The following is a 71,046-nucleotide window of genomic DNA, read 5'->3' as shown; positions in this document are numbered from 1 at the left end:
CCTCAGACTGCGCTGTTCGTTCGAGATTAAATGTCTTCTAATAAAAAGCTGTGGTCAGTTTAACTCCAAATTGCATACTTTTCTTTATCTGTGGCCTGGAACTCAACAAACTATGCAAAGTCCCATTTAAATTAATGGGATGCTTCAGTATTGATTTTAATGGGGGTTTGTATAATAAAAATAACACTTAGAAATGCCCTAACATTTTGTTGCAAACTTGCAACAAAAGTCGCTGGAACTGGGATAATAAAAATACAGGCTTTATATGAAACCTATGCAGGGTTTGTCATTAACTTCAATGGCACAGTATCAGGCCTTATTATTTTAGTATACCCCTTCTATAAGTAAAGAATTACTCATATATCAATTAAAGAAGAATTCATGATACCTTTTCTGTTCCAGGCTGACAGCTTGTATGTTAAAGCTTAGCTGGATATTATCAAAACAGCCAAGGTATTTGGGCTCATAAACCAGCCTGTATACAAGAATTGAGCACAAGCAAAACTAAGAAACTCCGCATTGTTTATGCTTAGAGTTTGCCCATCAAACAAAGCGAAGTTATTACTCCTCAAACCAAAACTGCTTCACATCCCTCCTTTAATCTATCCAGGGAACAGTTTTCTGCTCATCCTCCTCGAAAACAGTAAAAAAACTCCTTCAAAGTGAAATATGTTTTAATTAACAGAGCTGCAAACTAAAATCCACAGCTATGCAACGAGCCTCCTCTGCAGCTCACCATTGTGCGAGCCGCTCGGGCAAGCTGCTCTGATTAACAAGCTACAGGCTACGCTCTGCTCCAAGCTGATTAAACTGGAGAGCTGCAGGCAGATTTCCTATCAAAACCCGTTTCAATGGGAGCCAGCCTTTCTTTTTGAGCAGGGTTTTTTCTTGAAACAGGGAAAAAACCTCCTTTGTTTACCCCCGGCTCCGGTTGCTCTAATGAAGAAAGCACATGCACAACATTCATATTTACCAAAAAGTTCCCAACGAGTAAAAATTCCCATAGGAAACAAGAAAAACACAACACGTGCGTTTCATTTTTTTTCCTCCCCCTCCTTCTTCACCCAAGCAATTTCTTGCACAAAAACCCAGGTAACAAAGTTCAGTCTCTGCCAGAGATGAGGAAATTTGCTCGCAAATCTTCTCAGGAGATCAGTGGAGCTTGTGCCCACGGGCGAACCCCACTGATGTAAATGAGGAGCCCAGAACCAGCTCCTCCCTGCTGCAGCCCTACAGCCCATGGCAGTGAGCGATGCCTCCCCACAACAGGACAACGAGCTCTCGGTCCAGGTTGCTCCTTTCAGTCTCAGGAAGCAGCTTCAGAGCTTCCCAACAAATCTACGTGTTCCTATGCAAGAAAGAGCGTTCTGATTTACTCTGAGCAGGGACAAAGTAGCTGCTGTCCCCCAGGAGCGCAAAGCAATTTATTTTACAGGCTTCAAAGTGATACATGCCTGGGTACAGGAGATTAGCAGGGGGATTTTCGAAAGCCCTATGTGAGTGAGGACCAGACCGAAAATAATGGTGCCGTGAATGAGTCCCGGTGTGATTTTCCTAGAAGTCAGTTAGGCACCTGGGCTTTAAACGCTAAGAGTGAGACTTTTAGAGGGATTTAGATGTCTGAAGATACAGCTAAGTACACAGTGGGATCTCTAAAAGCACCCAGTACCTGTGTCTATCAGAGGTATCTGCTCTGGCTCCTCCTGAGGCTCTTCTGACTGCCTGTGTGAGAGCCCCGGATCCTTCCAAAGGCTGGCTCTCGGCATTTGGGCGCCCTCAAAAATTCCCATTCTCCTTCCACTCCCTTCTTTTCTCTTTCCCAGACAGTCTAGAAGGAGAATTCCCTCATTTAAGAGCTCATTCAGGAAAGTACTTAAGCACACAAGGAAACTACCCAGCAAAATGCTTCTAGGCATGAGGTGAAGCCCTGGTCCCACATGTGAGACTGTAGTCCATGGATAACCACAGCACTGCTTCCATCCTACTGCTCCCACTCTACTTAAACCAGGAAACTCGAGTTGCTTAAAGTTAAACATAAAATTAAGCGAGGTGAAGGAAGCATTTTGGGGAGTCGTGCTCTCACAAGCCTGTCTTTGCAGTCAGGTCCTGCGTTTAATCTTGTGCCCTCACAAAGCAAGACCCCACTCTGTAAACATTTACAGGGGCAGGTTTTGAACCTTTGAAAGCAAAGCTGGAAAGGCAGGTGAGGAGGCTGGGGGCCAGCCTGCTCTCTCCTCCTCTGGAATGGGCTAACACAGGCAGCAGCATCCCCTCCTCTCACCGACAAAGCCATCAGCTTTCTGGAGCATCCCCTCCAATGCAGCAGAAACCAGGGCTGGGACATCCTGCATCTCTGCCCATACCATCAGCTTGTTCTCTGTAGCAAGGGGAATAAAATACCATGAGTGAGTGCACATATGTGGAGCTGGAGGAAACTTCTTCATTGTTTAAGGTAGGGAAGCATGGTTATACCTCCCACTTTGCCTTCACAGAGCTTGCTGAGATAGGTCTTGGCTCCCCATGGACTGATGTAGTGGCACCAAACTGGGTTCAGCACAAAACCTGTGCAACCCCTCTGCCTGGCACAATATCAAATAGGGCTGGATCCTATCCTCCCAAACCTCATCCACTTACATTAAGTGGTTTTGCATGTTTTACCTGTGCACACATCAGCCTACAGCTCCTTTCCATGAATCCTTACCTCCGCTCTACCCTGGACCATTTGCCTCACACACAGACCGTGGCTGTGCTGCCCTTTGTAATGATCATGGGACCGCTCCCCTTGCTGGCCCCATCTCATCTCCAGGGCTTCAGAAAGAGCAGATAGCAGTATTACCCGTGGTCTGTGGGTTAAAAGCTCCCAAGGCTGGGGCTGGCACCTTCATTGGGCACATTTGAAAGGCCCATAATACAAAAAAAGGCAGAAACTGCCAACCCACAGTCCTGGCCACTTTCCTGACCTGAGCCCTGTTACCTGTCCTCTCCATACATCTCAACATGCTCTGACAACATAAATATCTGTTCTTTCCATGGCTCCACTGCTCTGTGTGTATTCATCTGCCTTACATCTCCTCCTCCCTCATTCCTTACCTGCCTATCCCATACAAATACCTGCCTACCTCCAGCCTGTTTCTCTATGGTGCAAGGTTAAGATTAAGTTAAAGATAGAATGAAGGCTTACTGCTTAGTGATAGGGTCAGGGTCTGGTTAGGGTTAGGGTTGGCTTGATTGGTTTAGTTAGGGATAGGGTTGGTTCAGCATTTAGGATTATGTCTGAGTTATGGCTGGGTTAGGGTGAGGCATGGGTTAAGTTTGGTTTAGGATTATGGTTAGTATCAGGGTCAGTGGGAGGTCTCAGTTTATCTAGTGTTAGTTATAGGGTGCAGAGTTTTAGGTGAGGTTAGCACTGTGGGTTATTGCTATGTCCAGGTACTGCTGGGTTTGGGTTAGGTTTGGCTTAGTGTTGTGTCAGGATAAGATTTAAATTCAGGGTTGGATTTGTGTCAGGATTTAGAACGAAGGTTACTTTTAAGATTGGTTTGGGAATCACATCTCAGCCTTGATCGTGTAATTTCTCTATGCTTATCTCTTATGCAAATAGATCTGTTCTCTTTCTGTCCATCTGATGACTGCAGATCACTTCATTTTCTCTCCCACACAACCCTGTAGGTGTTTATACTTGAGTTTCATAACACTTAGCAATCCATTTTCCCCATGTACTCTCATGCATCTGACCTCGTTGCCTGTTTTGCATACATTATGTCTCACACATCATCTATCTCACATCTACTAATATCTCTCGTCCTTTCTTATAGCACTAATGTATTCGCCGCTTCTGCTTTTGCCTGTCGTGCCTAAAACATCAATGCAACTAATGCCACGATTAATGATCATTTTTTGCAGCTTCTTTTATACATACTCATTAAGCTAATGCCTGTGAGTAATTACTTATCTGATCAATCTGATGCAAATTTTAATGAATCTCTCTGCATTTCCATAGTACATGGTAAATGATATATTTTCATCTCCCTCCTTATTCCATATTAATCTCTCAGCTCACTCGTACCCACACTCACAAGCTTCCTGGTACCCACTCATCTCTATCGGCACCTACATCCTCTGTCATCAATCATCCTGTCCAGGTTTTACTCCCCACTTAACATCCCTCTAATTCGTACTTGATCATCAGGCTAATTTCTCAACACTCCCAGCTCATGAATACTCCTCTGTCTCTTTATCTGCCCAATAGCTAGTCCAACCTGTTAGCTCACTCATTGTTCCAAGCTTGTTTTTTCAGCATAATCTCTTCATTCTCTATGAATTTTATGTCATTTACTTTGTGCCTATTTTACATGACTTTTCCTTAAGTGCTTTTTTGCCTTTTCCCATATCTCCTCTTCTTTCTTGTGCGTGTACTTTGTCTTTTTTTTTTTTTTTGTGTGTGCATCTACTTAATACTTCTTTTGCTTCTTTATGTCTTGTATATCACCTTTTTCATACTTCACTGCCTTTGTATTTGCACAGACTCTTGATGACTAAAATACCCTCTCTATGGGTGCTTCTCATCTATTACTCTATTAACTACTCATTTATTAACTCTGTTACCATTCCTTTATCCATTCCTCCCTCTGTTCACATTCCCTATAATCAATGCTCTGTCCACCCTATCGGCCCATATTTTCTGGCTGTGTTATTTATTCGTGCATTTATTCCATGCTTCCAGCTATCTTTCCATCACTTTACCCAGACAACACATGTTTTGTCTGCTCTAAACTTGTCCATCTCCATTTGATCTCTTTCACTTTTGGCCTTTAACTCATTAATCTGCTCTCTACAGGTTTATCTAGTTGATCTTTCTAGCTAATACAAGCTCAGTTAATAACTCTTTATTCGATATATACCCATCTCTTCATCCACCCATCTATCCCATTCCTGCTCAGCTGACCTAACCCCAGGATATTCACAGTGTTTCTTGTGGATCACCTCCTCTTTGGGCCCATTTTTCTACGTTAGATTTGGAAGTGCCACTGCTGCTCATGTCACTTCTATTTGATTTATGTCTCCCAGAATATCTCTACATATTTCTTTACCTAAACATGTTAATCAGCAGAGATCAGTTCATGTCTCCATGTATTCCATGTCCTGATAAATTTTCTATTATATCTGTACTTATCTACTTGCTACTTATTATATCTATGTACTTAAAATATCTATTTGTAGTATCCCACATTTCCATATTTTAATCTATCCATGTATATTTACCCTGCTTAACTTCTCAGCCACCCAGCAGTTACTTTACCTACACAAGCCAGCTTTCTGGTTTCCACATTTATCTGTTCCACACCCATTCAACAAACCTGTATGTGATATACAGACACCTATTTGCTCATTTTAATATGGCTATTAGGCATGGCTCCTTCCTTCCTTCCTTCCTTCCTTCCTTCCTTCCTTCCTTCCTTCCTTCCTTCCTTCCTTCCTTCCTTCCTTCCTTCCTTCCTTCCTTCCTTCCTTCCTTCCTTCCTTCCTTCCTTCCTTCCTTCCTTCCTTCCTTCCTTCCTTCCTTCCTCTCTGGTCTCCCATACCTAGCTCTACATTTTAAAACATTTCTATTTTATGGCAAATCCAGCCAGCATCTCTCTTGTCCACATATTTACCTCATTGATTCACTATGCAGCCTGCCATCCACCTCATTCCAGCTCTACTACCCAGCCAGATCCTACATAAACTTTCCACCTGCCCAGATGGGACTTGCTCTAACACAACACATCCTACATTTAAGCTACTTATCCTGATGTGTATCACAACCACACTTACCACACCAAACCCCTGGCTACACTGTCTAATCCAGGTCAAATACACTTGGATGCTTTCCCTCCACCATCAATTCTTCTGTTTTAGTATCAAATGATCCACCCTCTGCACAGGGTGTATGGCCATGTAGTGATGTCACTTATTCTAATCTATCTCTGTGTACCTGTGTATCTTTGCCGTTGTTTCTGTGTGTTTATCTCAACTGTCCATCAGTTTATACCATAAAATCCAGCAACCAACTCATGGGGCCATTCAGTCCAGGTGCCCAATGTGCTGCTTCTCGTTAGACAAGAGCTAATTCAATTCAAAGCAACTTCAGTAATGATGCTTCTATCACTCTCAGTGTCTCAGCCTCGTGTCAGACTGATGGACACAGGGATCCTGACATGGCAGGAAGGTCAAGACAATTATGCCAACAATATGAAGAAAAGTGAACATTGGGAAAAGACAAAATGATCATCTCTACCTCTGTGAAATGTGTTTCATGTTATGGGACCAATTTCCAACTTCAAATTCCCCTGTGGTTGCAGCAGTGGTGTTCTGTAGGTGCCAACAGCTCTATCAGGGTAAGAGAAGTGATGTCGAAACTTCCCACCTGAGCTCTCCACTCTCTCCTTATAAGTTTGGTTTCCTGGGTTCAAACAAGAGCCTCAACCTGCGTGGCTGAAGGGGGGAAAGCCTTTGAAGCCCTGAGCTTGGAAGTGCTCAGACCCAGGGGTTTGGCTTATCGGGATGCTGAGCAGTGGGGTTTGGTTTTGAATGTTTTGCCATTATTTAATCTATTCTCAATTACTCTCCAAAACCAAACCAGGATCACTTGATGCCAAAATAATTCGAGTGTCAGTGAATCACCAGGTGACAAAGACAGACAGGGCAAGGGGAGTTGTGCTCCGTGTTCTTCCAGACCAAGGACTGGGATGCTCTGGGAGCTTTTGCTGAGCCTTTTCAAGCCACACATGTGGCAGGAGAGGTGGGGGGGGAGAGGAGGGCAGGAGTCGGGAAGCTCTTGGGAAAGTGTCATAAATACCTCTTGATATTCCCAGAGATAGCAGAGCCCTTACATGCGCTGCTGGCCACAATCAGCAGCCCCTGTGAGAAACTGTTTGCCTTGGTCTTTGCATTGGGTAAATGCCCAACCCAAATCCACTGATAAAAGCAGACACCAAAGGGGAAAAAAAAAGGCAGGAAAAACAACCCAGAGACAAGGTCTCCTTGGGCCCCCCAATCAAGAACAAAACAAGGCAGCAACCAGACAGCCATTTAGTGAGCATCTCAAAGCTATCTCCCGTCTGCTGGAGGGGCTTTAAAGGCATCAGTTTTGTGTGTTTGGCTCAAGCCAAGTGAATTGTAGTCTAAAGCCTTGCCTTGAATTCAAGGCTGTGTTTACTGCAGGGAGGGCGAGGGGAAGGAGGCAACCCCAAAGCCCTCCCTCCTCCTCTTCCCCCACCCTGCAAGCCCCAGGCTTGAAACTTGATTTAGAGAAAAAAAGGACAAGATTGAATTTCAGTTTGCAGGATTAGGGAGATGACTTTTAGGGGCTGCTTGTTGGAAAAAAAAGGAAAGCAAAGCAGCTGGGAGGGATTAGGCTGAGCTGGCGTCTGCACTTTCAACTGATTCAATTTTGCTCCACAAGACATTGTATCTGAGCCTTTTTGGAGACTATTCAAAGCAAATCATTTTCATTTTACCATTTGGTAAGTGATCAGAGTCTATTTTTAGTGTCTTGGAAGTGTCGGGATTTTTCTCTCTCTCCTTTTCTTCTCTTCTTTTTCTTCCCCCCCTCCCTTCCCTCTATTTTCTTCCGCAACTGAATATCTGCATTTGGGGTATCAAGAACAGGCATGTTTGGAGGGAATGTTTACCACAGCCAGCAGTTTCAATTTATGTTATGCCTTGCTTCAAGAAGAAAAGGCACCAGAGAGAGCTTGGAGCTGGCAGGGCTGTCAAGCCACTCTCTGAAAGCCTCCCAGAGCCTGGGCTCTGCACCAGCTTGGGTTGGTTTCAGGTGATTCCTTACGATTTGGGCAAATCCAACTGGTTGCATGAGGGTCCCCGGGGCTGTTAGCAGAGGTTGGGATCCCAGTGCATAAGGCAAGGAAGGCAGGAGAGGATTGGGATGCAGCCGAGGGTCCAGACTGGTGTTTTCCCAGCTGAGCCAAAGGTTACTTTGGTAACTCAGTGATGCTTTGCGAAATCTTTGTTATCTTTGCTACATTTTCCATTGAAAAAAAAAAAACCCAAACCAATCAAAAATCAGAAAACGTTTTTGAAAATAAGAAAAAGAACAAAAAAAAAAAACCACTTGGGGGGGGGAAATGTTTTTCTTTCCAGTTTAAATGTATTTTTCCATGTTTTTCTTTTTCTTAGTTTCACTTTACTGAAAACGGAAGGCTTTGGAAGGTGTTTGTTTGTTTCTCATTCTTTTCTTTTCAGTCTTGGAACTCTTTGGTCTGCCACATTGCTCCAGAAACAGAAACCCCCTCACCCAAAGTACTGCTTGAGCAAAGCAATGGTTAAAAGCATTTTTCTTTCTGGCTTCACCACAGATTAATTGTGTAACTTCAGGGAAAGTTATTTATTCTCTTTGCATCTTCCCTTGCATGTAAGTAATGCCTGTAGCAGGGAATAGAAAATGATAAATAGGGCGTTTTCCTCCCCAAACCACTGCAGAACATCAGTTTGCTTCTGAAGTCCTGATGCTTTGCTCTGTTCCCTAACCGGGAGATAGCAGATAACTGATGTGATATCAAACAGCGCATTTCCAAATCAAAAAGCCAACCTCTGGATGAGACTCCTTGACAATGAATGTTTTCCCTTCTTCTATTGTATTCTTCAAGAGGTGTTTTTCCTATTAGCAATGCCTATAAAGCGCTTTCTTTGTGGAGCAGGGTGCAGATTGCATCCCAAATCAATTGGGTGAGTTTAATCAGTTTAATTTCTCTATCAAATGAGGGTAAGGTATTTTCAGTCCCTGTGTGAGGTGGATCAGAGGGAGGCTGGAAGCAGCCCCCCAGGGATCACCAGCCCTTTAGAAGCACAGGGCCACTCACAGTGAGCACTGACATGAGCAGGATGCAGCTTAAAAGGATGGAGTAAAGCAACAAGGAGGAATGTAATTAAACTCTGCTTCTGTGCTGGGGGGGAAGGTCAGCGTGGGAAGTCCTAATGGCACCGGATCCAGAAATGAAGCCATGGGTAAAGCAGGGACACTGGCAGGGAGACAACCCCCTGCTGTGAGAAGAATCTTTAGGAAGATCTGGTGGGATGGATCAGCGAGTCCTTAAAAACAAGGAAAAAGCCTTCCCTGCCTTGTCCTTGCTGCCCTGGGCTGAGCTTGTAGCATCGAGCCTGGGTTTTAAACTGAAGCAATCCCCTGACCCCGCAGAGCTGCTAGGTATTGTAATAACAACAATTATTTATTCACAAGCTGGAGAAAAAAGGAATCTGCAAGCAGGGGGGAGAAACAGGGGGGACAAAACATAACCTGTTCTTGTAAAAGAACACCTTAAAGCATACCATACATGAAGGTCCTTGCACAAGCTTTTATCAGTGTGCAGTCAGAAGAGGAGAACGCAATAAGTGCATGGGGAACAGGGGGTAGGAGGGTCTCTTCTAATAAAAAAGCATGGGTCTGAACAAAGGAAAAGGTTCTGCTAACGTGATGGTGGCAGATGGCATCAGCCCCACCGTGGTCCCCTTCAATTGCGGGAAAATATAGTAAAGCAATTTAATGAAAACGCTTAAATAAGCAACCAGTGCAGTTAATTAAACCCATATGCATTAGGAAGGAAATCTAAAGTATACTGATTCATTAAGTTTTATATAACTGTAAACTCCCAGAACCTAAGACAGAGTAAGAAGCCATGATGAAGTGCCAGCTAGAAGGAGACCTTCTACCCAGCTTCACTTCGATCTGCTTTGTTATGACAAGAACAAGTGGTTTTAACAAGTACACCATAAATCAGGAGCTCACACTCCGGCTCGGAGCCTTCCAGGTACAAAACTGTGCTGCAAACCCACATTCCTTCTCTTGTGGTAGGGTTTTTTCCCTGTTTTCCAAGACAGAAATAACTGGAACTTGGATGCTGCCATCTGCAAAGAAAATAGGCAGTGAAGAGCTGGTCCTTGAGATCTTTCCAGATTTTTTTAATTCAAGACAACATAGCACAGTATCTAGACAATATTCCCTGTTTAACTGAAGTCACAGATCCATCACGCTTGGCTTTGGCTGATAAAACAATCTTTGACTGCAAGAAAGGCAGGATTCCACCTACAGATCAGGGTGTTTGGTTCAGGATTTGCCTCATGGGATTTGGGTCCAGAGGTACCAACTTTGGTGCCTGTGTTCGCTAAGCTCTCCCTGGCTCACAAAACCAGAGAAATCTGGTTCACTGTAAATAAAAGCCAACAAAGTGATAATGAATTGATCCCAAGCCACATAAGCAACTGGGAGTCGGGCTTTGGGGTTTCCAGTGATGCTGATTCAAAGTGCTATTACATTGCCCAGAATGAGAAGGACTTCATCCTCAGTAACTTCGGTCTGAAGTGAAGGTGAAGCCAAGAAGAGGAGTCTCAAGCTGATTGGAAGGGCATCTCAGAGCATCCAGGCTGGCTCAGGTGAGGACACCAAGGCCTTTCCCATTCATCTTCACTTGCTGATAGGCACAACTCAATGGATGGGGATGTAACAGGAGTAAAAGCTACAAGAGCAAAAGATTGCAAAATGAAGTTTTAATGCATAAAGTTTGACCAGTGCAAATCATTGCACAGTGCAGTTCTTGGTGCTTAGGTGTAAAACAAACCCAAGCACCTCGAAATAAGCACAAAGAAAGTGAGCATCATTTACGAACATGTAAAATACAATGGAAAAATATCTTGATTTTAAAAAACCCCAATAAGAAAGAAGACACAAAAGTCTTTTAGATGGAGTCTTCATAGAGACTTACAAGTAGGCTCCTTAGGCTCTCCGACAGTGACCCCATGGGCATTGTGACAAGGGACTGGGGAGTGATGGGGGCACAAAGGTGCATGGGATGGCCCGATCTTGCTGCCCAGAACTCTTCAGCCCCGCTGTACAAGAGCTGCAGCCACTGCCTGAAGGGAGAAGGAATGTGGGTAGGTGGATACAGCAGCCCCTGTTTGAATTTCCTGGATGTCAGGCACGGTTAATATTAGGGAGGGAGACAGAGGGAGAGTTGAAGTATTGGCCCCAATTCAACAAAGCACTTAAGCACAAGCTTAACTGTAAGTAGGTACTTAAGTCCCTCCTTATATAGCAGAACATATGTTAACGCCTCGCTGAAGCCTGTGTTAAGTGCATGCTTAAAGTTAAGCGTCTGCTTAAGAGCTTTGTTGAATCAGGGCTGTTGTTTACTTCTAAGGATTGATGGCCCTTGGAGTATCCACGGTTCTATTGCAAACCTGATGCCTCTGTTTTCTCTTAATGCTATTAATAGAGGCACTCCTTAAAACATACACAGTGACAAATCTGCCATCACTGTTCACAAGCAACCAGCAGGTCCTTAAGCATGTCCATAGGGATTTTCCATGCTTTCCAGTACTTCCACTCTACTTTAGGGAGTTTAAGGGGAAGCAACAGGGTTCCAAACCAATGTGAAGTCACCAGGAAGACAACTAATGTGAATTTAGCTTGATTAGAAGTGTTGAGAAGTCTTGAACCATCAGAGATTGCTTTAATATAAACTTGTAAATGACAAATTATTAATGCAAATGTGTGTATGTAAATAACATTAAATACAAAATAGTTCCTATTAATAGAAGAGCTATGTCAGGAAATCCTGAGCTACGGAAAGTTATTGGAATACGGCTTAACTCCACCATCAGGAGGGACATCTTAGGGAAATGAAGGTAATTCACAATCTGGGTTCTTTTCAAAGGTACACATCCTCCCAAGACGATGAAACCCCATAGAAATTGCTCTCCTTGTTAAAATTCACTGCCTTGTGTCTGGGAAAGCGCTGTTGGGATGCTCTCAGGGGCTACCAAGGCACCGAGCAGCATTTTGTGCCTCTACTCGTCTCTTATTATTAACTCACTTTGCCTGTTTGTTGGGCATCCCTCCCACACCTTGCGCCCCTTTGGAACCAAAGCTTCTCACTCCATCACTCCAGGTGGGTCCTGGCATCCCCATGGAGGTCCCAGGGTGGGTCTGGGGACCCATTGGGATCCCAAGGTGCCTCAGGAGGGATGGGCATCCATCCCAGCCATGAGTTTGCTGCCTGGGGCTCGGGTCTGTCGCCAGCCTTCCTGGTCCTGCTGGGCGGTTTCCCAGCAATGCTGGAGACTTAGACCACAATAGAAGGAAATCACTAAAGCTGAATTGCTCCAAGTAAGTCCTCAGCAGGGTTTGACTGGTAAACATTTAACAAGGAGAACTCCCTATCCTCTCCTGGTACGTATTAAACTAATACATTTATTTTAACAAGGGAAATGGTTTCCCCAAGCTCCTGCTCAATTTGAGCCCCTGACTTGTACAAAGCCTCAGTAAGGTAGGCTTCCTGGGGCTCAGTAATTCACTGGGGCTAAACGAGAGATGGCTCTGAGCCATGAACTTGGAGTCTGGAGGCAACAGGACCTCCCCAAGTTTGGGAAGAGCCTGGCACTTGGGTTTCCATTCCCACCTGCCTCCAGACTGGTCCAATACCCAGCTCAGGACATCCCTGCCATTGCAAGCTCCTGACCACTTCAGCCATCCCATGGAACCAGGCTGATTGTAACCCATCACAGTTTTCCTGTGCTGGAAGCAGTTTACATGCCAAATCCTCCCCAGAGAGGCTTTGTGAAGCACCAGCTCCATCAGCATCCATCCTATGATGCCTTGGGTCCCCCGCCCTTCCTTCTGCCTCTGTCCCTGTGCTCAGATGGAGCTGGGTGTCATGGGCAAGGACATGATGCTGGGAGAGCAAGCAGCTCCCATTCTTTCTCCCTGGGCTGAGGTCCTCCAAGATGCCCAAAGCCAGTTCTCCTTAGGAAACCCTTTTGAACCATCTCCTGATGCTTTCTGACCTAAATAGAACACACTCACATCTGCAGCCCCATACCTGGGGACTCAGTGCTCCCCAGAACCACATGAGCTGGAGCTCTATCCCACTGCCAGGACTGTCTGCACCCCGCTGTGGTCCAAGCAGGATGGTGGCTGCCAAGCAAACACCACCTCTGCAAGACATGCCCTGAATGGCTCCTGGGACACGTCACCAGTGCCAGGGCTCACCCTCTTCACCCACAAACTGCACAGCTGCTTTCCCTGCCATGGCACTGCCATGACTGGGTGCTCTAGGGATGGCTCCATCCCTGCTGCTGGTGCTGCCATCACAGCTGGCAGAGGCTGGCGCTGCCTTTGCGGGCTGCAGGCAGGATGTGAAGCTGCTGGAGTCTCTCCTGCTCCCTCCCCGATGGCTTTCAAGGCCTTCAAGGAAATGAAAAGCTCTGAAAGCAAACTCCCAGCTTTGCATCTTTGCTCCGAGCCATCCCATGACTGCAGCACTTCCACTCTGACTCACGGGCGAAAGGGCAGGTTTGAACAACTGTGGCTGCCTCTGCCAAGGCAATTATGGCTCCTGGCGTCACGGCCCTACTGTCTCTGGGAAACTTATCCTTCTTACCCCCCTCGCGATGCACACGAGTAGCCGGGGGTGATGCGCGGTGTTCCCAGGGGAGATGAGCGCTCATAGGTGGAAACAGCAGATGGATGCGAGGCCTTGCTGCACTGGGAAGAGCTCCCTCGCTCCATGTAACACCTTCTGCTCCGCAGCCTGCAGAGCAGTGGCTGCCTCAGCATCTCCCTCAGTGCATCACGGGTTGGGAGGGCTGAGAGATCCTTTCAGGTGATGCCATGAGCATGGAAACATCCAACAATAACCTGTTTTGGCCTGAGCATCTGATGCTTTGCTTTTATCACCATGACATCAATTTTAACCTTCAACATCACCAAAAGTTTACCATTGAAGTGTCTCTCCAAGTATCTCTTCCCTAAGTATTCCAATCTGCCCTCAGTTCTTCACTATATTTACTAACCTTCCCTCTTGAAAGGGTTGCAGAGAAACAAGGAAAACAAGATGTTTTCCTCACCCTCACAAGGAAGCAGGAAGCCCATCCCTGCCTATTCCAACCCACAGGCAGTGGGGTCTTATCAGGTCAACAGAACTGCACAGACATTGGTTCAGAAGTGCCCAATTTTGGTGCAAAATAGAAAACTGGATAGAAAACATCCCTACAGCCAGCTCGTGTGCTGGCTGGAGATGTTGTTGTGCATCCTATCACGGCTGTTCACAGTTGCTCTTTTTCCCATGTGTTGTCTCATATCTATAGGCATTAATGTCAGGTCTCAAAGCTCTGGGATTGATTCTCTTCCTGCACCAGCATCAATACAGAATACCTTCATCAACTAGAATTAGCCCTGCGAGAGAAGCAGAAAGAACTCAATTATTATCCACATTAGAACAGAAAGCTCATTTTCAGGCCTTTTTGTAATTTCCTTCTCACTGGACTCTCCCTTCCTTGGATTCAGGAAAGCTCCCACTGAGTACAAACCTTCTCCTATAATATTCCATGTGGCTGGAACAGGTGATGGGGATAGCTCCAGGTCTTACAGCTTTCATGTGGCAGAGCATGGTGCTACCTATGAGCCTCATAGCGAGTGCAGCATCCATCTGAAGCAGAGCTCTCGCGCTGGACTCCACCCAATAGCGCATTTTTGGAACGAATTTTGAGCCTTTTTCAAGGAAAATCTCCTGGGATGGGGTCATCTCACGGAATCAAGGCTGCTCTCCCTGCCTTATTCATAGAGGGATGACTAAACACATGAAGCATTCCTCAGCCCGTGTGTCACTCACAGATCTCTCACTCAATGCCTTTTCCCAACAGGAAAGACTGTACGGAGCTCAGTGGTTGCAGAGGGAAGCCCCTTCTCCATCCCTGTCTCACTGTCACTTTATATGTTGTGCAGGGTTTTGCACCCTTGGAGAAATACATGTCATAGCACCTTAAGGGAGTCCTCTAGAAATAACTAGTCTCAAGTCTGCATGCAAAAGCCTCCAAACATCTTCATTCACCTAAATTAACTTTTTCTCTTTTAAATTCATTTCACACATTGCAGATTTGGTTTTAGAATACATCAGATTGAGTTAATGAGGTCAGATTAGTCCTACACTTGTTTCTGCTAGAGCCAGAGTGGCTCTAATAACAGCGATCCAACCTCTAACACCAATATGCCTTCAAGCACCCCCATGATCTGTTGTGCAATTGACTTGCAAAGTAGGCAGGCAAATTGTGTGCTTATGCATTTTGTAACGCTGGCACTGGGATGAGTACCACTGTGCATGGTAATCCCCAGGGATCACAGAGGTAATGTTTTGAGGGGAGAGCTTCAAAGCAGAGCCTACATGATGCAGGAATTGATGCTGGCATGTGCTTAGTTCCCAACTATCATTTTCTCTCTTTTATTTGCTACTACAGCCATTGCTTCAAACTCAGCTGGCAAAGCAGAATGAAAGCAGATCAGAGGCAGTCAGTGCCATGGTTATAGGGACAATCCCTCCTCCCTCGGCTCAGGTGAGCTGGGTACACTGAGAGGGAAGACGTGGAGCTTGTCACCCTCCAAACCAGGCTCCAGGCACTTCCTGGGCTGTGTCCCTCATGCACAGACCTGCTAGAGTACCACAACAGAGCAGAGCTTTGTGTGTGCAAGTGCTGAAGTGTGGTGGGCACAGGTTGGAAAGCAGCAATGGCATAGGCAGCTCTAGAGAGCAATGGGTGCCCAGAAAACAGCCACAGACACATGCATGCAATGTAAGATCATGCACCAATATATACAGACAAGAAAATTATGGCAGGCAGAGGTTTATACTAAACAAAGTCCTATTGGGTTATAAGACAAAATAAGAATCACTTTGGTTAGTAACTTAGAACTAATTAAGAGCAGTTTTATAGGTGCAAGATCCCACTGTGCCATAGACCAGTAAAACCACGCCTGAATCTTTCAGCGGATGTGCACAAGGATGAGTGTAACACGTGGGCCAAGCTCATGCTGAAGGTGTGCTGGTGCCTGCTTGCCTTGCCTCCTCTGCACATCAGGGCATTGTATATGGGACCTGATTCCCCTCTCATGTCCACACAATGGACATTTGGGCATGACTCCACCTGCTTTAGAGGAGCACAGTCTGATTCACACCATGTCCAAACCCAAAATAAAGGGCTGTGCTCCCAAAATGCTGGACCAAATATATGCAATTGACTGGACAGAGGCTTTGCAGGTCAGTTTTGAGACAGCAGTGAAGGAGCAGTGCTCAGAGACTGAGTCTGCTCCACTGCCCTATGATCTGGCCACCCAACACCTCCACCCTGGGCATCCAGCAATGGCATCAACCAGCAACAACCAGACCCAGGCTCTGGGTTTAATAGCTCAGCATCAGCAGAACGGGCAGGAGGCTGTTTCCAAGATGCCAAAGGGAAACAGTGATGGGACTCAGCCTCCCTGTCTCCCTCCTGCACAGAGAGGCCAGCGCTTGGTTAAACCAGCGCCAGGGGCTCAAGCTCATGTTCCCAGACCAAGGCAACTTTTTAACCATGCCAGTTTAAACCATTAATAATTGTCTGTTCCAACCCCCACACGCTCCCAGTGCTATGTAAACACAAGTGAATTAAAATTATTTTTTTCCATCACTGTTTAAAATGTGTGATGCTTTTTCGAAAGGGCCCCACAAGCAAAAGGGAGAAGATGGAGGGGGGGGTCTGAAAGGGTTTCCTGGACCCCAGCCAGCGCCCAGCGAGTACTTTATATTTCACTTCAAGCTGGTCACAGCACAGGGGTTTAAGAGGCTTTGAACACAAACAGCGTTAGGTTGGTTAAGTCTTGCTTTGACCAGCGGAGAGCGTCGGAGATGTAAACAGATTTCATTTGAACCAGGCTTAATGTAACTGGGGTCACAGAGGCACAGCTGATGTCGCCATACATCAGAAGTGGTGTATATTGAGGGTAGCAGTGTGGTGTGATGGTGAGGGCAGTGACCAGCATAGGTGCCCCACCACCAGTGCTGACCCCCACCCATGCACACCCCAGCATCCCCACTGCTCCTTTATCTGCAGAATGGAAGAGCTGACCTACTTCACAGAGCAAACCTGGAATCAATTAATGTCTAGCCTGCATTTAGGAGAGGCAAAACACTATATAAACATTATGTATCATTTAGCTTCTGAGGAAAAGCCATTGCCTGACAAAAGGGGCCTCTCCTCTTTATTTTGTGTAGTCCAGTTTACACTGGTGCAGCCTTCCTGGCTTTTTTGGACTGGTTGCTATTTACACCAGTCCAAAGTGCAGGAGAAGCTAGCTCTCAAAGCACATTCATTTCCTTCATTAATACACAGGGGTCTGTTTGCTGTGAACCCCCATTTCATAGCTGGTTGCTCTGTGAGCCTCCCCAGGACAAAGCCAAAGGGCAGCATCACACTGTTTGTATTGGGCACCAAAGCCACCGGCCAAAGGGGTGCTTCACACTGCCCAGCCTATCCAAAGGGGCTGAGGAGCCTCCTGATACTTTCAGACTATGCAGGCAGCATTTCCAGAGGGGTGAATGGTGTGGGAATAGCTGGGGGAAGGTCAATGCCCCACATCCCCCTGGTTATCCAGTTCACTGGACCATACCCCCTGTAGCTGTCAGATAAAAACAGGTTTTCATCTTGTTTCTGCACGAAAGGGTCGCATCATGCATTAAAGCACCACACGTGTTCCCATCATGTGGGGAAGTTTTAGGAAGTCTCCCTCGTAAACCACAGAATTGTTACAAATGAAAACAAGCAAAACCAAATTGAGCAAGGAGCTCGTGCTGTTGGTTTCTCCCCAGCCCTTTTACAAGGAGCTCCTGTTAACAGCCTGCAGCCCCCCTTGCACCAGCCAGCTTTGGGGCACAAACCCACTGAAACAGCAACCCAGGGCGGGCATTGAAAGGGATGCTTTGGAGAACCATGAGACCTCTGGGATCCAGAGGCAGGCAGGGCCATGGCAGCAGCAGAAAGAGCTCTGCTCAGTCAGCCCAACTCCATGCAGCCTCTGCTAATCCCTGTTGCCTGCACGACCAGGATGGGTCAGGATGGATGATTCATCACCTCAGGCACATCAGGCACCACCATCACGGTCACTGTGCCCGGGCTCTGGGGCTGTAGCTCTGTACCAGTACACCCTGTGCTGTGCAGAGGAGCGGCTGCTGCTCTGCAGGACTCCTCTTTCCTTCTCCAATTACCCAAAGCCATGTGGTGTGTTTGCATTTAATCTGCCAGATGAACCTAAACGGGTTACTCCAAGATGCTAACCAGCATCAGAGCACAGACATGGGCTGCTTCATTCAGATGTATCATGACCCATTTCCTTAGCATGGCTTTGCAGGTGCTTCGCTATGCTGAGGTTGCTTGGTCTTAGAAAGAGGGAGCTGGCAGGGAGAGCATGGGGGGCTTGGGCTCTAGTCCCAGCCTTGCATCCACGGTGATGATATCAGAGCGGCACAAAGTCTCTTTGATGTCATCCATAAGCAATCTGACATCTTCACCTTGAGTGATCTTAAGCTGCAAAAGGAACAACCGCAGGAAGAAGATGCTGCTCTCAAGGAGGTGGAACTTCGGACTGTCACCCTGTAGACCCCTCCATGTGCTTCACACTGGCTGTGGGTTGGAAATGGGGTTGTCTGTGACCCCCATCCCCAGTGCACAGACATGCCAGGCAGTACTGCAGTTCCAGGGCACTGTGGGGATGGAGATGCTGTCCCATGGGAGGTAACCCAAGATCTTCCAGCACCTACCCAGGCAGGCAGGTCCTGCAGCTCTGCAGGGACACCCCCCATTGCCCTTGGGACCCAAGCCACTGGCCCAAATTGGTCACCAAGTCTAATACTCGGATCAGTGATTCTGAACAAGAACACTCAACCAAGCCATCCTGAACTGGTTAGTTTTAAATGACATTTGCTAAAAGCAAGAATGAGCAGAAGAGTTGGGGGAAACACGGAGGCACGTTGCTCCAGTCATTTACATCTCAGTGGCAGCTTTACTGCATCCATTTCAAGTCGGCTTTGCAGAAGCCCTTTATCAAGCAGTGCACAGCTCTCCCGCAGACGCTGTAGCGCGTGTTTCAAGCCTGTAGAAGCATTTTGGCTACGTCATATGGATGGGCTGTGAGAGCATGGAAAGGAGCACGACCTCCCTTGAGAGCCTGCAGAAAGTGAGTCCAGGCCATGTCTGGATGGGGCTCTTGGCTTGATATGATCAGAAAGGGTTTCTTTTTAAACTTCTCTTTGAAGTTAAACAAACTCAGACACAACACAACCTAACCTATCAAGAGGGTTTTCCCCACCTTTATAATGCTTCAACCACTGTGTGCCATCAGAATCCTTTCAGCTGCAGGTGTGACAAGCCAACCAAGAAGGCAAATGGGATGCACAGCTTGGGCTGGTATAAAAATAGGCAAGGAAGGAAAGGGTAATTTCTCCTCCACTGAAGGTTCAACCACAGCTTGTGCTGTTCAACATCTGACATTTGCAGCCAGTGCTACCCACCCACAGCTGACCACAGCCCACCTGCTCGAGAGTGACTTGGTTGCTCATGTTCTTCCCCTGCTCTTTCAGCATCTCCTGTTTCTTTGGCCCACGCAGCAGCCACCTCTGGTGCTTTGCAGTCCTTGCACTTCGGAGCCAAATCCTGCCAATGCCAGACAGCAGGGATGTGTGGAGCTCACAGATGGGGAATCGAGAGAGCGGTCAAGGAGAGATCCTGAAGATGAGGTTGCTCAGTGAGATAAACACGACCATGAACATGTGACTGCTCCTAAACCCACAATGATCCATCTTACACTGTAAGTCTGTCCAAGCATCGACCTGCAAATGTATTTAAGCAGAGCAGCGGGTGAGTTCCAAACCACAGCATAACTCAGCTGTATGAAATATGCCTCTTCCTTTTCTTTCTCTTTTTAGAACTGAGCAGTTTCTCTATTCCTCCGAGGTGTGGGTTCATAGATTTTGCCCTCTGAATTTGCAATACTGGGTAAGGAAGTTTGTCTATCAAAGCGAATTTTCCCAGGGATCTGGAAAAAGAATTCACTGTTGAGCAGTTCATACTCTCCCTAATTAAATCACAGGTTAATCAAAGAGCTTCTTCAGCAGCATTCAGTCATTTGGCTGAGACAGAGTAGAAAATGCTCTGTACTTGCAGTTACCAAACTGAACAGCTTGAGGAAGGCAGCCTTAACCTGCCCCAGTTTTTAGTGTCTCTGGTTTTGGGATCTCCATCCATGTCCCAGTATGATAAATAAAAACATCAGCAGGATGAGGATGTACATCACTGCACTGTCTGGCCAAGAGCCTCTGTATAAACCTGCACAAGGGAAAACAAAGGTGTGCTCCGTAGCTGAAGGAGATGCTTGGCAGGGATGAAGGCTGGGAAGTGGGGCTGGGGATGTGGGAGGTGACAGCCTCCCTGGACCACCTCTGAAGCAGCTCCCTTACCTGCATCCACAGGGGGATTAAGGGAAGGGGTAACTAACCACCACGATCCATGGGAGCATGGCAAAATCTAGAGGCTGTGGCAATGCATCGGTCTCTTAGACTGGGAAATGGCTCTTGTAGGGCTCAGTGGTGAGTAGGTGGCAAGACCAAGGGCTGCTTGGTCCTGGAAGGATCACACCCAGCACTGCCCATCCATCGTCTCTGTCAGCAGCATCTCAGGTTAATGCTTTGAATAGCATCTGGCTGCTTGGATGGTACTGCCTGGAGGGGACGTTTGTGCAGAGCTGGAACAATGGGCTCTTCCCAATGTCCTCTGCCTGCCAAGATCCTGAGATGGGTTATGGATGCCTGCAGCAGCTCCCTACTTTTGCAAGTCGTCCTTGTCCTAGATAATCATCCCACCACATTATGCATGGGATGGGTAGCATCCAAAAGAGACAACACACAGAGCTGTGTTGTGCAGAACTGCCTCAGAAAGCCCAAAGCAACCAGCCCTAAACCCACAGAGATTCCTGGAGGAACCAAGAGAGGGTTTTCCTGCCTCCCTGCACATGGAGGCCTCTCCAGCAGGCGCAGAAGGGAACAAAAACCATTCAACCTCCAAATTCAGGTGGCATTTTTGCCACGTTATGTCATGGCATTGGACAGGTTTGGGCTGTGGCATGCGGTCATAAAGCAAAGCAGCCACCCAGGGCTGCGGGTAGCAGGAGGGCTGTAAGAGTGCCTCCCATGCAGGACCATCACATCAGTTTCAATTGCCAAGGCTTCTCCAGTTGCTCCAGGAACCACCGTGGAGTCCTCTGAGCTTTTATTAAGGAGCTTTGTGGTCTGCAGTCTGCACAGGTAGTAAACTACATGGGAATTAATCCCAAATATATTTGTAAAAGAGCAAAAAAATATTTTTTCTCCTTCCCCCCCCCCCTTTTTTTTTTTAAGGAACAACCTGGCATTTTGGGAGTTTATTTTGAAATTGAAAGAAGGATGAATGGGGCCTCCACTAAAAGAGGGATTGCAGCAAACAGAACGTCTCTGTATGGAATACAACAAGGAAATTATTTCCTCAAGGTGGAAATTTATTGCTCTGAGGTGGAAGGCAGAGTGTTTTAAAGAGGTTTTAATTAATAAAGGGAAATGTGCCAAGAATGTGTTGCATGTTGGAGCACCCTGCATTCAATCCTGCTAACCTATTGAGGGCTAATTGAAGCTGTAATTAATAAACACCAATGCACACAGAGGCATAAACAGCCTCACGCACCTCCAGCAGGATGCATTCGGCCCTAGCACACAGGCAAAGAGGTGCTGTCTCTTGGGATGCCAAGGGGCTCAGGGCACTTGTCCCATCAGGTCAGGACACAACAGCAAGGACCAAATGCCCCTGGAGCTGGGAAGCAGCAATGCTGCAGGGCTTTGCAGGGTGTTTATAGCATCCCTGGAACAGAAAGGGACTGTGAGAGCCTAAAGAGTTTTCCTCTTTGGTGTCTTTCCCTTGGTAGTGCCATTCGAGGTGTTCCCACCCCAAGCCAGGATGCGATTTCCCAGTGGCCCCAGTCCCTTAGGTGTTAAGTCCCTCTGACTTCCACCCAACCCTAGTGTTGCATGGCCCAGGTTTTCCAAGGCATTTAGGCTCTTTAAACTTGCAGGTTTGTGCCAAGCAGGGCTTTTTTCAAAGCACCTCAACATTTTAAGTGTCTCAGGGGCGGAACAGTGCCAGACCTTATCCTATGCAGCTTCTTCCTTGTGGTCCCCAGACGAGGCATCTCCTGGCTCAGTTCCCCATGTGCATAGCATGAGGCTCAACCCAACAAACACACTCTTACCCTCATTTAAATGTCCCCTCTTTTTGCCACGCATCAGTTTGCTTCCTTATAATCAGCCAAACCAAACTGGAGCGTCTGATCCCCCATGCTTAATCCAGTCATTATTTCATGCCCTCCTACGTGTCCTCCCTTCTCCCAGTGACACAGAATAATTAACATATAAAAGCGTGGTGATAAGTGAAGTTTACGATGCAAACCAGAGGAATGAAGGCTCAGAAGTGAACATTATAAGAGCCCTGTGCCCATAAACATCCCACTTCTGGTGGGTTACCCAGCCAACTAATTACACGCAGAAATGCTGGCTGAGCATTCATTGCCCACATAAGCTGCAAAACAAACCTCCAGAGTGGTCAAGAGAAAACTAAGGAGGAGATGGTGTGATGGAAGGAAAAATACACATGAAAATACATGAGCAAGAATAGGATGTGGCCTGTGTCCTATAGGTTGGGGTTTTTCGTGTCTATTCTGCTATGGTAAAAAATCAAATCTCTCCTCTTCCTTTGGGGAAGAAGAAACAAGGGGATAACCAATGGCCAAGCTGCTTAAAAAGTCAGGAATGATAAGGTTTTGCCTTTGCTCATGAGCTACCACAAGCATCAGTCCCTATGAAGTCAGGCAGCCCAAAATACCTGGGTACAGCAAAGCCTTCCCCTCTTCCTGGCTGTGATTTAACCACTGAGCAGTGCTTTACCCTTATCCTGCTGCTGTGCTTGATGAGCTTGCGTAGGTGGGAGGTCTGGAGACCTCTGTTCATCTCCTCCAGGTGGGTCCAAGTGCTGGTGCCCATGGGCAAGATGTGCTGGAGGAAGGCAGCAAGGGGGATGATGGCATCCAAGATGTTGTAGCCGCTCTTCCAGTCTCCATCACTCCCAAGGGGTGGGATCCATGAACAGCTTCAGCAAAAGCTCAGTGTGATGAAGAGAGCATCTGTGACTTGGACAGAGGAGGAGGCGACCCCAGACAGGTGCCTGTGGCTGCCAAACCCCATGCACTGAACCAGCAATTCCACATTAAATATCCCCAACAGCATCCCTCTGCCCATGGGGACCATTTCAAACACAAGCCAAGCTCACTCCACTGCAGCCATCATCATGGGTCACTGCCCAGCACAGGAGGGTCCTGGTCACATCCCAGCACATCACGCACCCCATTTGCCCTTCAGAGACATTCACTTCCCTGCACAGAGCCTGGTCCTGCAGCCAGAGCTCTCAGAAACCTCCAGCATTCATGACTGGGTTTCTTGACATTAGCCAGGCCTGGCTATATATTACTGGGATATATAATTAAGGCTCAGAGGTTTGCATACAGTAGCTGGCTTGTGTAAGACAAGGAAATCAAGGAGCGTGACCAAAAGGGATTTTTCAATGTAAAAATGAAGTATTAAAAGGGTGCTTAAACTATTTGTGCTAAAACTATGGGAGAAAAGGGCTGCCATGGAAAGGGTTGAACAATTGCATGTTAAGAACGATCATTATTGGATAAGTGATCTGAAGCTGAAATGCATTACATCCAGGCCCTGGGCTAGAGCAGGCAGTGGCACAGGGAAGGAAGAGCAGGCTGGAATCCATCCTGAGCATCTGTAGGGCCTGGGCCCCATCCCCTCCATCCAACCCCTCCTGGGTACTGAACCTCACCTCCAGATAGGAGCCTCAGCACAACAAGCAGCAGCAGTTGTTCCCCACAGCCAGGGAGATGGTGTTGGTGGAGATGATGCAGATCATGAGCATCACCCAGCAGGGAGGAACAGAACTTGGTGCCCTTCTGCTGCCAGAAACAAGGGCAGAGCTGGTGGAGCTCTGACAGCCCTGCCTGGACTCCTTCCAGTGTTCATGTGCAAACAAATTGTCAGCTCCTCACCAAAGGGTCCAATCCTGCAACAGATCACTGGCCTGAGCAGTGCTGACATGAACACGGCCTTTGATGTCAATGAGGTAACTCACATGCAAGTTTGCTTCTTGCCTTGCTTCTTTAGGAGAAGGACTATTAACAATTGCCAACTTATTTCAATTAGTCAGCATCTCTGTGCTTGCCAGCCTGGATGCTCCATGAGCACTTGTTCCAGGACACACACGTTTGGCTATTCCTGAAGTGCTGCTTTGTATAAACCACAAATACTTGTTTCTTGGAGCAGACAATGGTGGAAAAGCTGAAGGGAGCTCATGCAGAACTCATTAGGTTCAGCTAACCAGAAATCCCTTCGTGAAGCTGAGGGTGGGAAGGCCAGAGGAGATGCACACACCTCTGAGTGTGAAGTGCAAGGCTGTCAAACTGTGCTTTGCATGATTGAATAGCACAATGAGGGAGAAGCGGAGCAGAGAGGACCAGGCAGGCTGCGAGGTTGAGCGTGGAGGCAGTGCTGGAGTAGGGATTGGGCAAAGCCAGGAATTGTGCTCATCACCAAAGTGTGGGGATGCTGCAGGCCAAGCCACTGGGGGGACAGAAAGCAACAAAAACCTCTGGTCCAATCTGCCTTGTGGTTTCCCTGTGCTGAACCCCAAGGGCTCCTGGTGGGGCTGTTACCACTGGTACAACAGCTGGGAAACACCCCAAGGGATGCTGCGATGCCTCCAGCCCCATCCTGGAGCTGGGAATGCGTCACAGACAACAGGGAAGCATCTGGGAAGTAACTATGTCAGTCTGTCCTTCCAGCCTCGAGGAGCTGGGTGAGGACACATCCTCTCCAGCCTTCTAATGTCCAAAGAGCCCTTGATGAGAGAGGTTAATGAAGAGAAAACCAATCTCCTCCTCACGCTCTCCACCACCACACCAGTTTGGGCAGGCAGGAGGATGAGGAGGAAGGGCAGGAGAAATCCCAGCACAGACTGAACCTAACTCACAAACCAACACAAAACTGTTGCTTTCTAATCTGATCCTGCAGAGCTGCCTATGGAGACTCCATCCCCAGAGCCCTCCAAGGGCCAAAGTCACCCCTTTCAATATGATTTGGGCAGTTTACTGGGCCTGAGCTCCCACTCTAGGGAGAGGAAAGGATTATCCCTGGCCCTGGTTCAGAAGCAGTGCTGTGAAGGTGTGATCTCCAGCCTCGCAGGACCAGAGCAGAGATCCAGATCGCATTGCACGCTGCCAGCATCCTTCCTGCTCAGCTCAGCCTCAAGCCTTTGCTTTTTAATTTCCTGTGGTCACAGAGCACCATATGAGGGTCTCCCAGGATTGGTGTTTCCCACACTGGGTTGGGGGGAACACAGCGCGTTCAATCAATCTCGGCACAGGGAAGTTACCTGCAAGAGGAGGCTGTTTCATCGTGGATTATCCAATATACTTCACGCCACAATCCCTGTTAAAGCAAAGAAAACCCCAAACATTCCAGGGGAATATTCAAGCTGGTGGCTGCCAGCCATGAGCTGAGCTGTGCAGTGAAGAGGCAAACGGGATTAGTTTGCAGGAAGAGCATTGGGGAGTGCAGGCCCATGGGGATCAAACACCAGCCAGCACAGCCAGGGCAGCTGGGTACTGATTGAGCTGTATCATTACAGAGCATCACATCACCTGGAAAAGACCCAACCCCTGCACCCTGGCTACTTTTGTTCAGAGTGAGCTGATTATGCTTTTTACAGGAGAAGGTGCCTTAGGCTGTTTCCTGGCCCAAATCCAGTGCCTGTCATTAAACCCTTGCTGTGTACATCTGCTGTGAAGTTCCAGCTCCATCAGGGAAGCTCCCTCTCCATGCATCCTGCACTCACCACACACCAGCAGCACAGTGCTGGTGGCGAAGAGCTGGGGAGATGCAGGAGCATGGAGAGGCTGCAAGCTGGGTGCTGTGGATTTAAGGAGCTACACAGAGGTAGGTCAGGGCTCCTCAGCATCACAGGGCTGAGAGCAGTGAGTTGGGGATGCTGCTGAGATGGGGTGGGAGGTGGAATTCAATGGGTATTCATTGCAGTTTCGGAATGTGCTTCAGAAATGCTGGGAATCTTGTCCATAAAAAGCACCACCCCAAAATAAAAGGTTCTTTTATCACGAAGGAAACCCCTGGTTCCTGCAGGGTGAAGCTTCCCAGCTCACAGAGGGCAGCAGCCAAATAAAACCAAGCAGGGATGGAGGCAAAGAGCACTGCCTGGGAGCCCTGAGGGAACCTCTTCATGGCATCAGCAGCGCCAGGATTTCACTTGTGAGGCTGCCCCTGCAGCCAGCACTCACTGGAAAAGAAAGCAGAAGCCGTTTATTCCCTATTTTCATTCTATTATTGTTGGTGTTGCACAGCAACGCTCGCAAAGGGCACTCACAAGTCTGTGGAATGCCCAGAAGTTAACATGGAATTGTGGCTAAACAAGCGCTGACCCAGAAACATTGAGTGCTTCAAAGACATCCTGCCCTTTTTGGGGTGTTTTTGCCTCTTTGCTGCTCAGGATCCTCAAAGCAGCACGGCTGCACAGCTCTGCCATAGCTGGACACTGCAGCTCAATTGGCTGGTGGGGATTCTTTTTGCCTCGGAGTATGTAAATAAACATCAATATTCTAAACCAAAGACCTCCCAGTAACTAAATGTTATTTATCTTCAATTTCTCTGAAAACTAAACAGCTTTGTCACGTCTGTACAATAATAAAGAAGCAAATCACAGCAGAGGAATTTGATGTTATTGGTTTTATTCCCAGCACACGCGTTTGGTACCCATTGCTAACAACAGAGTTTTCACAGCTCGTTAGAGATGCTGTCAAACTTTGGGGGAAGCTCCTTTCACTCCCTCATCAGTGACAGGAGACATCACAGCCTCCCTGTTTGTTTTAGCTCTATTCATCCCTCACATCAGTGACAGCTTCCAAACCATATCAGGGAGATACTTCTCTGGGGAAAGACACTTTGTAAGCAGCGAACTCTGGAGCACGTACTTGGAATTTGGGTCTTTTTAGGTCTTAACTCGATCCCCCAAGTAGTGCTACCAATAACAAACCCCAATATCTTACATCTTGCTTCCTACGACCAATTAGCACAAGACATTGCTAAGGATTAACAAAAAATACCTTTCTTATTTTACCGACACCAACACTCGCATGGCAGCTACTGGCATTTTGCATCCTGAATATCTGAGAGACCACACACCTCGCGTACACCCCCCGATATAGACGCTGGCACTTGCAGATCTCACTTCGCAGTAGCTGGTGGCTGTGTCATGCGAGCAATGCACTCAGGCATTTGGGAGGTGTCAATCTCCCCCAAGCTCCGCACCCAGAGCTGCTTGCAGGGCATGACGGTGCACGTCAGGGACACTGCAGTGGGATTGCAGAGCCCAGAGGCCCTTCTGCAAGCCTTAAGCAGGTTGAAACCTCCCTGCCAGCAGTGGAAATCTGTCTCAGTGAGGATCATCGGATAAAAACAAAGACTTTGAAATCAAGGAAGAAATTAAAGCTCGTCAGCGGGATCTGCAGCTCTTGGAACGATGTTTGCGATGAGTAATTGTAGCTACAGAGGGGGGAAAAGAAGGGTGAGCATAGCTCCAGCTGAGCCCAGCTTAGCAAGAATCCTGCTAATGCCGCTTCCTTCACCGCCGGCAGCTCTGGATGGTGCCCGGATCCAGCAGGTATGAGTGTTACAACACAAATAATGGCTCAATCCCGCAAGGTGATGAGTCCTGACCCAGCCCAGCCACACACTCAGGCACGTGCTGCACTTCACAGTGTGAATCTGGGCTCTTTTTGTATTTGCTGGTCCAAAACCTAAAGTTTTCAGCATCTGCAAGACCCAGTGCTGCATCTGAGATGGGGAATGGCTCTCAGTCACACATTGCTGCTGGGTACAGCTGCTGGGCTGTGGGTGCAAAAGGGCTCAAAGAGCCATCAGACAAGCAAAGAACAAACCCTGAATTGCAAAGCTGTAATTGCCAGTTGAGCTGCAACTCCAAGGAAACAGCAGCAGCTTGCATTGATCTCACCAGCATCTCCTGTACTTGCCATGGGTCGCTGGCAGAGATGGAGGGACCAATGCAGAAGGACTGACCCAACCTGGCTGCTCTCCCACTGTTTGAAGTGCAGAGATGTATAAAGCTAGAGTAGGGAAGTGCCTGAGCATGGAGCAGGCTCCTGTGGGCCTGGGGAACACCGACACGTGTGCCTGGGCTCCTGCTTTCATTCAAGCTTGTTAAAAGCATTGTTCAAAACTTACTTGTTGGTGATTTCCCTGCTACATCCACATGCAGAGCCAGCAATGGCAAAGGACAAGCACAGGCATCCAGAGGGGTCACAAGATCTTAAAGGCCAAGAAAGCTAAGCCACCCTTTACAAAGCATCCTGTCTCCGGAGGTTTGGGAAATAAGGGTTACAAGGAATGAGGGATACCATTTACATAATACTGTATAATACAGGACACTGTATTGAAGTGTTTTTACATCCTGGTTACACTGAGGCAGCAGCTTTGTCAATGAACTGAGCCAGCTTCACGTCTCTTTTGGTCAGTCCACCGCAGTCGTGGGAAATCAGAGTTATCTGAACCTGTCAAAAAGGAAAAGAAAGGGGTTACAAAAGCATTCTCATCTCAGACACAATCGAGCAGCAATTCATTGGGAATGCTGCGTGCCTCTGGTAAGCTGGTTTTACACAATGCTCCCCACCAGAGCTGGATGCTCACTGCTCATGTAAACCAGAAGGCATTGTAGGTGGGGAGGCTCAACAGAGCCTGAAGTCTAACCAAAGTGAGCCCCTACGTAGGAGAAAACAGGCTTTGTGTTCTTGGGCTTTACCCAAGAAGAGGCGTCTGATTAAACAACTCACTCCTTATGTTCAAATCCCATGGATCGGTTTCATGAAGAACCTGGGCCGGGGACCAAGCTGCCAATGGCCCAGTCAGGGGCTCTGGAGTTTTGTTAAAACCCAGCACCCTGGAGGTGAAAAACTGGTTAAGCTTGGTGCAGATTAATTCCAAGAAGAAAAACAAACGGGCTGGTGCTTTCTGCTGTGACGCAGCTGCCTGCGCCGGTTTGTTTAGACTAAAGCGGATGACACATTGGGTTTGTCTCGCCTTCGACTGGGATTTCGGGAGGAAAGATGAGGGGAAAAAAGATGAATTGTGAATAGGCTGGAAACACACAAAAATGGTAAAGAGCAGGTGACCAGGACTTTGCCCAGTGGTCATATAATGGCGCCTTAAACAGGGTGACCTGAAGGGCTGATGGAGAGGAGCCAGTGCGGGGATGCTGCCACAGGAAATAGAGGTGGAGATGTTCTGCTCTAGTAATTCCAAGCCACAGGCTCCTTGCCCATACCTCCTTTCAGCATATTTTTACTGGTAATGCCATATATTCACCAAATGCTAAACCAACTTGATATAAGGCAATGAGAAATATTAGGAAACAAAAACAAAGGGAGAGCAATAATTCCCCCTTTCACACAGCACCTTTCATTCAAGGGTTGTAGTGCACCTTGTAACCCTTGTAAATACGAGACCACCATCAGTTAGGTAATATTATAAACAAATGTTATAAGCTGCTATGTTGAGATGTGGGAGCCTGCAAGGTTTAGAAAATCAAACCTAAATTGAGAGTGCCAGGCTCCCATTTAGGTACCTATGCAGACACCCTACCACCCTGCACTGCTGGGCTCCTGACTTGCAGCACAGAAAGGAATGAGAGCTGGTGAGTAGTTTCCAAACAGTGATTTATTCAGGATGGCTAAATAAGAGTTTAAAGGCTTCTATTTGATTTTGAGAGGTGAAGCTACAGGTCCAAACCCTGCAGCTGGCAGCGATCACAAAGAGCTTGATTCTTGATTCTTCACCACTATAAATATCTCAGCATCTCTTTAAAATCTCAAATCTCTTTATAAAGACACAATCTATTTCCATTCCCTTATCTTGTATATTATAAGCTACAAAAACAAAGGCAGAGAGTGGTTTGGTCTCCTTAACTTGCCATGCCTGTAAGTAGAGGTAGTGAACACGTTACCTTGCTGTATACATTAAACCATTCCGGGTGGTGATTCATCTTCTCTGCTTGTAAAGCAACACGTGTCATAAATCCAAAAGCCTAAGGAGAGAAAAAGCAAAGAGGAAAATACTCCTTCACCTGCCAGGACTGGCAGGGGATCTGCAGGGCTCACTCCAAAACTCCTAGAGATGCTCCAGATTGCTGCACCTCGGGTCTGTGTGTGCTAAAGGAACATTTCAGTGTCTCACACCACTGGAGCATTTCCTGAGACTGCTAAAATCATACCCTTCAGACCCCGGTAAATCACTGCTCAGTGCTACTTAATCCAGAATTCAAAGGCATTGCATGAGATCAATGATTTTACCTCTGGCATCCAACAGTGATTTTAAACATCCACCCCAAACCCTTCATCACTTACTGCATCTTAGAAACATGCCATTTCTAATTAAGCATCATGCCACAGTATTACTGATACAACTTCAAGAAACTCATCCTTCCATGTAACTATCTTTGCTATTTATTTTACTGGAGGGAAAAAGGGACAGGTGGGTTTGCCCCTCTGCTTTAGGAGAAAACATTTCCACTTTAAATTAATTTAAATAGGTTTCCCCATGCTCTGCCCCTATATACTGCACGGCACACTCCCCCAGGACGCAGGTCTTATCACAGCCCCAAGAAGAAACTAATAGCAGGCTCTTGCCAAAATACTTCGGGGCAAATCACTGCATTATAAAGAAAATTAGAATGTCCATGTAAATCAAGGATGCAATTACACAGCGGGGCCCAAAGGGCCTTGGTCCGTGAGCAGGACGTCTCTAAGTCAGCGGGCTTTGTTCATACCCAGCTCCATCTACTGAGGTTCAGGACCTGAACTAACAGGCAAAACTAAAGTAACATCCACATTATAGTCTGGTTCATATTATAACAAAAACTCTACAAAACTCTACCTGATTTAGGTAGGTTTTTAGTGCTAATTTATGGAAGAGAACGTATGTAGCCCACATTCTGCCAAGCGATGGCCATTTCAAACAAACATGTGGTCAATGAATAACATATAATGGTTGATAATAGTTTCAAGTCTTTTTTCCTCTCACAAATTACAAAAACCTTTAAGTAAGGAACGGAATTGGTGCCTGGATGAAGTATGACTTTGTTAGTCGCTTTGCCAGTCAAACGAATGCAAACGTTATAATCAGAGAAAATCATTCCAATGAGGTTTGTCATTTGGAAATCACCAAACTGTCAGCAATTAAAAAGCTTTTTTCTTTGACCCAAGAGCATTCCAAAATTCAGGAAAACCTGACTTCCCCCGGTTTAGTTTTACTTGGAGTGAGCAGTTGCTTTTAAAAACTGCAAATGCTTCAGCAGCAGCTTTTGAAGCAGAAAGCTGCAAGCTGTGCATTAGATGTTTGCAATGATTTGGAAAACTCCTGCATTAATAAAGCCAAATGCTTATTTGATTTAAACGGTTTTAGTGCCCATAGAAATGCTATTTCCAATATAGGAATCTATACACAGAAATGTCCCCAGAAGTTTAAAACAGCGACTGGATTGCCTTTGTACAAACAATGAAGGTAAAAAATACACATTGTATTTATGAAGATTCCTACTAGGTTCATGCTTGCTCTCCTGGTGTCTGTCCATCCCAGGAACTGCCACCCTTATGCATACACACAGGTTACACTACACATACACAGTTCATTGACTGTGTGGAAATACTCATTGCCCCAATGGAGTGAACTATGCAAGCAAATAAGTCCACTAAATTAATCTGCTCTGCAGAGTTTATTTCACACTTTGTGACTACAAATCCTCCCGGTTAGTGGACCACCAAATCCTCTCCAACCGCTGCACCACATCAACCCACAGCCTCTTCCTCTGCAGACAGTAAAACATCTTCAAGGTGGATAAAATGGACACCAGTCTCAAAACTGTCCATCTTCCCAAAGAATGCTCAACTTGGAGCTGTACAAGTAATGAAAACAAATTCATTCTGGCATTCTCCCTCGTCCTGCTGCTGATTGCTCCTGCTGACCACAACTGTCCCAAGCACAGCAACCTGGTGTTACAGTCAAGGACAAATCACGCAAGAGGCATGCCCACCTTCATGCGTGCCCTGCTCTGCACATGGAATGGTTAGGGTTGGAAAGGACCTTACAATCACCTAGTTCCATCACCCAAAATAACTTACTTCTTGCATTTTAGCTTATGTTAATGATACACAAAAAGTATCTCCCACTAAGAAAATGAGCTATGGTTCTACTGATCAATTTCACTGATGCAATCTCCATTAAGGTCCTAAATACTTCCTTTGCTAATTAAACGCATTGCAATGCTATTGTTGATGAATCACCTTTATATTTGTAGAGCCGTAACCTTGCTTAGGGAAAATACAATTGGCTCTGGAAGGAAAAGATATTTAGGTTTGATTGGAAATGAAAACACTATTACACAAAATCAGTTTGGACATTTCTTCACGTCTTGAAACTTGATCGGCAATTTGGTCTAATTGGTGATCAAGGAAACTATCTTGTGATCAATTAAAGTAATTACCACATTCCGGCGACACAACCAACCTTAATTGGAGCAGGAGTCTGCACTTCTTCAATGTGAATTAAAACTAATGGGAATTATTCTGCAGTCTGCAGTGCAAGATCATTGTCAAGCCAGCATTGGTGGGCAGAGTTTATCAGACCATCACACGTTTCTTGATGAAAGTGGGACAAGTTCTTTACTCACGCCAGTAAGACCCAACACAGTCTTGACTTTCACTATTAATAACAGAGACCTGCAGCCCCTTGGTCACTAACAAGAGCTTTTATAGAGTTCTCCTTCAAAAATAAAAAGAGAGGAAAAAGAAAGGATCAGTGCATTTTCTAGCAGCCATAAAAAAGTATTAAGTGAGAGTTTGATGTACTAAATATGATGAAGTATTCGGATATTTCAGTGACAGGCATGTAAGACAGACATTTTCAACTTAATCCTTTTAGGACATTTGGGCTAAAATAACATCCAGGTTAGCCTAAATAAGTACATCAAGTCACCCAAGTAATACAGACTGCAGGGTCCCTGCAGCGAACTCCGAAGAGCCATAGGAGCAGCAATGAGTGAAGCAATCCTGCACAGACAAGGACACGCCTTGAGCTCCCTTCATGCCTGTTAAGATCATGAAAGAAGGAACTAAAAACTAATGGTATTTCAGTTATAACATCACTTCCAAAATGGTTTTTAAGTACTGGCAGCCATAATATGTCTTTATGAGATAAAAATCGGGGCTACTCATAGAACAAGTTAACCTAATAGAGTAAAACAAACCCCAAAACAAATCAGGTAACATACAATGCTCCAGGACTGGCCAAACTGCTTTTCAAAGTGGCAAAACACATGATCACAACATAAGATTTAATGTGACTTTTGTTGCCTGAGAATGGGAAAACCAGGGCCAGACACTTTGCTGTCAGAAGTGGGAGGAAAGATGAAATTCCATCCTCCCCTCTGCACCGCACAACGCAGCACGGCTCCGGGAGAACCACAGTATCCCAGAGCTAATCTGCTATTATTCTTTCTTTCACACTTCTTAAGCAAGGAATCAATTAATCTTAATACTTTTTAAACATGCTGCCTTTTGTACAATGCTTGCCAACATTATCTTGATGAGTTATACATCAGAGGAACACAGGTCGATATGTTGTGCTAATACATCACCCGCCCGCAAGTCCCTGGTGATGGATTATCCCAGTGCATCTCCAGAACACAGCAGCTGACAGTACTTGACTCAAAAGTGCAGATATTCAAGGAAAACAGCTGAAAGGCTCAACAATAAAACCATACACACTTTTTATTTGTTTGTTTTAAAATGTGAACGTTATGAAGTGTGGACCAGGGCTTCTTAAATCCTTCGGACACTCCGCCAAGGAAACCATATGCTAATCACAAGTACATTAAGGTTTCTGCCTCCCATCTGTCATTATAATGCTGGAGGTAGCATTAACCTTGACCTTCTGCAGTACGAGGGCTACCTGTCTTCCCTTCCCCACCCACACAGGCTTCATCTGTATCATTTATCAGTGGGGAGTGAACAAGTAAAACAAGTTATAGAGTCCTTGTCATACAAGGTAAGAAAAGACTATGTCTCACACATTTGCTTTCCATTCACCCAGAGTAAAAAATACTCAGGATACAGCACATGTTCTCCTTAGCAGCTTGACGCTTATAACAACAATGAACTCAAATCATTAAGGTTCACTTCCAAACTGCAGAAGCTTTCACACATCCAGCTGACATTACGACCTAAGAGCGAGCTACGGGCCAGCAGATAAAAGCAAAAAGCTCTTTAATGTTGAGCTATTGGAAGTTATGCTTAGCTCATCACAAGGGTTGTCATGATATTTTATGTTGTGCTCCGAAGAAAAGCGCTGGTTTAATTCCATTTACTCCATTAAGAAGGACTCACAAAGCTACAGTCTTCATCTGAGAGTGATAGCGTGGTTAAAACACCAAAAGAGAGGAACCCAACTAGTGATGGCAGCACAGGAGGACAAGCATTCACTCTCAAAACCATGCTCCCATTTTGGGATTCTTCCCTGTTGGCATCACCAGCCTACCTGAACCATGTCCCAGGGACACTGGATCCATGTGGCATTAGGTATTTTCCTTCTCCTTTTTTTTCTTGCTTGGATTCACCCATGACATAAATCAGGGGAACACCTTCCTGTTGCTCTCCCCCTTTTAAAAATCATTCCAAGAACAGCAGGACACAATACAACTAAAACATACCCCCAAAAAAGAGCTGAAATCAGCTTATTCTCACCTCTATCCAGTGAGAGTGTGCCCCATTTCCCTACTCCCTCCATCCCACCCCATCCAGGCACCCCCAGAATGGTCTGGAGGTGAAAACCACCCAGCAAAACACTGGCAGAAATCTGGTTTTCTCCCCTTTAATAGCTTGAACAGCAAAGTATTATGAATGCAGGAAATCTTCCCATTCCCAACACATCACTCGTGACAGGGGAGAGCAGTATTCCTAACCCTGAAGGACACTGATAGAGAGAAAGGAGGGAAAAGGAATGCTACCGACACACTGGCATGCACTGAGATGCCATTTCTGTCTTTATAATAAAAAGCGGAACTGTAACAAAACCCCCACAACTGCAATTTCCAACTTCATTTCTGTGCTTTCCTGCATTTACAATATTCCTTTCAAAGCCAGGGCTGACCATTTGCATCCCCCACGCTTCTCTGCACACATAATTTATACAGAAGTGAAATGCTGCTTTGCCCTCCCAAAAACTTACCTATTTATATTCCTATTCTAGCTGTAAACACTGCTCTCCATGTTAGACCTGCAGCAGCGTATGTGAAAACCTTTACACCATGTCCCACAAAAGAAGGCTGTTTCTGTCTCCCAACACTTGTTTACAATTATGTCGGTGAAGAAACTAGCTCGCCAGCTCTATATCAAACATTTTTGACAGCAAAAGCACAAACACTGATCTATCCTAAGTAGTTTGCCACTCTCTGTAATCTTGGAAAAGGCAGCCTTGCCTTTGATTCTAAAAGTTTATACTTCATACATTATGCAAATAGTTTTTGTATATTAAGAAATAATGCAAGCAAAGCTCAAGTTAAATTTAATTCCCCAACAATAACCTTGCCAAAGCACTGATTTTCCTATTACAAAAATTATTCCAATTTGTTGATCTTACATTGGATGAAACATACTGTAACAATCTTCATAATTTATGTCCTGTTGGGACACTATGATTTAAAGTAACATAATACAGACCAGCATCACTGCTAATCTAAACCACCTGACCAGATAAACAACAGTTTCCCCTTCTCTCTTCATTGAGGGTATTTCTGTTTATTGTCATATGATTTACCAATTTCAAGAACATGAAGAATAAATGGAGGCAGAGAGCAGCGGAGCTTGGAGGCATGGCCTTTCCTCCACGGGAACGTTTCTCACACAGGTACCGGTACAATGTCAAGAGCTGCAGGAGATGACAGAAGGCAATTCCAGGAATGCTGTCCCAGGAAAAGCCCGAGCAGCTCATGGCCAAGGGAAGTTTATGCTCACTCAGCACAATCCAGACCAGGTGCTGCACAAGATGTGACATGGTCCTAATGATGCTCGAGATGCAGCTCTCCAGAAGAAGTCCAAGTCAAAGGCTTCTTCCAAGCCCAAGCCATGACATCACTTTGCCATAAAGCAGGTGCAAGCGTAATTTGCCCCATCTGAGATTCAACTGGTCTGAAAAGCAGATACAGATTTTCTGCTAAGCCCAAGGGATGTGGATCAATGCATGAAGAGGGTCTGAGAGGAAGGCAGAGAGCACTGACCTGCTCTCAGAGCCTTCTTGCTTCGCCTTTGTCTTCCCTTGTGTTTAACAAAACCTCAACTGTACAAAACCCTTCAAAATTTATCTTTTCTCAGCCCCTTTATATCAGGATTTTCATAACTGCTGAATTTATACCTATTCTTCTCCTATTGGTGATAATACGATACAAAACGTTACTTTCTATTGCCTTATTCCTTGTCATGTCCGGACTTTTCCAGCAGCCTCAGTGCCAAGGATCATTTTCCCTATTCTCTTTTTTATTACAGTAAGTGATTGCACCTGGATTTCACGAACAGAAAGCAGATAATATTCTCAGTGATTCAATGAACAGACTTCACACCAAAATTAACCATCTATTCCACCAACATGATTTACAGACTCGATGGAGTAGAAGTAGGAGAACACGGAGATGTCTTAAAGCAGCACAAAAACTTCTTTCTGGGATTGGTAAAAATCAATACAACCATATTAAAAAGTACATCCATGTGTTCATAGGTAGATACAAATAATTATAGTTGCCGAGAAAGATGACTGCAAAGTAGACATCCTGAATCCCAACCAAACCTGGAACAAGGACCTGTGGAATTTGTGATATATAATTTTGTATAGAAATACGTAAAATAAATGCCTTTTTTCACCCCAGTTCCTTAGTACTTTAGGTGAACACAGACTCACAAATGTTATTTTACACATTAAAACATGTTGATGTCTAAATTGTTTTTTTATGAAAATGAGGGAAAATAATCCCAGCTTCAGGACTGAAACAGAACATGGAAGAAATCCCCCAGCCACAGTCAGCTAAATGCTGCTCTACACCTTGCAAGCCATTTCTTCGTGCTAAAAAAAAAGGGAATAGGAAGGTTGCACTTAGGAGGTTTATACCAAATAAAATAGCTATTTCAAGAAACATGACTTTTTAAAATGAGCTTTTTGCACCCTGCCTAAAAACATGAAATAATACAGCGAAGCCCCCATTAACCCAGCACCTGCTAAAGCAATCAGTCACTTAGAATAATAAACTCTCCTGGCTGTGCAACTGAAGGAACAATGATAATTTCACTTGTTAACACAAATGTTTGGCCCAGCAAATCAAACCCGTGGCTGCACCCTAATAAAACCATCACACAAACCACTATAAAAATAAACCAGTAACAAGGTGCAGCCAGTCCCCAGTTCCAAGCTTTTCAATCCCTGCTAAGGGACTCTGCTCACTGATGTGTTTCATACTACACAAGGATGCTGCTGCTCAGGCATTGAACCGTCCTTGATCTCTCAGTGCCAGCCCATGACATGAAGCTATTGTAAACCAGATCAAGCAAGAATTAATTGAAGTGAATGCTCCACTTCCAAAAGGTGCTCAAATCCTCTGGCATTTATAGAGCTCAGGTATGGGTGTAGAAGGGAGTTCATTATCCCATTGCACCACATTCTGGATGGAACAGGCCTGGCTACAGAATGAAATACCACTGTTTTCCCCAGTGTTTCTTTTTACTTGTATGAGAAGGAATGACTTCATTCTGTAGACATGAAAGTGAAGCTCACATGCCATACATGCTGTTGATATCACAGGGAGTGCTCAGGCAAAATTCTCCTTGGTCTTCTGGCCAAGATTACACACACTACCAGTTTAATATCCAAGATCTTCTCTGCTGAGTATTCAAGGGTAATCATATCCTGCCTCTGATAATCCTCTAAAGCTCTGCCATTTATGATCCTCAGAAAACATCAAGGAGTGATAAGAAAGGCATTGCTTTATGATGGATTAAGAGAAGCGGCTGGTCTCATGACCAGCTCATTTCATCTTCCAGCATCCTCCTACCCACTACACTGCCAGCTTCTTTGTTTCTCCTTGTATGTTAAAGAGAAGGTCAGCAACGCAAACATGCAACAAAGAACTCATGATGGAGGTGTGAGGAATTTGAAGAGGTCTTATACTCATGCTCTTGGCCAAGCCAGAATCTAAAAAGACCTAAAGCTGTGAAGTAAAGCAAACTGAGGAACATTTACTGCAGATCCAGCCAGGGAATTATTTCACTCAACTACATTGGTAAAGAATCCTACTGTGTTGTCAGAATGGGTCTTCATGATTGCAAGCCTTTTATAGCAGAAGAGAAACACAGTTTCTCTTCAGGGCACCCTCCAACCTCTAAGCAGTTGGGTACCTTACCTGGTTTACCATGGCCACTGTTCCCTTTGCGGTCTGTAGGTCAACCTGGACCTGTGCTTCATTCATCTCCCATCTCTGGTATGTGGAAGAGTGGCCAAAGCAGATAATGGAAAACTGGACAAAGGCAGCTATGTTAAATGACATTACTACACCATTTATACACAAGAACAGTTGGAAACAGAGATGGGCTCAGTGGGGAGACAAACACTAATTCTCCAGTGAACATCCAATTTCTGCTAGAAGTTCATAGGAGCACACCACAGAGGAAAACCCTTTGTACACTTCTGGGTTTATTAAGTTAGGCATTACAAGACACATGCATAAACATCCTGGGTTTGGACAACTAACAGTAGTTTTGCTTGCTACAAGCACCCACCCAGTGTATCACGGAGTAAAGAGTCTCCCAGCCTCAGATGCCATGCTCATACTCAGACATACATAAACCTATTGCTTTTCTCATCACAGCATGAGGAAAATCACAGTAAATCATTAAATCAGGATTCTCTCTAATCCTGGGAATACAAAACGTATTCCTACACAGCACACTTAGCAACAAATGAACCCAACGGTGCGGAGCTGACTCAGCACAGGGCTCCCACCAACCTTCTCCAAGCTCTATGTTTGTCCAAGGCAACTTTTCACCTCAGCCCAACAAAACTCAAGGAAGAAAAGGGCAACGGGAAGAGGAAGAAGGGAAGCTCTCCCTACAAAAAACCCAACATGAAGCAGGTTTGCAGCTTAATAGAAGAGGCACAAACCAGTTCCCCTCTCCTTGCCCTGATAAACCGCGGCGCTGGCAGTGGCTTGGGAGAGCAGATGTAACGTTTTAGCCAACCGTGATTGTTTGTGAAAGAAATGATTCTGATCAAGCCCTGAAATTGCAGCCAGCAGAAGCGCTGCTCTTCGTCACGTTAATCCGGCCTGACGGGGAGCGGCGAGCGGAGATTCCTACTGCGAGAAGAGCAGATGCAAGAGGTCAGCGCCGGCCCGCGACTTCAAACCCCTTAACGTGTAAAACAGTGTGCATTAAAGCCTGAGACGGCTCACGGCGGGATTAACGGATGTCCGCTAAGTGGGTTTGATGTGTTTTTGGGGAGTAATGGTTCATTTGGAAATAGGGGTTTGTTTCTGCCAGCCCGAGCCCATTTCTAACTGCAAGTGCAGAGAAGCATATCCCAAAGCATGTGTCTCCTTTGGGGGATATGGGAAACTGAGAGCTCGGGGGGGGAAGGCAATTTATGGTTTGAAAACACAGGCATTATCCTGAAAGCAAGGGGATGCAAAAGGTGGAACAACCAGGACTGAGGGATGTGCTGTGTGCATTTTATCAGCATCTTTCCAGCATTACCATAAAAATCTATTTTAGTGCACGAAAAGCTAGAAGATGAGATCTCCTTAACTGAAAAGGTAAAAGAATTATTCTGAGTGATCATCTTTTCAGCATCAGCCTGACTTACTCTTTCCCAGACAAAGGTGTCCAACTGAATTCAAACCCATTGGATTTACCATTCCTTTTCCAAAGGTGTTTTAGCAAGAAAACAGCCCAAACTGTAGCTAAAATCAAACCGTGCTGCTCATACTTGCTCTCTCTTGGTACAAACATGCTGCAGCCCTGCGCCCACAGCTGATAGAACGTTTGTTCTGCTTAATTCAAACAGAGTGAACAATCAGTTTGTGCAGCTGAAAAAGAGGAGGCACATTTCTCCCCCTCCAAAGCTATAAGACAGCTTGTGAAACCCAAAAGGCATTTTGACAGATAATTCCTTCTGCACTTTGAGATCAATGCATGCAACAAGCGCAGGGCAAACGCTTGTAATAATTTTTACTTGAGTGATAATAAATCCAACTTTTAGGGAAAGCAGCTGCATTAGAGCCAACTGGAGAGCAGCCCAAAGGTCAGCTGGGCAGATTTAAGCAATGGCCTGCTTAAATGGAGATACAACAGATCCACTCGGAGGGGAAAACGCAGCAATTAGAAATGCTACTGCCCCCGGTGATTATGAATAATAAAATAATGGCTTATTCTAGGGGAAATATGACTTCACACATCAAGAAAATCAGCATCCCTAACTACAGTTCAATCACAAGAAAGAATTAAACTGATGCAACTTCTGCAATACCTAGGATGGGACATCATGCATGGTGGCAATGAAGGACATGTGCCCATTTTGAGACTTCAATTGATATATGATTTAGTTTTATTTAAATATGATTAATAGAATGATATTGTAAATAATCCTGGCAGCCTGCCACCAGTGGAATTGTCAGGATATTGTAATGGTGACACTGGTTCTGTTACAGTGCTTGTCACATGCAGATGGGATGTGAGGGTGGTGGGATTTCTATGCACAGACCTGGCCAAAGAGGAGATCAGATACCCCATAGCACGAAAAGGAGCAATCACTGCTTACCATCTGCCTGACACTGATCAGCCACTAATTTCTGCTATGCATTACAACTGTGATGTTCTAATAAAGCGACTGAAGGACAAAACTAGGGTTCCCAGTCGTATAAGAAAAGGCCAGTGGTGAAGACTTTGCCTTTAAAAGATGTGAGAGGCTGCTGGTGCACTAAAGCAACTCTATTTAAAGCAGAAAAATGTTGCCAAATGCAAAGCGCTGGTCCGAAAACATTCTGGAGCACAGGCTGATCTTACATATGCTGCCCATGAGAAGCAAACAAATCCTTTATTTCCCAATTCCCGGCACTGAGGATTTCATTTCTACCTAGATGCAACCCAATCACATACTTCCACCAATACGGACATCCTCGCTTTGCATAGTTTCCCCACCACTGGCTACCAGTTAACTGAAAGAATCACTGGACACAGAACATGCTGACTGGGGAACCGGTGCCATCTCCTCCTCAGCCAGGGAAGGAGACTCATAAGCTTTCAAACAAGCCATCTCCCAAACCTTCTCCTTTCATTTCACCCCCAGCCTGAGCTCCCTGCTTGCTACGGGCAGTGCCAGGCAGCAGTGCGGCAGGACCAAGTCCAGGTCCTGCAGCTGCACCCTGACCCTCCAAAGCCGAGGCGAGAGCATTATTTCCTCAGTCAATCACCAGAATAAGCTCAAGGAAGGTGCGAGCATCCAGGAATCATATATTTTTACTGTGCTCTGCTCCCAGACACTGCATTCAGCGCCAGTTCATTCAGCCTGCACATTAACCTGTGCCAGTCCCCAAAGCTTCACTATCAGTTTCTAATAAAGGAAAATGTCAACGGGCAGATACGCCAGAAATTCATTATTCTCAGATACAAAGATTTTTCTCAACTCTCTAAATCCACTCATAAATAATGCTGATTTATTGTAACTCCGTTACTGCATTCATAAAGGCGGGGAAGTTAGTGAACAACCTAACTACCACCAGAAATACCTTCATAACTTTGCAGGTGCACAAATCACAGCATATGGGAGAGGACTCAAAGGATAATGGAAAACGAAGGAGTTTGGGAAAGCCTATAGGAAAACCAGCACCTACCTAGGCGGATAAAAAATGCAATTCATTTCCATTCAATGGGCAAACAAATGCAAAACTCTATCAGACCAACACTGCATTAAAATAGCAATTCCGCCCCAAAATGAATGAAAACAAGTTCATCTTTTGCTTAGCACAAGTGGCAGTCGGGGGCTGAGGCTGCTCAGGCTTTGAGGTTAAACACAGCTGACATAAGCTGAGCCTGAATCCAATCACTCCTTGCTCTCTGAGAAGATTCACATGTGAGAACCAAATCTGTCACAACTGGGTTGGTTTCTGATCCTCCCATAGCCAACTTGCTTTATTCTGACCCCCATTTAACAAATCAACTTAATGGGCACTGGGAGTGCCATAAAACTTAACAATGGAGTGATTTTTACTTTTAAAATATACTCATGAAGCAAAATGTTGGAGAGCTCCTTCAATACTGGAAATCAAATTAAATCTAGACATTTTTTAGCAGTCTTGACAGATATAATCCTAGTTACCATGTAAATTTATGGTAAGCTGCTGTGATATTAGCCACAGGTGCTACTTTTAATATATGGCCCGCATCTGGCTGGGAATAAAATTTCTCAGAGGACTGAGAATGACCTCACTATCAGACAATGGAGAAGAAAAAAAACCCCACAAGACCACTGTGGCATATAAAAAGCTGGAGATGTGGCCCACGACCGAATATTTAACATGAAATTCATTTCAGCTCTGCAGATTGTAGGTTAAAGGATATTATGTTTTCAATATATAAAAGGCGTGGACGTATTTCAGCCCAACAGCCAAAAGATTAAGTGCATAAAGCAGCAATGAAATACACAGCCTACATATAAAAAACAACTTTTCCATTCTTTGATCGATGCAGAAGACAAAGCAATGTGCAGGGAGTTGAAATATCGATGCTGATTACATTACATGAACTGGCACCAAGTATCCCCATCAAAGTAACTAGAGAGTATCCACTGCATATCCTACCAAATTCATTCTGATGTGTAATTGGCATAATACAGCAAGGATGATGAACTTAAAGGAGCAAATCTGACCATGTTCCTCTGTAGCTAAAGTAAAATAATTGGCATTTCAATGGGGGGAAGAAAATAAATCAAAGCATTTACCATAACATGCTCTGTCTGCTATTTTTTCCCTGGATTACAAGCAAGCGAGCTAGCCAATTTGGGAAGGAAATGCAAAGTGAGAATAAGAACTGATTTAATAGTGCCAGAGGTTTTGCACATCTTTAAATCACTGCTCAAAACCTGAGACTCTGCAACGGCAATGCAACACAACACATGTGCTTCCACTCTCCCTGCACACCGTGCTCCAAAGCAACTCCTCACTGTCCGCTCTACTCAGGCTCATCTTTCACCTGGGTCCTGCAGCCTCCAAACACAAGATGTATTTAAACCAGCTTCTCAAGCTCTTAGAGCATTTGATTTCCTGTCATTTCATAAATGATGTTAGAGGTCTTATGGAGACTTCCGACATGATTTATTCTTTTTCTTTAAAAAACAACCTTAATTAAAAACGGACCCTATAAAAGAAAGCAGCTGTAAATGCTGAACCTGACCATCAGCAAACTTGCCCACCTTTGTAATTTCCTAACTGCATTTTCTGCCTTGGCGTGATTACCTAAGGAAATGTAATCACACAGGCAGTTGCCCCTTAAACCTTCTGGTCAAATCCAACCGACTTTGACAAGAGACATGGAAGACTCGAGAAAAGAACCACATATCCTATGGAGCCAGGCTGAGAGAGCTGGGCTGGTTCAGCCTGGAGAAGAGAAGGCTCCTTAAGGAGAGACCTTAGAGCAGCTCCAGTGCCTAAGGGGGCTGCAGGAAACCTGGAGAGGGGCTTTGGACAAGGGATGTAGGGACAAGACAAGGGGGAATGGCTTCAAGCTGACGAAGGGTAGACTTAGATTAGATATTATGAAGAAATTCTTTACTATGAAGGTGCTGAGGCACTGGCACAGGGTGCCCAGAGAAGCTGTGGCTGCCCCATCCCTGGCAGTGCTCAAGGCCAGGTTGGACACAGGGGCTTGGAGCAAGCTGCTCCAGTGGAAGGTGTCCCTGCCCGTGGCAGGGATTGGAGCTGGATGAGCTTTAAGGTCCTTTCCAACCAAAACCATTCTGTGATTCTATGTTCCTGCAAATTTGGACTAACAAACAGCATGAACGCTTTCAAGCTGTGGGTTACAAATTCCATAAGCCAGAAGTGTCATTAGCTTGTCAGCCTTACCAAGGCAGCCCTGTCGCTGATCGCTTTTAACTGAGCTAATCTCAGCCTGAAAGCTTCAGGAATCTAAATAACTCTTGTTTCACAGAAGTTTCATTTCATTCTCATGCTGAAAATAATACACATCAAGCAAGCTCATGTCTACACATTTGCACGACTTTATAATGAAAGTTGTGTTTATATTCCTAACATCTGTTGACATACACAGACTTTGTAAACCTGGCATAGATTTTAAAGGCACAGAATTTTCCATGCATCATGAACATTATCTGCTAGAAGCAATAAAGAATAGAGAGCAATGAATACATTCATCATCCCAATATCATCTGCAACACATAAATCTGAAATACCCTTCCTGTCAGCTCAACTGCCTTGTTTTGCCGTTATTAGTGTTTTACACACCTGATTTTACACCATCTGTAAAAGGGCAGCAGGAAGATCACAGAGGAAATGATATTTCCAAGTCCTTTGACTTTTTCTAAATATTCAGACTTGCAATACTGCAAATAGAACGTTTATGCCATGAAATGAAAGAATTTGTTCCTACAAGTTCTATATTTTTCACAAGTACAACACGGGTATAGCCACACTTCTGCCATGTGTTCCTGAGGTTGTAGTACCACGGTATTTACTAAGTCATTATAAACATAAGCATCAATCAGCATACATGCATCAGCTTAATTTACTTTCAGCTTCATCTTATTGAAAGGCAAATTCTTGCTATTTCCCTAACACCCTGGGGATCTGCACACTGAGCCCTTTGCTGCACTGTGGTAACAGGACTGGCTTCTGCCCTCTGCAACTGCACACGGGGATGCTGCAGCTAGTTCATAACAACCAGCAGGTGAAACTGTGCCCTCAGATATTCACATAGAGCCTTGATCCACCCAAAACCCCCTGTCCGGTTTGATGCTCAGTTGTGAAGCCAATTCCCAGTCTTCTGCTCTCCTTTCTGCCTTACCTGACATCCATAAAGAATGAAAGAGGCTGCACCAACATCTCTCAAACCATTCAAGATGCAATTCTTCTGGAGTACCCTTTCTAAGGTGAATTATAAATGCACAGCTCATCACTTATTAATGAGCATACTTGAATATACTCAGCTTCCTATACTGGTATACTTCACCAGTCTCCAAATGAGGAAGACATGGATATGACCCTATCAGAGAAATCTACAGTCAAAAAAAACCCCACAACTTTGTAAATGTTTGTCAAAGCAGTGGGTTTTCTAGGTATCTGCTGGTGCAGCACACAGATTTGTCTCTTGACCTCTCTGTGAGCATGCTGCCTAAATCCTCCTGACCAAATCGCCTTAGTTACAGCGTGCAAAACCACTTCTTAGTTAAGGGAGAAAGAGAAGTCATTTAGTCATTTCTAGCTGTGCAGAACCAACAAAGACTTGGACCATTCCCTGTTGGAAATGCCACTGCATGAATAGTCAAAGCACAACAACTGAAAATCTCAACTCCTCCAAGAGTTATTTTATCTCATCGGTGCCAAATGTGCTGGTCTCTCCCTGTTGCTCTACCAAGTATCTCACTGAGGTTTCATGTGAGCTCCCTCTCACAGGCTTCCCCTCCTTCGCTGCCCTCTGCATCAGCTGATACAGTTCTATGTGTTCTGTATTAATGTTCAAGTTTGAAGTGCAATCCAGGAAATAACATACCCGTAGCTCCAGGTGTGCTCCTTGTCCAGCACTGCCCTGCTCGGGAGCTGGATTCTTCTGCAGTTGTTTTCTCTTTTGCTTTCACCCAGCTCAAAGGGGCCAGGAGCACCTCACTCACCTCCTCTCTACTGCCTGGGCTTTCCTTACCATGACAGCTACTGTCTGAAAGAGCAAGAGAAGAGCCAGCGTTCCAAAGTGCTGTTTATCTAGCTCACTGTGGCTTCCTAAAACATCTCAGTCTGGATTTAGGCACAAGGTCTGTGTAAATAAACAGCTCACAGCACAGCTCCTGGTCCCTACGCACCAACAAACCACAGCCTCCCTAAGCCTGGAGCTTGCTGCATCCCTCCCATAGCAAGGAAAAGCTCAGCAAGAGCCATTGCCCAAACAAAGCCCTGGGTTTTCTCTCCCTCCCAAGGAAGTGCTCACCTCTCCTGTAGAAATAAAACAGAAGGGAAATGCCTGCTCTTGGAACGTGATTCTTGTCTAAGCAATGTCACAACCCCTCAGTTGTTTAGGGGGATGCAGCTGACTGCAGATCTTGATATAAACTCAGTATTCCTACGGCAAGTTTGTGTCCAAGGTGTCTTCTTGTGAGTTTGAAATGTGGGTCAGGATCCTTACTCCTAATAGAAGCCCAGCGAGGTCTTACCAGCAGTCTGATGTAGCAGTCTGATGTAGCAGTCTGATGTAGCAGTCTGATGTAGCAGTCTGATGAACACACTGTGAGATCAGCTACTATGATTCATAGGATCATAGAAGATTCACAACAGAATCATAGATTCATTCAAGAACATACTGGAACTCTGTCTTCCTGCTTAGAAAGTGAATGCATCACATTCTCCCTACCTTATTTGTCAAAAGTCTATTTACCATTTTCCTCAAGTTTTACCCTGATGAAAATGAACCCCATTGCCCATCACTTACATATTTCCAGTATTCACTTACAAGTGCTAGTAATGGGGAAAAAAACAACCCAGAATCAAATATTATTTCTCTAATCCCATATTAATGGCCCTAACCTTGTTATACTAATCAAGAAACTGTAATATTAGAACAAATCTACTTAACACCTCCAAACCAGAATTAAGCACCTCCACCTAATGAGATCAGGATCAGAGAGCATCTGTTGAGGCAAACCTGAAGGTTTGGCTTCACACAGCTACTCCCGAATTTCTGAATATAAATGTTTTCCCATCCGGAGCGCATGGAAATCAAAGCCATTGCATTTCCTTTATATGAAAAGTGGTATCTGGCAAAAATTACCTGATTAAAACTCTTGAAATTGAACTCTTTGTAGATGGCATCTCTTTCACTCAACTCCACCCAGCCTGAAGCCTTGAGATCCAGTAAAACCTGGCTCCTCTCCTCCGTTGTCAGCCAGTGGGACTGTGAAGACTATTGAGGAGAAACAAATACAAACGTGACACAAGGGAGGCTGAGGCTCTCTTTTGTTCAACAATAAGAAAACCACACAATGAAATCATGGTTATGGATTGCAGAAAGGTGAGGAGGTGGAAAATTCACCTTGTCATTTCATAGAGCAGCTTAACTTAACGCAGCCCAAAAGCACCATTGCAGCTTGGTCAGTTTAGTGCTAAATGTTTTTGCACAAAACTGGGGAAAAGCAAAAGGAAGCAACACGGACACCATGTACCTGTACCCATCTCCTGCTCATCTGAATTGCTACAGATGCTGTAACACTTGAATCCATTTTCAAATCTTCCATATAAATAAAGGATTATTTACATTATATTCTAAATGTACAATGAGAAGGCTAAAAGGGATGTTGGAGAAAATCTATGACAAAAGGCAGAAGCAAACCAGGAGCTTATATTCTACCTATCTTGTATTTTACTATTCCTGAGAAAATAGGAATATTACTCATACTATTTCTTTTACTATTGCTAAAAAAGCAGGAATGGATTTAAGGATTATTTAAGGATAACATGTACTGTTATTTTTACTGTTGCTTTTTCTACAAGCAACAAAGAGCTCTACTTAACAGCGAAAAGGAAGAAAACTGACAATACAGATGCAAACATGGGAAGTTACAAGTTACTGCTGTGAGCACTCAACTCTGCAAAGCTCTTCTGTTTAAATTTGTCTGATTTGAAGCACAGGCAGCCTGTTTGAAGCCACTGCAAGCACAGACAGCACAGATCAAACTACCTGCTTAAATACCCCAATCAGTGCTGGAGTTGTGCATGAAGCCAGAGCTTCCAGAAGGAAGTTCCAGGGGGCATTTGCAAGAGGTTTGATATTTTCCCTCAAAGCAGAGACTAAAAGCATTAACCTATATGATATATTGTGACCAATGGGTCTCAAAACCATGCTCCCAACCCAATGCTTGCATGGGAAGAACCTCTCTCCCCAGCGCAGCAACATCCAATTGCTTTCCTGTGTGTACCAGCAGCCAGCGCAGCTTTGTGAGAGCATCCGCAAAAGGGATGAGCAATTTTGCCCGAAAGCTACACAGAGACCTCGCAGGTCTGCGGGTACCACCATTCCCTTTGCCAGCTGGTGAGAGACCAGCAGGAGCCCCAGTGCCACCAGATGGGGCTGTGAGCCCGAGCAGAGCAGGAATTAACGCAGTTAAGGCGACCCGAGCGAGGCTTTAAGGGGCAGACGGCCTAAGAGCAATATTTTCACCAATAATAAGGGACAAAACGAACCTCAAACGGCACAAATCAATCTCACAGCATCGCTGTCACCACTTGTGTTCAGTTGGATACACCCAGTCCAAGAGACGGGGTTTACAGATCCCAGATGGAACTAATTCAGGCTCTTTATGCTTCAAATGCAACTTTGGACTTGCAAGAATACACCTATCAGATTTGTTGTTAGAACAGCAGTTGCAGACATCAGTTTCTAATGGTATTCTTTTTCCAAGAAGATACAAGAATTGCCAAAGCTAATGGCTGGCTTGAAATACATTATCTAGTATTGAGATTAAGTTAGTTGATAATATACAGGAATAATGGGGGTGGAGGGTTTTATTCGCGATAGCAAAGTCCAGGACCATGACCAGGAGACAGCACAAAGTTCATTCCTCTGGCTGGCAGCAGAGATGTTCTGTGTTCGGTTTAGGGATGTTGCAATTACTTTCCTAAGGCCTCACATGGACACACGGGTACTGATGAGAAAATGCTGTAACCCAGAATTAAATCATATAGATCTTAATAGAAATACAGAGACTGAACTTGATGCAAGCCCTGGAGCACAGCGACAGCAGCATTTTGCTCAGCAACAGGTTGGGAAGGCCACATCCTGAGTCAGCCCATCCAACACATCACAACTATGTGCAGAAATATATGGTTTAGTGTGAGGTGTCCCTGCCCAGGGCAGGGGGGGTGGAACTAGATGATCTTGAGGTCCTTTCCAATCCTAACTATTCTAGAAATGCAGCAGAAAGCAGCAGGAACTTGCTTGTAAAGGGAAGAAGAGAAGGTGGGAGATGCCACTTGCATCTTCACAGCTTTGCATGCATAGCACCATGCCACGGGCATGGCACATGCAGTGAGACCAGCACGGTGTGGGCATCAGTACACAAAGAGTACCTTAGCACACAGCATGATAGCACCCAACCCATGACACACTATGATACGGTGAGTTTAGCCTGGCTATTGGTAACATTCATTTTGAGGGGAAAAGAGCTGTTAGTTACATAAAACGTTAGTACAAGGTGGGGTCTGAACCTGAGCTGCAACTACCCATTGTGTTCATGTAAAACACACCCGCCCTTGGGGTCGCGGCTCATGGCCGTGGCAGGAGGAGAACGCCGACGGCTCTACCCCAAGCCCGCGTGGCCGTACCCCAGTTCCGGTCCCCCCTCCCCGAGCAGGGCCCGGCGCGGTCCCGCCGCCCTCTCTCCGCCGCGCCCCTCACCATGGCAGCGCGGCTTCCACCGGCAGCTCCCCGCGGCCTGGCCGCCCGCCGCGCTCCCAGCAGCGCCCTGCGCAGCGCGGCCCCGCCGCCTGCCATGGCCCCGGCTCCGCCTCCCGCTGCAGCGCCGGCCCGAGCCGGGGAAGCGGTGCCCCCGCCGCTGCCTTCCGGTGCACCGGAACACGCGGTCCCGGCCCGCGGGTGGCGCCTGCTGGGAGTGGAGCGAGCGCGGTGCAAGGGGAGCTTCCCGCAACGGAGGGGCGCTGCTCCCAAGCCAGCTCCCAGTCCAGGTGACACCCGTTATCCAGGTATGGGTTAGGAATTACCGCCATTCCCGGGGAGGATCCAGCCCTGGGCTCCCTAACTGACTGCCTGACAGAGGCAAAACCGCTCCCATTCATTCAGATTCTTCGTTCTTTATTAATAAAATACAGCCTGGCTTTAGCTGCAGCAATACCAACGTTGTATCTGCGCAGTTTCCTTCTCATACACAGAAAGACAGAGCCTGGGGTTGCCAGAGGGGAAAGACACATCCACCAGAGTAATACCTGATAAATAACTGCTCTGCAAACAATGAATCTTACTGGGTTTGTCTGTCTTTGTTCCATTTCAGCTCAGTTTGCACTCTAAAGCTTCCTATCAGGGTACTATGTCAAATCTCCCCCGTGTATAAATGCCAGGAAATCAGATAAGCCAAGCCCCCACACAAAATACCAGTCCATATCTCATCCAAAGTCTTCCACCCTAATTACAGCTAGAAACCGTATCAATTCTTTGCATAGCCTCAGCTGCAGCCTGTGCAACCAGCATATGTGCTGGCAGGTATCTAAATAGATCTCTGGGTTTGCTAAGTGGGGCAGGTGATCAGTACTTCAGAAGTTCATGCTTTTAGTCCTGGGAGAAAGTGACTTAAAAAACTTGATTTGTTAAAACAAGAATAAGGCCAAAACATCTTTTTTCTCACAGTTAATTTTTCTGACAGTCAATTAACACCATCACCACTCACCAGTGGTTTCCTTTGAAACATTCCAGGAATACACAAGCCAAAACCCAAATACGATCTGTGTCGGTCAAAACACCTTAATTCGATGTGTTTACCACATCACACAGCAGCTTTAGTTCCTATGTCTGTAGGATGTGAGAAAGATCCACAGCTTGTACCAAAGCAGAAGTGCCTCTGCTCCAGTGCCAGGCAGCAGCACACAGCCAGGCCAGGGTGATGCCGTATGTATCCTGAGCGATGGAGCTTGAGGACCTCTTCAGGAGAGCAAAGGAGAACTGCACCACCTATTTATGTTACAGTTCAGGAACAATAAGCTGATCAGCTTAAGAAATACTTGTTTAGTTCATGGTTTTCATATTTGTTTACTTACCACAGTAACTGCCCACATATTTGCTTTTTACAGCTTGATAAATAAAGCAGAGTTTTAGTCAATATTATAAATTACAACCACCAAATCCAACAGCTTGTCCTTCTGTGCTTCCAGTCCATACAAATTCCTGCTATACCAATAAGCAGGAAATTTTTTCCTGTTTCAGCATCTTGGATTATTCCTGATGCTCATGCTCTTGTCCCGGGATCAGCCACCGAATGCTCTCCGTGCGCACGGTGGCATAGAGGACAAAGCTGGCCAGGAAGAGCAGTGAGAACAGGAGCAACCAGTCTATGCCCTTTGTCAGAACACTGGGCAGGGGCCCTTCCCAGTCCTCCTTGGTCACAACCACATCACTTTTAGCTTCTATTCCTGAAAAAGAAAGCACTTGATCAACACCAGAAATAATCATTAAATACAGGGAAGCTTGTTCCTTTTGGAGCTTTGTTCCTGATCCCAGCCTACAGTATGTGTACAGCCCTCACAGCATCTCCATGGCCTCCTCTAGATTTGCTCCAACATATCCCTCTGTGTTGCTGTCCCAGAACTGGACACAGGACTGCAGGGGGGGTCTTCAGAGAGCTGAGCAGAGGGGGAGAATCCCTTCCTTCAACCTGCTGGGCAAGAGGATGTGCTCAAACCTTCTAGTACCCTCTCTCGTTAAATGCTGTTGCTTCCCCCTGTTCTGTGACAGCAGCTCAGCAAGTTCCTGCTTTCAGCAAACTCTGAAGCCCAGCTCACTACAGCAACGGATTCTATAAACCTCTGCTGGGTCCTTCTCTGGGTCTTCATGAAATTAATTTCAAAGAACAAACAGCAGGGAGAGGAAAGCCCAGCTTGGAGCTACAACCAGCCTCTTCCTCCCAGTGACATATCAGGGCTCATTCACTTACCTGTTTGATTAAAAATGAACTCTTTCAGTGTTTCTAGTGTCCTGTCTGTATGATTAAATCTAGCCATAGGCTTAGCACCTTGGAAAAGGAGGATATTTGGTACAGCCACAGTTCCAAACCTCGTTGATAAACTGGTGGACACAAAGCAAATACAGTGCATGAAGGAGAAGAAATCCACTGGATGAAGAAACAAAGATACCAACAATACACAAAGTGTCAGTTTTTCTAAATTAAACTGACACTTTATAAGAAAAAAAAGCCACCCTGTTTTAAAACACAAAGATTGCTAAAGGAAATAAACTGATGCTAGAGCACAGGGAGTGTAACTTACCTGCTGTGCTGAGATGCATCCAGCGCCAGGAAGCGAAGAGTTGGAAACGCTCGAGGTAAGGAATTAAAATGAGGTGCCAGGCTGGCAGAAAAGCGGCACCACGGTGTGTAGAACAAGACCAATGTGCAGTCACTGCTGTTTGGGTTTAGGAACTCCATCAGGTCCTTAGAGAATGAAGGAGAAAACCAAACACGGATGATTATGTGTTTGATAAAAGTTGAATTCTGGTCAGGAACGTATCACTCAGCAACCGATTAGATACTTGGCAATACTTATCAAGTAGCTGCACCTTTGTTTAACCTTTTTAATAGATGAGGAACTCTAATGAACCTTTTTAAAAGGTTGTTTTAAAAGCTTATTACTTAACAATATATACACACAAGCATTACAAGAAACAAACTAGAAATAGGTCCTGGCAATAAGCAGTTTCAGAGAGAGACACTAATCCATGCAGCACAAAGGTTGATGGTTCACTGCATTACAGATGAGACCCAGGCATGTGGACTGAGATTTATCTCAATTTTTTTGTGCTCAGAATGACACGAAAGGCCTCCTTAGCCAGACATTTCCTCCTGTTCATAGCACAGAGGATGTTACACAAGGACATTCACTCAGCCAGACACTGAAAGCAACACACACATGATGCTGAGGGGGGTAACCCACCTGCGACACGTTCAGGATCTGCAGCGTTAGCCGCTCCATTCCAGTCATGTTCCTCTCTTCGCAGTTCACTTTGGGAGCCTTGGCGCTGTCCGTGCTATTAGCCTCCTCGGCGGGCGCGGGCGGCACAGCCTCCAGCCCGGCCTGCTCCCGGAGCTGGCTGCCCGCCGCGCCGCACGCATCACCTCCGGCCGCCGCATCGCAAACCCCGGGGGCCCCCGGGCCTTCCTTCGCCTCCCCGGGCACCACCGAGAGCACCACGGGCTGCTGCGGCGTGGGGACCCCGCAGCCCTGCATCGCGTCCGCCATCTCCGCAGTCCGGTACCGCACCGGCTCGCCGCCGTCCTGCACGGAGCCGCCCCCTTGGCAGCGGGGCTGCCCTTCCGCGCTCTGCTCCGCCGCCCCTGCGCCGGGAGGGAGATGTCAGCTCCGAGCACCGCCAGGGCCCTGGAGCCCTCCGCGGCTCCATCGCCGGCACCCTCCGGCCTCACCTGCAGGCAGGGCGCTGCAGAGCCAGGCCAGCGCCAGCAGCACCCACCGCATCCCGGTCCCGCCGCCTCAGCAGCACGGTGTCTCCCCGGACAACGGCAGCTTCCGCCGGAGCCCCGCTCAACTTCCGCTTCCGGCGTGACACCGCCGTGCGTGTGCGTGCCTAGCGCTGTGAGGGCGGAGTGCCGCCATCTTATCTTGGCCTCGGGGCAGCAGCTGGGGCCGAGAGTGGATCCGTGTAAGCCGGTGCTTAGCGCGGACCCGGCCTCTTCCAGCGCCACACACACCGGGCTGGGCTTACCTCCTGCGGGGACCTGCAAGCCAAAGTCCTGCTGCAGCCAGGGCGTGCCGGCAGCCACATCTGCGTGCCCGAGGATCTGCCTGCTTTCGCACTGCAGTGTACAGATTAGAGACTGGGGAGGAGCTCTTCCCTGTGAGGGTGCTGAGGCGCTGGCACAGGGTGCCCAGAGAAGCTGTGGCTGCCCCATCCCTGGCCGTGTTCAAGGCCAGGTTGGACACAGGGGCTTGGAGCATCTGTGATTCTATGAAAAATCAATGTATTTTGACATAAGTAATCTGTATACTGAATGTATGTGAACATGCAAGGACCACCCCACCAAAGCTTTAAGTCTTAAGTGTACATGTGCCTTAGTGTGAGAAGAGGAACAAAGCTCCAAATAGAACCTAAACCTTGCTACAAAACAAGTCTTGGTGTGTGGTCATACATTTAATATTAAAGGATAGAAAATCTTCATTTCATTACATAGCAGAGAACACAGTGGCCATGGGAGCAGTTAGGCATCTTCCAACACAGCCAAAAAGCCTGGAGTCCTGTACGATGTAATCCATGACTGACAGTACCCCAATACTGAAAATTTCTTCACAATCAATAAACTGATCTCTTTTGCTCAGGGTATCACATCCAGGAACTGATCTGTAGGCTAGGAGGGAGCAAGGTGTGCTGTGGAACTCTGTGCTGGCCATATCCAGTCATCTTGAAAGCCATGTATATAGAATCACCAGAATGGCCAGAAAAAAACAAACTGAACTGGCATCAGATGGCTTTTTCAGGTAAAAGCAACTTAAGTGTCTGCAACTGACATTTAAATGTTTCAAGCCTGTATTGGAACGTTTGAAAGTACATGGATCAAAAAACAGAGGGTGCTGGAGAGCAAGGGAGGACACAGACCTGGTCTGGCTGGTAAGCACTGCCTGGCTTCCCCATCATGACTGAGAAACACCAGTAGAAGAGTGAACTAAACTACACTTAACTAAAAAAGGGGGTTGGGGGGGTATGCAGAGCACATCTTACCAGCAAAGGGAAACTGGAATATTGCTGGAATACAGGGATAAACAGATCTCATTCATCACAGAATAATGAACAAGGAGCACCATTCCATGAAAGTATAGTTTATGAGCATTACAAATTGATTTCCATGTGCAACAGAGGAAAAAAGAAGTTAGCAGCTTACTATTTATATGTAACTCCTTTCCTCCTCTCTTCTCATATTTGAGTGGAAGGGTAAGAACAATCAAGTTACTGTAGCAGTATTTTCAATTAATTAAAATAATAAATATTCCCCTATTTTTTTATACCTTGCAATTCATTCAGGCTTTCTGCCTTAATTCAAACCTATGGGACCTGCCTGTAGCAAGCAATACACTTCTCATGCTGGAATTCAGAAAGCAAAGTATACTGAAAGGGAGGGCTTATTTAACTGAAACGTCAATTTAATTCTATTTATCCAATCACCCAACACAGTGACCTCCCAACTCTCAACAATCCTGCGTGCATTCTGAAGTCCACACAGGCACAAACACAGTCCATCAGTGTCAGTTACACTTCGAGAGGCAGCAGACAAACCCTAACCCTAATCTAAGGGTTTGAGGTGAAACATGGACAAGGTACCCCAAAACACTTCAGTGCCACTTAAGAGTTACTTGTCTCTGACTGAGATGTCAGGAGAACAATCACATCTCCATATCCAAGAGGCATCTTCATACAGGATTTAAATGGTATTGAAAAGAAAACACAGGGAAAAAACTGTTAGGTTTTAAAGTATTAACTTTATTAATAAATATACATCCATATGATGATGTAAATACAGATCATGAACACTACTCCATTCCCATACACATAATTGCACACGAGTAGCTCAAGTTCATGGACATAAAAACATACACAGTATCTAATCAGGCTTTTTACAGCAGAGGATGGGGTGCCAATACTAGTTATTTGATTACTGCTTCCCCCAAAGTAAACCTGTGGAAAAGCAAATGATGAAAGATTAAAGTATCAGAAAGTGGTTCAAATTTTAGAATACAAGTGTTTCTATTTGGGAAGGGGAAAAAAAAATCACAAGGAGAAAGGTCTAATCTCTACTAACGTCATAAATATATTTAAGCAGTGTTAAAATATATGCATTAAAATAGAGAAGAATAAACTTTTTTTGTGGTCAGAAATGAAGTCTGCAGTTTAAAGTATTTATGATTGTTATCAGCTGTTTTAACTGTCAGCTCTTAAGTGTGAAACATTATTATACATGTAACAAAGACAGCAGAGTCACAGCTAATGAAACCATCAGACAAATGACTTCACATTGCTCTGCCTTTTAAAGCTCTTCAAACGTGGGGGAGGGAGTTCAATTCTCATCTCAATTACTCAGTGTATTGTAGTTCCAAGTAATTCTTTTCACAGACACATTGCTTTTCACTGACAAGGCTTGGGTTTGTCCTGACTGAACTCGAGGATCTTTCATTCAGAACAGAGATCTTTAATGGCTCTTCATACATAGAATGGTTTGGGTTGGAAATGACTTTAAGATTGTTCCAACCCCCCTTTCGATTCATTTCAACTAAATCCAAGATACAAGAACACTGCTTCAATGACAAAGCTAACTGCTGACTTTAAAGATACTATCTTTGCTATCAGTCAGCACTTCTGATGGTGTCTCATTTTTCTTCTGCCAAAATACCGTGCGAGCATCTTAAATATGTCCAGTGCAAGACTTTATAGTAGCAAAATTATTTGGTTTTAAAGTTTAAGTAAATTTAATCAGAAACTGAATAGTAGTTACTATATATTAAACAGTGAACTTGTATAGCATCATGAAGGAATAATAGCAAGCTAATATATTTCATTGATGTATAAATAAGACATTAAAAACTTGATAATTAAAAGGAATTCTCAAAACCCAAACTTGACATGGAGATCTTCTGAACAGTGTTAACACACAACAGTGATCCTAGCTTACCAATAGCTGAATTATGAGAGATAATATAAAATAAGCAATTTAACCTTACAAATAATGTTTTCATCCTATGGGGGGAAAAGGCCAGTTTTCCCATTGGTACTAATAAAGTTTAGGTATTAACATGCTGTTTCAGTGTTTCTCATGGAAAAAAAAGTGTTGAAAAAAGCACAATGTATTCTGCAGATTATACATAGGAAAAGCAGAAACATTTGAAAATTCCATTTCTGGTTCACTTTGAACCTCTGTAACTTCATTCTCCTTCTCCTCGCTGCATGGCACCAGGAAGTTATAGCCAGGTAGAAAATCAACTGGAATTTGGAAATGCCCAGCAGTGCCCTTTTGGGTCTCCTGGCTAAATCCAGAGTGCCAAGGAGCCCATTACAGGCTCTCTGAACACTTTTCAATTTTATGCTCATCATTCTACGATTGACAACATTAATTGCTTTTTACTGGGATTATATTCCACCTGATGCAATTAATAAACACTGTAATGAACAGGAATTGCTTAGCTGATTTCATCATTTCATCAGCATACTCAAATACAGAATTCATTATACTAGCAGAACAGCAATACATCGGCGTTATCTCCTGACACACAGCACAGCACCATTGAGGAGATGCACGAGTGAGAAACAAACAGGAGCAACAGGATCAACAGGAGGAGGTAAGAAGTGGAGTTTCTCCAAGGTACAGTGGTGACATGCAACGTGCTCCTTGCCAGTGAGGTGGGACGCTCCTGCGTTACTACATTCAGCTGAAGACGAACTGCTTTCCCAGCTGAGCTCAGCAAAGAACATAGAGCAGCAGTCTTTTGGGGAAAAATCATCTGATTAAAACCAGCCAATACAACACAGATCCTGAGGGTTAACTCATGTTAGCATTTTGCGTGTGTCAGATGTTACAGCATTCTAAGAAAGACTGCTAAGTTTCAGACTTGGAGTTTGGTGAGGAACAGAACGTATAACTGGATTTCATAGCTTCAGCATGAAGAAACTCTACCTTTTAGTAGCAGTTTAGCTGCCATTAGTTCCTCTATCGCCTAAGGAGCCATCCAGTACAGTTGAGGTTCATTGTCTTAGTTGCCAGTGCATACACAGTTCCCCCAAAACAATTCAACACACCTATTGTAAAGTACAGCATAAAGTCCAGCTCAATATGTGTTAGGCATCACTGGAACACCTGAAGGCTTGCTGCTTTTTTCCTGACAAAAAAGGTATGAAACATGACATCTGTTTTGTAAGTTGTCATCACTGTAAGCAAGAGGTCTCATCAAAATGACAGCAGGCCAGAACAGCATTTATGTTAACAAAAAATATCAGCATCATTCAGCACAGGCTCAATTCACCCAAACTTTTATGCTCCCCCAAATCTGCAATGTCTTTATATATATTCCCCCTCCCTAGGTATTTTAAGCTACAAATAATAGTGTATTATATATGGAAACAAATGTAAACTTTCTTCCTGATGGAAGAAAGAAAAGGAAAGCTTTAATTCCAATAAAATAAATGTAGCACAAACTAGCTGCAACATTGAGGAGTGATTTTCTGATGTTTAGATGAAAGTATTTTACACACACACACATACACACACACTCACACTTAAAAATCAAACACACCCAGTTGATAAATTGAACATTTCTTTTGGATGGAGGGAAAGGTTTAGTTTGAGACAAAAAAGGTTATTTATAGCTAACCGAGAACAACTTTTTTCAGCTTGAATGCATAGATGGATTACTTTCTAACTGGGGTCTAGCAGTGCAATAAACTGCATCCTGTTTGCATCAGCTATAGAGTTTGCTTTTATAAATCATGAAAATGGTGTCCTTTGGTAGATATATAAGCTTCCATAACTTAAACAGAAGTGACAAACAACAAAATAACTATGTTTCCAGGAATATCTGGCAAAATGAAGTCTGAAAACTTGGCAACAGTGTCTATTTAAAAACACTTTTGTCAGTGTTTGTATTTGTAAACATTATAGGTTAATACTTTAAAAGCTATTAAACTGTCGCCACCTAAGCACAGATTTTAAAGGCAAAACCCAGTGTAAATAGCTATTTACAGATTTAAGAACATACTGTTTAATATTTAATAATACCAAGTGTGTAACTAGAATGAACAGTACTTAATGCCTTAGAAAATACTTCAGTTTTCAAAGGATTATCTGTGTTTTGGTATAGGTACTATTAGGCATTTCAAAACGACACAGCAGGATCCTGTACCAGCAGAACTAAAGGAACAGCTATCACCTAAAGGCAAATAAGCTTGTATTAATAAGGCTCTGTGAAGCTGTAATGTCCTGTACAAATCCTCAGTTTCCTACAGCTCCAAAACCAAAAGCCACCTGAACTAAGCACTTTAAAAACAGGTTGGGGTTTTGTTTAAGTTTTTTAAGTGTCTATTTGAGGTCTGTAGAAGCTCCTGCACAAGTGAAAAATGCAGGTTGCTGCTTTCTTCATCAGGTTTTCTTATCAAGTAAGAACTCATCTGGCTGAGTTCCCTGTTGTGGGATAGGCCACATCATGACCCAAGAGCCAGCTAATTCTGTCCTACTTACTTCACTTATTTAATGCAGAACCACACAACTAGATTTTCCAGAAATTAGATGTAAAACTAGGGACACGACATCACTTAAGTATCGACACCAAGTCATAATGCATCACTTCAGACTTTCTTAGAAATGATCATTTAAAACCCCCTTTAAGCCAGTGCCTTCTCAACATTACTTTTAGTTACTGAATTGCACCCGCAGGCTATGGCATTAACTGAATAAAAATAAAAGCTAGAAACTCAGGCAAACACTACAACCAAATGCAAGAAACATGCCAAAATTCAGAGTAAAGCGGATTAGTAAGGAGTCCCTAATTCCCTCCTTTCATTCATTAGGCTGTTTGATTTTGCTGCTAGTCTCCCCAGCAGCATGTACTCCTCTGTTATGCACCATAGGATAAGGAAAAGCTGCACTGCCACAAGTGTAACTTAGATTTGCAAGCCGTGATAGAGCTTTAATGCTACCTGGAGGTCTGCCTGGGCTGACTTTGTATCCTGCTGCTTTAGTTGTACCCAAGGGTCTGCCTGGACTTGTCTTAAATCCAGCTGCTTTGGTGGTCCCGAGGGGTCGCCCTGTGCTGGTTCGGTACCCTGCTGATTTTGTGGTCCCTGATGGCCTTCCACGTTTCCCAGATCGGTTGAGGTTTTTCTTTTTCTTTAGTTCATCTTTTGTCTCTATATTCCTGCCACTTGTGGTCTGCAAGTGCGACTCGTTCAACGCATCTTGTCTCTGGCATGCAATGGGTTTGTGGCTCACTGCGTGGGTGTATTTACTTTGCTGTGTGGCATACAAGTCAAACTGATCGGCAGATCTCACATTGTCTTCATTAAGGCAAGAACTCTTGCCGGTCCCACAGAAAGCTGGATTACTGCTGGCAACAGGGTGCATCATTTTCTACCGAAAAATAAGAGAGACAAATAGATATCAGTATGTAACAATACTGCAAAGTTCCACAAGTGAGAATCTTTCAAAAGCTACCTCTAGTTCTTAAAATTAGTCTGAACACTTTGTCTATTTGTAGTAAACAGTATTGATGTCAGTAAATTACCTTTGAAAGAGTTTTATTAAGCTTTCACTTGAGGTTTTGCATATACATATTATATATATTGATTTATATAACCTTTACATATAGTTACAAAAGACAATTTAAACCACATATTACTCAGACAGATAAAGAAGTAGTATGTTAAGGAAGTGGACAAGAGCATTTCACCAAGAGATACAATATCCAGTCACATACTATGGTTTTAAAACGTTTCTAACTGAATCTCATCTAAATTCTAACCATTCTATTTGTAAGAATAACCTATCACCTGTGAGCCAAGGAAAAGTATGGTGGCATTGTCCTGATTATGTATACAAAGGCTTCTAAAGACTTTTTTTTTTTTACAGCAGATTACTAAAACACTGATCAGTTTTGTCATTTCTTGTCACAACTGATACGAAAGAAAGAAACAGGTAAGGCATTCAGCAAAGACTATGGTGTCACAGTTGGACAGCTGAGGGATAAAATAAATCTATTATGAAGTACAAGATGCTGAACTGCAGAAATGCCACTGCTGTCCTAGTTAGAAGGGCAGGTACAAACTGCTGGTAATGCCAGCTCCAAGGTAACAACACAAAACTGACTTGACCTGTGCTCTGCTTACAGAGGTTTATTTGTTTCAACAAGAATCCAAGCCCTGTCTTCAGGAGAGCAGAAGGGTGACTCTCACCATGTTACCACAGGTTAACCCCAGTTCCAATGGATGAAGTGACGTCCAGCTGCTAGAAACCATGAACCATCACCGTCATGGTTACAAGCAACTGAGGGTGCTGAGGCGCTGGCACAGGGTGCCCAGAGAAGCTGTGGCTGCCCCATCCCTGGCAGTGTTCAAGGCCAGGTTGGACACAGGGGCTTGGAGCAAGCTGCTGTAGTTGAAGATGTCCCTGCCTATGATTCTATGATTCTAAGTAAATTGGTTCTGCTTATGTCCATCATATCAAATCCTTGCAGCACATGTACTGCGGCAGAATCACAACAATTAACAATATTACTGGTATTCTAGAACATTTTAGTATTAATGCTTCTGAATGCCAACTGCACAGATCAGATTTCTTAACAGCGGCAATACTGTATGAAGCCAGCAAAGCACTCAAGGAACAACATGGCAATATTTTCACCCATTCAACTATACTGGTTCTACAAGTTAAGTAAGCTGCAAATACTCAGTTTAAGATAATATTCAGCCATGCTACAGAGAAGATGAAGCCAATCAATATCTGGCACATCAGAGTATTTCTGCACCCTATAGTCATGCTGAGGGTACCAAATACTTCTTCCTGTGATAAATTTCTCTAGTAGACAAGGTCTGGAAGATTTATTGCATTTTCCATGCAGTGGCTCTGGAATATCACCTAGAGCAACCCAATTTAAACTCTGCCACTGATTACTGAATGTATTTGGCAGTTATGAATGTCTCTTCCCAGCCAGAAAGTAGACAGCAGAGACAGTCTATTTACCCAGGAATAAATCCCCGTGCCCTTTTCTTCTGATTACAATGGATACATTCCCTGCTGTAACACCCAATTTACCTTGGCTTGTCAAACGCTCATTACAGTGTATGCATTACTCCTGGGCAAATACATGAATATGGTTTGATGTCAAATAGTAAAATTATGATGGTCATATAGTTTAAATATTAGATGGTTCTAGCAGAGGTTATACAAATGCTACAATTCTGGTGTGATGCATGGGGTACAGTGGAACAAACATGAAACCACACTTAACTGGAAGCCTTGACTAGCAAACGGAACAGCTAAGAATAATCAGCAGGCCTGTGCTTAACAAAGCACAAAGGAAGTAAGCTACAGGTCAGGAGACCAGAAAGACTTTTCTGTGTAGCACAAAAAAGGAAACGTAAGATTTTGTACAATTAGCAGTCAAAAAAACGTTACCTTCCTTTAACCCCACTAAAATAAGGCCCACAAAAATAGCTGAGATTTTTGAGGATGCATAACTGCAAACATGCCAGTTCTGATAATGTGCTTCTGCTGCCGAGAGAGTAAGCCCAGCAGCTCTGAAAGGTTATTCATCTATTTGCTAATACACTGGAGGACACTTGGAGCACTTACCAGCATTCTTGTCTGAGTACTCCCTTTAAACACTGGCTTCAGCCCCAAAAAGCTGCTCGGAGCTCGACTGCCACAAAGAAGGATCAGTTCAGCTGCCTGGTATCCGGGGAACACACCAGAGCAGGGAAAAAGCACTGAATTATGTGGGGGCCCCTGGCATTTCTCAGGAGACTGAGCACTACTCAGACTCATTCCTGCCTATGTTATATTATTATTCTCCATTTTTTTTTTTCCTCAACCCAGGGGGATTTTTCCTACAGACCCCATCCATCTTTTCCTGGGGAAAACCATCGCAGGTACTCCTAGACAGTGAATATACCCTGCTGTAACAGCCAAACATTAGAGCCTCATCACCAGTTGCATGTGTTTTGTGTCTACTGTAATATCCCTGAGAGTTCTAACTTTACATACAAAACCTGACTGATGTTTGTTTACCTTCCATCTGGCCACAGCCAGCATCACTGCAACTGATGAAAGAAGAAAGACAAACAAATCAGTAACTGTTTAAAATTTCTTACAAGAAGAAGTATAAAACCCCCACCATCCTGGTGGAAAACTGCCAATGAGCTTTTTCTGTTCTGCTTCCCTCCTCACCTTGCACCAGTTTTCATCAAACCATGAACATTTCAAGTAGGAGCTGAGGTTTGTTTTCTGTGGGTTTTGATTTATCCTAGAACCTCAGACTCTCTCAGCCTGTCCCTCTTGTGCTGTTGTCCCAGAGCTGGACGCAGGACTACAGGCGGAAGTCTCCCCAGAGCACAGTAGAGGGGCAGAATCCCCTCCCTCGACCTGCTGCTCATGCTCTGGGGATGCAGATCAGCACACGTCTTGGCTTTCCAGGCTGGAAGTGCACTCAGCTGGGTCATGAGGAGCTTGAGGACTTTTTTTCTTTAAGTTTTAAAAAGGAAATCTGTAATTGAGCTTAATTCCCCTAACATGGACATCTCCAGCATAATTTTACTTCATTCACATTACAGCAGGGAATAAAAGAATGTAATGAGTCCGTCTGTAGAGTGGAAGCAGGTTTCTTGGCAAGGAGATACACAGGATAAATCAGAATTGGTACAAAATGCAAAGCTATGCCAATTTAAAAATAACACTAGCTAAACTGTATAGCTAAACACACACATGCTTGTGTACAAGCCGCCTTAAACAAAACCAGCCACAAAAGTTTCCAGCAAAATAGAACTTACTTGGTTTAAACTTGTAAAAGATATTTGTAAGAGTTTACTTAAATCAGTTTTTAAACTGATTCAACTGACTGGTTGAATGTCTCTGTGTAAACAAACGGTTAAGATGAGGCCTTGAGGTAACATTTAGCTGCATTTCAAACAGGTTTTTACTGGGAACTGGCTGTAGAGGATTTTCTGTATGGATCCTTTTTCCTCTGGTATTTTATTTCTATACAAATGCTGAGGAAGGGAGAACTGGATAAGCTAGCTTTGTGAAAAGAGAGGCAGCATTAGAGCTTTGGGTGTAACAAAGCACAGAAGCTTCACTGCTGCTAGAGATGAAGAAACAAACAGGTCAATCCATCCATCCAAGACCCGCAAAGCTTTGCTGCAGGGGCATTTGTGGACATGGTGACGAGCCCTGCTTTTAAAGCACAGCTGCACTGCAAAGTTAACCTGCTGCAGCACTAGCGAAGTGAGTCAGGTTTTGTTTTACTCAGATGACAACCAGGCCTACTGATCGGTCAATACACAATGTATGAGGTTGCTCTTGAGGGTTTTTTTGTACTTCACAGTCAAGCTTGGTAGGGTTTGCTTTCTTCTGCAAGGAGATGAAACAGAAGGCATATTATAGGCAATACAGATGCACCAAGAAACTTAAGTAATTCCAACTAATTCCAGTAATACTACAGGTTTTGGATGGGCAGAGTGCATCCTTGTAGCCCTAAACACAGGTTAACATACCACACAGTTCTAGCTCACAGCTACTAAAGCTTGTGTTATGGTATGGTCCATCTCTCTCTAAGCTTGAAACTCTGCAGAAACCCCCTGTTCATGTCTTGTACACTATAAAATATTTTAAGATCAAAGCTACACAAATCACTTGTCATAAAAATACTCTCCATCAAGCAAAATACTCAGTTCCCACATAAGCAGCAGGCTACTGCTGTGCTCTCACCCACCCCAACCTGCTTGCTCGAGCTACAACGTGCTCAACCCCACAACAGCCCTGACTTGATAATGCTTCTGATGTTAAAAAACCCTTAATCAGAGCAAAACTGAACAAATATGGAAATACATCTATATTACAGCTCTCCAAATTATTAATATCAGGAAAAGTACACTCCTATTGCCAACTGGGCCAATTTTGCTTTCAATGAGTGTTTGTGCATAAAACCCCACTCATTTTCTGAAGGCTTGCTCCACCAAGTCCGCAGTACTTTCAACAGAATCGAAGGAGCTGTAGGAGGCCGCAGCAGCACATTTTCATCATCATCCAACACACAGAAAGCAATGACATACTACCTAAACCACAAGCAGCTACAAGTATTATTTCTGCACTAGTACTCTGCATGTCACTTCTACCAAGTAATGCGGCTGGAGCGGAGCACAGGAGCAGCTCTGTTCAGAACGCAGCTGCATAAAGAACGCTCTGTGCCACGTGCCACACGCAGGGGCTGCATGCCCTGGAGAATACCAAAGGGCTCTTTTACTTTGCATAGACGAGAGTTTAAACAGCAGCAGGAGCAGGGATATTTTCCCTTTCAAGACTGCAGCAGAGATATGGTATCAGTTCTGCTCTTCCCTCTTAGGGATAGAGGGTGTAAGAAACAGTTTCATCACTCAGTTAAAAGAATTAATTGTATCAGTTTAAATGTTCTTCAAGTGTCCCTTTCACTGTCAGCTTCTTTTCTACACCTTAACTCTTTAGATAAAGTAAGGCCTTCCCCAAGTCTTAAAAACTTGTAACTGCTCATTTTCACAATGTTGCACCTTACCATGTGTATTCCCATAAATGTAAATATTTTAAAAACATCAAGTATGAAATGGTATCAGTGGCCCAACATGCACTCTAACACCTGACCCTGCATTTGGAACCTGATCTGCTTCTGAAGCTGGATAACCCCTTTCACCAAACCATGGTTATGAAGCACTTTTGACAGCTGATTGCATGATTTTCATTTGACACTAGGTAAAATACATTAAAACCAGCCAAAAAAACACACACAACGATTTCTTTACAGCAGTGACTCACTAGAGCTAGCACATGACAACATGAGACTGCAAACTAAACAGACAACATGATTTTGAAAAGTTTCTTTCTCAGTTATTCTTAGTGCAAAAAAAAGGACTAAGAAATTAAGAGTTCCCCAAGCAACACAAGAACTTACAAGTACAGTCCTTCCCTGTGACCCAGGGTCACTTTCTTATATGACTGAAGTTAGAGTTATTTGGAGACGATATACCCACCCCTTCAAATTCCTCTTTTCCCAAGATGTGCCAGGCACAAGGGAGCCTTGCCTCCCAATGGGGCTGTGATTCCTGGTCCTTACCAGAGAGGCGTAATCTGGCTGCATCTCTGTGTCTCTCTTTTGACTCAGACACCCTTGGAGAAACACAGCTCTCCAATGCCTAACCACCAGCTTTGTATTAAAGACAAAGATCAGTGCTGCTCCCACAAAGATTAGATGTTGTCAGGCACCAGGTAGGCTAAGTGTCAAGTAAACTGTGAGCTTTTTGGCATCGTTCATTATTTGATTGAAAAACCAGGCAAACAAGTAATTGTTAGGCTTTCTGACCTTAAAAACCAAATAAGTCATATCTAAGGGCAGAGTTTCATTAGATGCTAACATCAGCAAGAACATTAGCTGACTTCTTCCCACCCCAAAGTTAAGATCATATGTGATGAGAAACAGGACACTTGAAAGGGTTAAGACAGCTTCACAAAAATTAAGATCACATCAATGGTTTAATTAAGTGCACACCTCCAGTTACACTGACACAACTGACAGGTTGGTTTCATAATCAATAGAAACCACTCTGAATCTGTATTTTTTTTTTCTGAAGAGGACAATCTTGCCCTTTCCTCTTCTCCCATGTTCCTACTCCTTGTGCCAACAGTATTGTGTAAGAGCAGGACAAACCAACACGAGGGCTCTGGCCCAGGTGAAAACCAATCCAGCAGGAAAGCAAAAGGACCAGTTGACTGGCAGTGAGGCAAGAGAGGAACAGAAACAAATTTCCATTGGAAGCACAGAGACAGATTGAGCTCCCAGGTCAGCTTAAGCCATGTTCCCCACTGGCTGCCACTGATCCACTCCCCCTTGGTGCCAGTTACTTAAAAAAGCTAACCAGACTTCACAAAGCTGACTTTGACAACTTAATGGACTTAGAAGACTTAAATGAGGTATGACAAGCCCCAAACACAGCACAGGGAATGGAAGGTAGGGAAAAATCCCACAGCTGGGGACAGGGCAGCACAGAATGAAGGCAGCCATCAGGCCAGACAGACTAGCTTAGAGGAGTGAGGCTGTGAAACTACACCCAGATTATACTGCAGCTCTCTCATTACCAAACTTCAAGTCAATCTGCATATGCATATGAATGATGGAGCAGGTAGAGATCTTTATAAAGAGAGGACTGTCAGTGTTTGTGAATTGTCCATTCACCTCAAGGAGCTATTCCCAGCTAAACAGGAGCAGACCACAACAACAGCTTTGAGGAGCTGGAGATGCTTGTTCATCTCAGTGGGTGTTCTCGCCCACCCGCTCCTCTCCCCAGGGAACAGACCTGATGCAGCCTGGAACAATAGCTCGGAGAGATACAAGGTGCTCATTCATCTCAGTGGGTGTTCTCACCTATCCTCTCCTCCTTCCTTAGCCTCTTTCCACAAAAGGATTTGGGAGCTTAAGAGATGGATCAAACATCTGCCTGACATGCGCTTCCACAGGGCTTAGTGCAAAAGGCTCCAGGCACCTTTCAGCACACCCAAACACCACCACTGCAGCGCCCTTATGTGAGAATGGAGAAAGGCAAAGTTCTGAATCTGTTCAACAACGGTCAATGGACAAACACACGGGGCTTTTTTGTTTAAGGCTGCATCTAAAACCTGGAGGATACAGACAGAGATTACAAAGAGCAACTGAGATATCTGAAATAGAAATAAACCATAATTTCAGAACTGTATTAACCAAGTGTTACTCCAACTCTTTCACTGCACAAAAATAAACACATGGATCAACGTAACTATCACTTTTTTCCAGGGAGAAATGCGCACGAAGTAAAGGTGCAACTACCCACTAATTAATTACCCCAGAAGAACTATGCACAAATAAGGGTGTAGTAAACTCTCAGTAACTACATGCAAGCATATACACCACTTAGAGGCATTACTCTGGAACGCAAACACAGAAGGAACAGACCGGCGGGTATCCACACACCCTGACACACAGGTGAATGAAGGCACTACTTAACTATAGCAAGGTAATACACTGCGGACTGTATTCATGCCTTACAATCGCACACGCTAATGGGAACACACTCCAAGTACAAGCACTGCACACGCACCATCGCCACCACGAGAGCCGGGGGTGCCGGGGGGAATTAGCAACAATCACCGAGCACGACGAGGCCCCGCTGGGGAGTAGAGGGAGGCCCCGGCTCCACCTGCGGAGGCCAAGGGCCAGCTGAGGGGACAAAGGGGCGGCACAGCCCCACCACCGCTGCGGTGGGTCACCGGGGGCTCGCCTCCCGTGTCACCTGCCTTGTGCGGGCACCAGGAAACAGGCCCCGGCCCAAAGTCCCGCTCTGGCGCAGGGCACGGCCCGGGTCCCTCCCGCCGGGCTGGGGACAGAGGGACGGGGCGGCGATGGCGCAGCTCCACTCCAGAGGGGCGCGCAGGCCGGCCCCCCCCCGTATGGAGATCGAAGGATCCCCTCAGCGGCGGGGCCGGACGCGGCCGGCGGCGGAGGGGAAGGGAACGGAATGGAGCGAACCCTCTCCGCTCCCCTCCCCCGCCGGCAGCGTCTCCATCTTGCCCGGCCACCGCCTCCCACCCCGCGGAGAAGGGTTCGGGGGACGCGGGCCCGGCCTGCACCTACCTGAGGGGACCGGGGCGGCCTGCGGCGCGGCGGCGGGCGGGCGGGAGCGAGCGGCCGCCTCCCCCACACCCCGCCGGGCAGCTGCAGGGAGCGGCGCTGCGGCGGGCGCGGGCGGGAGGGAGGGAGGGCTGGGCGCGCTCCCGAGCGGGGCCGCGCCGCGGGGCCGCGCGGGGAGCGTGCGCGGGGCGGGGCCGGCGGGGCGCTCCTCCCGCCTCTGAGGCGCTCACCGTGAGGGATGCGCCGCCATTTTGTCCTAGCGGGAGGGAAGGTGGTGGCGGGTGGCCGGCTGAGGTGCGAGGCGAGGCATGGCCATCGCCTCTGTGACAGGGCAGGGGGTGCTTGCATTGAGCTGTCTTTGCTGTTCCTCTCCGTTATTCACATTGCACCTGGCTCCTAAGGATAAAGCGCTGATTTATTGTGTGGTGAATTACAGAATCACAGAACTTAAAAGCTCATCCAGTTCCAGCCCCTTGCCACAGGCAGGGACACCTTCCACTAGAGCAGGTTTCTACAAGCCCCGTCCAAATACTACAAATGCTTAAGCATGTTCATGGAAGCTGATGCAGGATTTGCGGTGTGCCTATTACTTTGATTCAGATGGAGGAGCATGGTACTTTACATCCCAAAAGTACACGTTGCAATGCATCATAGTCAAAGTATTGTCGGTTATCAAATACTTTGCACTGTTTCATCCATCTATATCCTTGAAAGTTCAGCACTGCAGTTGCACTTCACTATAAACAAGGCTTTATACCTTTAAGCAGGTACAAAGTTGCTGCTTCAAGTATTTCCATGAGAATCCTATAGAAGGAGCATTTTTAAGAGCCCAGCACTTTCCATAATCCACCTTTTTAAACCTTCAAATCACAGGCTCTGCAGGAGCATGGAAATCCTTCAATGACACATGAAAGGGTCTGGAAGCTGGACTGTGTTATTCAGATGAAGTCTTAGGAAATAAAAGCAGAGAAGACCAAGCAAAAAAAAAAAGAACCTGAAGCTTTTACAAAGGGTTAATTCTGTTTTTCGAAGTCTTTCCCTCTCCTGCTGTTGTTTGGGGAGCTGACTGCTGTACTCCAACCCTCTGGAATTCCATTGCTACGATACTTGGAGCTCCTCAGGCCAAAAATTGCTGTGGAATATCCTGCCAAGACAATGCTTCATGCGTTTTTTGCCAGTGCTTCTTAATGCATGCAGGAATCCTCACTTGCAATGTAAGAAAGCAGCAGGGGAAAGCAGCATTTATTTAGCTTAATTTAGCAAATGACTCACTTTATTTACAAACCTCATCTTTCTGCTGCTTTTAACTCTCGGTTGGAAATGCTGCCACCAACCAAAAGTGGTTGAGTTCGATAGCTCCCTGGTTATCATGTTTTAATGTCTTAGTCTGGAAGGGGATGGAAACCTGGCCATGCTCAGGCTCCTGATTTATCAAGAAGAAACCATGACCCCCACAGAACACAGAAGCAGTCAGGCTGTAGAGGGGTGAACCTGTAATGTGAAGCAGTGAAAGGTTCCATGCCCACAGTGCTCAAATATGAATGTGGTAGCATCAGGGTCTGGGTTCCTCATCTCCATGCTGTGCTAATGAAAACGGGAACCAAACAAAACATATAATCATAGAATAGAATAATAGAATAGTTAGGTTTGGAAGGGGCCTTAAGATCATCCTGTTCCAACCCCCCTGCCATGGGCAGAGACACCTCACACTAAATCATGGCACCCAAGGCTCATCCAGCCTGGCCTTGAACACTGCCAGGGATGGAGCATTCACAACCTCCCTGGGCAACCCATTCCAGTACCTCACCACCCTAACAGTAAAGAATTTCTTCCTTATATCCAATCTAAACCTCCGCTGTTTAAGTTTTAACCCATTACCCCTTGTCCTATCACTGCAGTCCCTAATGAAGAGTCCCTCCCCAGCATCCCTGTAGCCCCCTTCAGATACTGGAAGGTTGCTATGAGGTCTCCATGCATAAACCAGTCAAGCTCCCCAGAGCTTGAAACATGGCCATTACTCAGGCTGTGAATCTGCTTCCTCCTTTGCTCCCTCTAGACGGCTCTCACTAGCAGTAGCAAATGATTACATCTTTTATCTGTAAGGTAAATGATGCAATGAAATGCTGCCCCTTCCTACAGCTGGACTGCAATGTCCTGTCCTCCTCTCTTTCTGCAATCTCCACATCTTCAAGGGGAGAGGAAGGGCCTAAGAGCACAAGTTCCTTCTCCTGCCAACACAGGAGCTTCTCACTGCCCTCAGCTATGCAGCGTACTGAGCAAGCAGGAAGAATTCAGTACTGTAACTGCCACCACCTCCTGTCCATTCAGCTATGAATTACTGGAGCTGGTTATTTCTACAAATTCACTTCCTTGCTAACATGCACAGGCAGAAAAAAAACCCACAGGTTTTAGTTGAGATTAAGGATTTTCACTAAATACATTTTCCTTGCTTGGCAGTTCATTTCACAACAGTTGCCTGGTCTTATTTATTGTTCTATGAAACATGTTTGTGATGATGAATTTCATACTCAGAATGGCCAAAGTATAAAATACCTTTAAGAA

The 71,046-nt window shown here is 45.3% G+C and overlaps 3 protein-coding genes across 7 annotated transcripts; all 3 read right to left on the bottom strand.

Annotated features, from left to right (window-relative positions):
- Nucleotides 1-26,717: 26,717 nt before the first annotated feature.
- On the bottom strand, nucleotides 26,718-49,888 carry PCBD2 (pterin-4 alpha-carbinolamine dehydratase 2). 4 transcript variants are annotated; one of them, XM_034067127.1, is made up of 5 exons: nucleotides 49,775-49,888; nucleotides 47,153-47,284; nucleotides 46,539-46,584; nucleotides 30,022-30,102; nucleotides 26,718-28,573 (listed from the first exon to the last, which is right to left on the bottom strand). In XM_034067127.1, the coding sequence occupies exons 2-5, from the start codon at nucleotides 47,191-47,193 to the stop codon at nucleotides 28,478-28,480; spliced, it is 264 nt and encodes an 87-aa protein (XP_033923018.1). In that variant the 5' UTR covers nucleotides 47,194-47,284; nucleotides 49,775-49,888; the 3' UTR covers nucleotides 26,718-28,477. The 4 variants fall into 4 exon arrangements, with proteins under 4 accessions (XP_033923018.1, XP_033923017.1, XP_033923019.1 ...); XM_034067126.1 differs by lacking the exon at nucleotides 46,539-46,584 and having other exon boundaries at nucleotides 49,775-49,882; XM_034067128.1 differs by lacking the exons at nucleotides 46,539-46,584; nucleotides 47,153-47,284 and having other exon boundaries at nucleotides 49,775-49,860.
- Nucleotides 49,889-50,167: 279 nt separating this feature from the next.
- TXNDC15 (thioredoxin domain containing 15) lies at nucleotides 50,168-53,691 on the bottom strand. Its single transcript, XM_034067241.1, has 5 exons — nucleotides 53,520-53,691; nucleotides 53,032-53,432; nucleotides 52,369-52,532; nucleotides 52,038-52,168; nucleotides 50,168-51,516 (listed from the first exon to the last, which is right to left on the bottom strand). Exons 1-5 carry the CDS (start codon nucleotides 53,569-53,571, stop codon nucleotides 51,320-51,322), a joined length of 945 nt encoding a protein of 314 aa, XP_033923132.1. The 5' UTR covers nucleotides 53,572-53,691; the 3' UTR covers nucleotides 50,168-51,319.
- Nucleotides 53,692-55,564: 1,873 nt separating this feature from the next.
- Nucleotides 55,565-68,587, bottom strand: C10H5orf24 (chromosome 10 C5orf24 homolog). 2 transcript variants are annotated; one of them, XM_034066894.1, is made up of 3 exons: nucleotides 68,488-68,587; nucleotides 59,786-60,215; nucleotides 55,565-57,972 (listed from the first exon to the last, which is right to left on the bottom strand). In XM_034066894.1, exons 2-3 carry the CDS (start codon nucleotides 60,210-60,212, stop codon nucleotides 57,932-57,934), a joined length of 468 nt encoding a protein of 155 aa, XP_033922785.1. In that variant the 5' UTR covers nucleotides 60,213-60,215; nucleotides 68,488-68,587; the 3' UTR covers nucleotides 55,565-57,931. The 2 variants fall into 2 exon arrangements, with proteins under 2 accessions (XP_033922785.1, XP_033922784.1); XM_034066893.1 differs by having other exon boundaries at nucleotides 55,565-60,215.
- Between the last annotated feature and the right edge of the window lie 2,459 nt (nucleotides 68,588-71,046).

The sequence above is a fragment of the Melopsittacus undulatus genome, chromosome 10 (assembly GCF_012275295.1).
Source record: "Melopsittacus undulatus isolate bMelUnd1 chromosome 10, bMelUnd1.mat.Z, whole genome shotgun sequence".
Taxonomy (NCBI): domain Eukaryota; kingdom Metazoa; phylum Chordata; class Aves; order Psittaciformes; family Psittaculidae; genus Melopsittacus; species Melopsittacus undulatus.
The sequence above is the reverse complement of the archived record's forward strand: the minus strand, read 5'-3'. Positions and strand labels throughout refer to the sequence as shown.

Excerpts from the sequence above, each read along its gene's own strand:
- C10H5orf24 (XM_034066893.1), bottom strand. The coding sequence starts at position 60,212 with ATGATGCACCCTGTTGCCAGCAGTAATCCAGCTTTCTGTGGGACCGGC.
- PCBD2 (XM_034067126.1), bottom strand. The coding sequence starts at position 49,870 with ATGGCAGGCGGCGGGGCCGCGCTGCGCAGGGCGCTGCTGGGAGCGCGG. Across the intron at positions 30,103-47,152 it reads ATTTCAAGAGTTTTAATCAG|GCTTTTGGATTTATGACACG; the intron begins GTAATTTTTGCC and ends TTCTCTCCTTAG. Across the intron at positions 28,574-30,021 it reads GGTTTAATGTATACAGCAAG|GTTCAGATAACTCTGATTTC; the intron begins GTAACGTGTTCA and ends CCTTTTTGACAG.
- TXNDC15 (XM_034067241.1), bottom strand. The coding sequence starts at position 53,571 with ATGCGGTGGGTGCTGCTGGCGCTGGCCTGGCTCTGCAGCGCCCTGCCT. Across the intron at positions 52,169-52,368 it reads GATGCATCTCAGCACAGCAG|TTTATCAACGAGGTTTGGAA; the intron begins GTAAGTTACACT and ends TGTGTCCACCAG. Across the intron at positions 51,517-52,037 it reads GTTCATTTTTAATCAAACAG|GAATAGAAGCTAAAAGTGAT; the intron begins GTAAGTGAATGA and ends TTTCTTTTTCAG.